Source organism: Balaenoptera musculus, chromosome 6 (genome assembly GCF_009873245.2).
Source record: "Balaenoptera musculus isolate JJ_BM4_2016_0621 chromosome 6, mBalMus1.pri.v3, whole genome shotgun sequence".
Lineage (NCBI taxonomy): Eukaryota > Metazoa > Chordata > Mammalia > Artiodactyla > Balaenopteridae > Balaenoptera > Balaenoptera musculus.
In genome coordinates, this window is record NC_045790.1 from 14,651,448 (window position 1) to 14,723,536 (window position 72,089).

Below are 72,089 nucleotides of genomic sequence, written 5' to 3' on the forward strand. Positions count from 1 at the left end.
ACCCAACACAGCCATAAATAAATAAATTAATTAATTAATTAATTAATTAATTAAAAAAAAAAAGTACCCAACTGTGGTCAAATTATTATAAAAAAAATAATAATAATAATAACGATAAAATTTCTGGTATTTTAGGGTCAATCTTGGTGCTTGGTAGAGTGGATATTTTTCTGGGATGATGGAAGTTGTGACCAACTGTTCAGCTCCTTTCCAGGTAAGTCTGAGGTTTGTGTTCATCCAGTGAGTTCTCAGTGAGTGGTCCAGAGCTCTGTCTGCGGACTTGAAGAACATCATCTACAGGCCAGCTCACAGTCTTTCCAGAAGAATTCGAACTCTGTGACATCCCTCCATTTTTAAAAAAATATATATTTATTTATTTATTATTTATTTACTTACTTATTTTGGCTGCGTCGGGTCTTAGTTGCGGCACCCGGGATCTTTAGTTGCAGCATGCGGACTTCTTAGTTGCAGCATGCAGACTCTCAGTTGTGGCATACAGGATCTAGTTCCCCGACCAGGGATCGAACCCGGGCCCCCTGCATTGGGGGGTTGGGAGAGCCCGAAGTCTCACCCACTGGGCCACCAGGGAAGTCCCCATCCCTCAATTTTTAAAAGGTAAAATCTTGAGGTCATTTAAGATTAAATACTGATTGAAAAGGTGTGGAGTTGCAAGTAATGACACTTTTTGGAAATTCAAGGATTCTGGAATGTTGAAACAATATAGGGGAGAGTTTCCATAGTTTTTAGTTAGACCTGGGTTCTCTCGTCCTTCTGGAGAAAGCAGATGTTCTGATGCTTAAAGATGATTTGCTGGACTTCCCCTGAAGCTTGGGGCCATTGTGGGGAACTCTCAGCCGGCTGGGCCTGGCACCTGTTAGCCATCTGAACCAAGGCATTCTTACTAAGCAAGATCTTCACCGACTAGCATGAACACCCTAAGAAAAACTTTGGGGGTATGACTCTGGGTTGACACTGCTGACCACCACAGAATTGCCTGCCCTGGGGGACCACAGGGTGATGATGGGGCCTGAGGCAGCTGGGAAGCCCCCTTCTCCCAAGGAAGGAGAGGAGAACCTGCAGCTTGAGGAAGTTCAAAGGTGGGAGGAAACCCAGCTCCTGCATATACAGAGGCAGAGGTTACACCACATGCACCAAAGGCTCTGGGCTTCCCTAACACCTCTCATCACCATTCATAGTTTTCACCAGTAGAGGTCTTCCACATATTTTGAAAGATTTATTCCTAGGTATTGATACTTCATTTCTTGATCTCATTATCCACGGTTTATTTTTATTCAATTTCTCTTTGTTGCTGGTAAATAGAAATGTAATTTTTTTGGTACGTTGACTTTATACCCAGAAACCTTGCTTAACTCTTAACAATTCCAATAATTGACCTGTAGGATCATCTGGACTTTTTTACGCCCACAATCACATCATCTGTGAATAACGACGATTTTGTTTCTTCCTTTCCAGTCCATGTATTTCATATGCCTTCTCTTCACATTCCTGCACTGGTTGGGGCCCCCAGCACCAGGCCGTATGCAGAAGTAGTGACCGTTCTGTCTTACTCTCTATATCACAGGGAAAGCTTTCTGTGTTTTGTCCTTTACCCTTATACTGATTTTGTGAATACACTTTATCAGGTTATGAAAGTTTCCTTCTATTCCAGGTTTGCTAAGGTTTTTATTATGAATGTTGAATTATGATCAAAAGTACTTCTAAATTTGTTGAAATGATCCATTCAATGATAAATTACATTTACTGTTATTCTAAAGTTGAACCAAGCTTGCATCCTTTGGGTAAATGTGGGATTATTCAGGGTTAACTTTCTTTGGATGATTTGGAATCATTTCTGTGGAATTGGAATCACTTATTCCATGAATATTGGGAGGAACTGAGAGGTAGTCATTTGGGACTGCTGTTCTCTTGGAGGGGAATTTTTGTTAACACCTAATCGAAGATTGTATCCTGATTAAGAGCATAAAGCTGAGGCTAAACTGCCCGCGTTTAAAGTGCAGCTTTGCCTGCTACCAGCCGTGCGCCATTAAGCAAGTTGCTCGGTCTGTGACTTCATATCCTCATCAATAAATAGGAATGAATAATAATATCGCCTACCTGAAAGGATCTAACATATCTAAAACATTTAGAATTTTACCTGGCCCATGGCAAGTGCTACACAATTGCTATTATTTTCACTGACTTGTTTCCTTTAATAATTATAAAGCTACTCAAGTTTCCTCCCTAATTTTTAATTGTCTTTAATTATGAGAAAATACATAACATAACATAAAATTTGCCATCCTAACCATTTTTAAGTGTACAGTTCAGTGGTTTTAAGTGCATATATGTTATGCAATCATCCCCACCATCTGTCTCCAGAACTCTTTTCATCTTGCAAAACTGAAACTCAGTCCCCTTTAAACAATAACTCCCCATTCCCCCTGCCCCAGCCCCTGGAAACCACCGTTATAATTTCTGTTTCTGTGATTCTAACTATCCCGTTACCTCAAATGAATCATACAATATTTGTCCTTTTGTGACCAGCTTATTTCATGCAGCACCAAGTCTTCAGGGTTCATCCAAGTATGGCATGTGTCAGAATTCCCTTCCTTTTCAAGGCTGAATAATATTGCATTGTATGGATATACTACATTTTGCTTCTCCTTTTATCCATTGATGAACATTTGAGTTTCCACCTTTTGGCTATTGTGAATAATGCTGCTATGAACACAGGTGTACAAATAACTCTTTGAGATCTTGCTTTCAGTTCTTTTGGTTATATACCGACAAGTGGAATTGCGGGATCATATGGCACTTCTACATTCAAATTTTTGAGGAACCACCATACAGTTTTCCAAATCAGGCTGTACCATTTTACATTCCTACTAAGAGTGCACAAGAGTTCCAAGGTCTCCACATCCTCACCAACTCTTGTTATTCTCTTTATTGAGAGTAGCTATCCTAATGGATATGAGTTGACATCTCGTCGTGATTTTGATTTTGATTTCCCTAATGACTAGTGATGTTCAGCATCTTTTCACGTGCATATTGGCTATTTGTATATCTTTTTTGGAGAAATGTCTATTTAAGTCTTTAGCCCGATTTTAATCAGGTTTTTTGGTTTCTTGTTGTTGAGTTTTAGGAGTTCTCTATATGCACCGGAACAAGCAAAATTTTTTTCTGGAACAAAAGTTTTTCATTTTCATGAGGTCCGATATGTCTATTTTTTTCTTTTGTCAACTGAGCCTTTGGTGTCATAAATTTTCCCTTTAATCTTGAATCAGTTTGGATATAACTGTATTCTTCTAGGAATTCAACCATTTTATCTGTTTCCAAATTTATGAATCTTATTATTATCTTATTAATCTCTGCAGCATAAGTAATTATGTTCCCATTTTTTGTTCCTAATTCTGTTCTTTTGTGCCTTCTCTTTTTTTTTTACTCAGTCTTGCCAGAGGTTTTTCAATTGTATTAATCTTTCCATACAACATTTGGTTTTTGCTGAAGTTATCTTTTGTATGTTTGGGTTTTTATTTCATTAAGTTCTGCTTTTCTATTTCTTCTTTTCTATTTTCTGTTGAATTCTCCTCTGTCCTTTTTCTAATTTCTTAAGATGCATGTTTAGCTCATTTATTTCTAGCCTTTTTTTCTTTTCTATTATAAACATTTAGGGCTATATATTTTCTTTTATGTCCTACAAAGTCTGATATGTAGTATATTTATGATAGTTCAGTTGTAAATATTTTCTAATTTTATTTTGATTTATTCCTTAACATATGAGTTTATAAGTTATTATTTATATATTATAAATAATATGGATGGCTGAGACTACACTAGTAATAATAGTGACAGAGAAATACAACTGTGGACTTAGTTCAGTACTCTATGGCTCCTGGACATTCCCTGGCGGTCCAGTGGCTAGGACTCCAGGCTTCCACTGCAGGGGACACGGGTTCAATCCCTGGTCGGGGAACTGAGATCCCACATGCTGTGCCAAGCAGCCAAACAATTAAAAAAAAAAAATACTCTATGGCTCCAAATTTAAAAGCAAACTACACGAGGAATTAACTAGCAGCACTTATTTAAATGATCAAGCCAAATCTAATGAGAACAGCCTTATTTTGTTATTAAGAATAATCTTTCTTTGAGATTATTATAATCACAAGGGGAAATATTGCCATGAACAATTATGAAAATTTTTTTAAATGTGAAAAAAAAAGATTACCAAGTGTCATGTCTCTGGCATATTTCCAGGTTATCTTTGCTTTTCATTGTCTTTGAGCCATTTTATAACTCCAAAAGATAAAGAAATTTGATAATAATACAAAATATTTTGTCCATACAAATACAAATTAGTTAGGTCTCGTTGAATGTAATTGATTATTGACCCATTTTGCATCTATTTTAAATTTATTTCAGTATTCCTTATCTCTGTGTGTGTGTGTGTGTGTGTATGTGTGTGTTACTTTGAATTGTCCTTTGACTCAGTTGTAACTTTTTACTGGTTCCTTAATAATTAATGAGTTGAATAAAAACTTTGGCACATGTTTATTTAAAGAAATCAATTACTAAGAGAAACTTTTCACTCTCAAAATATATCCCTTATGGATATGATAATTTTTGCTTTATATGTTTTAAAACTATATTATTAGATACATACAAGCCTAGAATATTGTCTCTCCCTGGGAAATTTAATCTATCAAAGTGTATCTTCTTTATAGTAATTAATAGCTTTGAATTAGTACGTGGCCGCTTTATCTTTTATCATCCTTTTAATTTCAAGTATTTCTGTGCATATGTTTTAAATTTATCTCTTGTGGGAGAAACATATATATGTAGTCTGAAAGCCATCCTTTAACTGCAGAATTTAGTCCATTTATTACATTTATTGTAATTGCTGATATATTTGAATTTATTTCTATGATCTTATTCCATATTTTAAAAAATTTTTCCTGCCCCCTTTTTTTCTGGATTCCATTCTCTTCTTTTTTGCCTTCTCTTGTAATTAAGGATTTTTTTTTCTCATTTTAGTTTTTTCCCTCCTACTATCTATATTATTTTAGAAGCTACCTGTTGTGGGCTATTTTGTGTCCCCCCAAAAAAGATATGTTAAAGTCCTAACCCTCAGTACCTCAGAATATGATCTTACTTAAATAGGGTCATTGCAGATGTAATTAGTTAAGTTAAAATGAGGTCATACTAGAGCAGGGTGGATCCTTAATCCAATATGACTAGTATCCTTATAAGAAGACAGAGACACACAGGGAGAACACCACGTGAAAATGAAAGCAGAAATTGAGGTGATGTACCTACAAGCCAAGGAACACCATAGACTTTTGGCTCTCACCAGATAATAGGAGAGAGGCATGAAAGAGATTTTCCCTGGGAGCCATGTGAAGGAACCAACCCTGCTGGCACCTTGATTTTGGACTTCTAGCCTCCAAAACTGCAAGAAAATACATTTCTACTGTTTTAAGCCACCAAGTTCATTGTACTTGGTGATGGCAGCCCTAGGAAACAAATACATTACTCTAGAAATTATAACATGCATACTCATCTTATCAAAATCAATGGTTACTCATGGTCTCTACTATCCTCCTGAACAACTCAAGAACCATAGGATATTTTAACTATGGTTATCCTTCCTCTTAACATAAATAGTATTTCTGTTCTTCTTTTCTATTTTTTGTTTTTCCCAATCCCATAAGATATTATTTTTTATTGTTCTATACATTCATGATTTGTTTAGCTCACCTACCTATTCATCATCTTTCTTGTTTACCATTCCTTTTTTGCATCTTAAACTTCCTCTCCGGGATTACTTTCCTTATATCTGAAGTGCATTTCATTAGGATTTGCTGGTGAAAAATGCTCTTAGGTTTTGTTAGTCTGATAATGTCTTTGTTAGAGACACCGTTCCAGGTTGTCAGATGTTCACTCTTAGCACATTGAAGTTATTATTCCACCTTCCGGTTCCCAATGTTGCTGTTTTAGAACCCTATTGAAAAGCCAGCCCTCAGTCTAATCACTGTTCCCTTTGGGATAATCTATCTTTCCTCTATGGCTCCTTTTAAGATTTTCTATGCATTTTGCATTCTCCAGTTTCCTCTGATGTAACTAAGGGTGGATTCCTATTTGTGTTTCATGATTGGGATTCACTGGGACTCTGGAATCTGAGTATTGATGTCTTTATTATTTCAACAAAAATGTCATCCCTATCCCCTCAAATATTGTCTTGACCTCATTCTCACTCTCCTCTCCTTTTGGAACTTCTGGAACTTAGATGAGATGTATGTTAGACCTTTTGCTCTATCCTCTCTTTCATGTTTTCAATCTCTTTGTCATTCTGTGTGCATAATCAGTAAGGTTTTTAGATGTATCTTCCAGCTCACTAATTCTCTCTAGTATCCAAGCTGCTGTATTAAACCTGTCCATTGAGTTTCTATCTTTATATTTTTATTTCTGCCAGTACTGTTTGGTTATTTTTCAAATTGGCTTGATTTTTACATTGCCAATATTCTCCAGGCAAAGAGTGCCCAGAACACGCCTGCAGTTAAACAAGTTGGGTTTATTACTAACTGGAGTGAGGGAAAATACACCTCATAGGGAATCATGAGACATCACAGTAAGAGGCTGGTTTAAAAAAAAAAAGACCTGTTTTAAGATTTGGGCTCTGGTTGGATAATTCTGGGAAGGGGTTAAGGGAGCAGAGCTCTATTGGATGTTACCAAAAAGTGGAATAATTTGGGGTATCAAAAATCTTATCTGGAAGGAAGAAAGACTAGACCAAGACTAAAGCTATAATTGCAGTCACTCATATTAGCCAAGATAGAGGGATATTTGGTCTTTTTTTCTATTAAGACAATGTCCATATTTTGTCATACAAGATTATGATGGGATCTTGCTTTTATTTGGATTACTCATGGTCATATATTGGCCTTGTCTGAAGTTCATGATCTGTGAAATTCTTGTGTTCAACAGAAGAACAACATGGCCTAGCAGTGACTGCCAAAAGGCACATTTATTATAATTGACGAGCCTATATTGACACATTATTATCACCCCAAGGCCATAACTTACATCAGCGTTCACTCTGATGTGTTGGACATACTATGGGTTTGGACAACATATAATGACATATATCTGCCATTATAGTATTATACAGAATAGTTCCACTGCCCTAAAAATCCTCTGTGCTCCACCAATTCATCCTTCCCTCCCCTTTAACTTCTGGCAACCACTTTTGGTGTCTTTTACTTTCCTTTCACTGTCTCCACAGTTTTGTCTTCTGTAGAATGTCATTTAGTTGGAATCACACAGAATGCAACCTTTTCAGATTGGCTTCTTTCACTTGGTAATATACATTTAAGATTCCCCCATGTCTTTTTTTTTTTTTCCTAATTTTTTATTTATTTATTTATTTATTTATTTATTTATTTATGGCTGTGTTGGGTCTTCGTTTCTGTGCAAGGGCTTTCTCCAGTTGCGGTAAGTGGGGGCCACTCTTCATCGCGGTGCGTGGGCCCCTCACCATCGCGGCCTATCCCGTTGCGGAGCACAGGCTCCAGACGCGCAGGCTCAGCAATTGTGGCTCACAGGCCTAGTTGCTCCGTGGCATGTGGGATCCTCCCAGACCAGGGTTCGAACCTGTGTCCCCTGCATTGGCAGGCAGACTCTCAACCACTGTGCCACCAGGGAAGCCCTCTTTTATTTTTTATAATTTATTTTTTTAACATCTTTATTGAAGTATAATTGCTTTACAATGTTGTGTTAGTTTCTGCTGTAAAACAAAGTGAATCAGCTATATGTATACATATATCCCCATATCCCTTCCCTCTTGCGTCTCTCTCCCACCCTCCCTATCCCATCCCTCTAGGTGATCACAAAGAACGGAGCTGATCTCCCCGTGTGATGCAGCTACTTCCCCCTAGCTATCTATTTTACATTTGGTAGTGTATATATGTCAATGCTACTCTCTCACTTCGTCCCAGCTTACCCTTCCCCCTCCCCGTATCCTCAAGTCCATTCTCTACATCTGCGTCTTTATTCCTGTCCTGCCCCTAGGTTCGTCAGAACCATTTATATATATATATATATATATATATATATATATTCCATATATATGTGTTAGCATACGCTATTTGTTTTTCTCTTTCTGACTTACTTCACTCTGTATAACAGACTCTAGGTCCATCCACCTCACTACAAATAACTCAATTTTGTTTCTTGTTACGGCTGGGTAATATTCCATTGTATATATGTGCCACATCTTCTTTATCCATTCATCTGTCAGTGGACACTTAGGTTGCTTCCATGTCCTGGCTACTGTAAATAGTGCTGCAATGAACATTGCGATACATGACTCTTTGAATTATAGTTTTCTCAGGGTATATGCCTAGTAGTGGGATTGCTGGGTCATATGGGAGTTCTATTTTTAGTTTTTTAAGGAACCTCCATACTGTTCTCCATAGTGGCTGTATCAATTTCCATTCCCACCAACAGTGCAGGAGGGTTCCCTTTTCTCCACACCCTCTCCAGCATTTATTGTTTGTAGATTTTTTGATGATGTCCATTCTGACCAGTGTGAGATGATACCTCATTGTAGTTTTGATTTGCATTTCTCTAATGATTAATGATGTTGAGCATCCCTTCATGTGTTTGTTGGCCATCTGTATATCTTCTTTGGAGAAATGTCTATTTAGGTCTTCTGCCCATTTTTGGATTGGGTTGTTTGTTTTTTTGACATTGAGCTGCATAAGCTGCTTGTATATTTTGGAGATTAATCCTTTGTCAGTTGCTTTGTTGCACATATTTTCTCCCATTCTGAGTGTTGTCTTTTCGTCTTGTTTATGGTTTCCTTTGCTGTGCAAAAGCTTTTAAGTTTCATTAGGTCCCATTTGTTTCTTTTTGTTTTTATTTCCATTTCCCTAGGAGGTCCCCCATTCCTTTTTATGTCTTGATAGCTCATTTCTTTTTAGTGCTGAATAATATTCCACTGTCTGGATGTACCACATTTTATTTATCCATTCACCTACTGAAGGACATCTTGGTTGCTTCTAAGTTTTGGTAATTATAAATAAGGCTGCTATAAACCATCTGTGTGCAGGTTTTTCTGTGGACATAAGTTTTCAACTTCTCTGAGTAAATACCAAGGCATACAATTGCTGGATCATATGGTAAGAGTGTGTTTAGTTTGGTAAGAAAATGCCAAGCTGTCTTCCAAAATGATGGTACCATTTTGCATTCTCACCAACAATAAATGAGAGTTCCTATTGCTCCACATCCTTGCCAACATTGGGTGTTGTCACTGCTTTGGATTTTGGCCATTCAAAAAGTTGTGAAGTGATATCTCATTGTTGTTTTAATTTGCAATTCCCTAGTGATATAGGGAATAAGTGTTCAGACTTATAGGAAAAAGAACTGTTCATACTTTTTCATAAGCTTATTTGCCACTTGTGTGTTTTCTTTGGTGAAATATCTGTTCAGGTGCTTAGCCCATTTTTAAATCATTTGTTTGCTTTCTTATTGTTGAGTTTCAATATCTGAAATTTTTGTGGACCTAATTTTGCTGTCTGTTGTTTCCACTAGCTCTAACTTATGGTACTGTGTGTGTGTGTGTGTGTGCGTGTCTTGATTTTTGCCTGTGGTTTTATATACTTTGGAATTTTACCTCTATGAATTCTGAGTCTTGAAGGTGGGTTCTTCCAGTGGACATCTGCGTTTCCTTCCATCAAGAGCCTGAAGACACTACAATCCGTAAGCATTTTTAACTAAAATATCAGCTTAATGTTCAGACCATCCCGATAAGGTGAATTTGTGCTGCAAACCTGTTTGAGTGCCAGTTATAAGCTTGAGTTTTCTGGTAACACGTTTTTTACTCTCTGCCCTTGTAGGCAAATAAACTTGCTGTGTCCTCCAGAGTATGGATTTTTCCTAATTCATTCTTGCAAAGAGAGTGTCACTGCTGGGGATCCCAGCTTCGGGTAGAAGGTCTCTATTGGATTCTCTCTGGATAGGCCTTAGGCTTTATCTCCTCCTGTTCCTGGTGCCATAAAAACTCAAGTTCACAAATATTTAGCTATGACTTCTGGGTGAAAGCTGTCTTCAGTGTTCTAATTACCTCTCTGGGTTCCTGCTTTTACTTGTTTGGGTTATTATGTTTGTTTCCATTTGTTTTGTTTTGTTTTGTTTACCTCTGGGAATTCTATACTTTCTTCACAGATCACCAGGGCATTTAAATTTTTTTTAATTATTATATCCAGAATTATCTAATGAGTTTCCTATGAGAAGAAACTGGTTTCAGAAACACATGATAAAATCCTCACTTGCGTCCCTATGTGGGACTAGGTTCATTTGAAAGTACATTTTCGTTTAAACTCAGCGTCATTCCACTGTATCTCTTCCTTGAGATGTGGGAATGTCTTAGATCTTTGGGGTAAAGAAGGGTCTTAGAGCTCAGCTAAAGTCTTCCTCTGTGGAAGGGGAAACTGAGTCTCAAAGAGTCATCTCTAGCTGAGATCAGGGCTCAGGCTCTGACATGAAGCACGTGCTCTTTCCTATCATTGGAAACTGTCTACCCACACATGACCATCAGGAAATGTTTTTTGGATGGACAAGTGCTGGACCCATTCAGTCTTACAAATTACTGAACAAATGTAGATATTTTGTTTATTTGGGGGTTTGTTTTAGAAACTGGGCTATTAAGCTAAGAGGTAAATGCCCATCACATTTTTTCCTCTCTCTTTCTGAACTTGCATTCTAACATGGAGGAGGGACCTACCCAGTGGCTTTGAGGCAAAAGAGGGTGGAGGCCTCTTGAAGCCCCAGCTGACCCTTCTGCCTGGAAGACCAGGCTGGCCTGCAGGGGAAACTGAGAAAGCAGGGAAAGTGAAGACTGGAAAAGAGGGGCTGGATCAGAGGTTAACTTGTTCTAAAAGACAACAGGGACCCATGGAGAGGCTTCAAGGAAGAGTGACGTCACTACAGTCATTTTGAGAAAAATGCTTCTCATTACTGCCTATCAAGGGTCACCAATGCCCTGCTGCTAGTATGTAGCAGATTTTGCTTTTCAAATATGTTATCTCGATGATCCATACAAAGAAAAAATACATATGGATGTGATCTATATTGTGTGCATTGGTAGAAATTTACTTTCACGTACATTTTCCCAAATAATCTTTACAACAAGCCTATAAGGCAGAGCTTGCAAAAGCTGAAGTCAGCTCATGTGAAGTCTGAAGTCATATAAGGGATGAAACAATCAGGGCATGAACTAAAGGCAGGGGAGGGGTGGGGCAAAGTTGGGAATGAATGCCCTGCTGAAGGGTGCGGCTATGCATATAAAATGCTTTCTTTTGTGTAAAGGAGGTTGGTTGTTTATGCTTGCATAGAGGAACTTAGAAAGAAAGAATTCCCCCAAGAAATCAATAAAGTGGTCACATATTGAGGAAAGTGATGGAAACAGGTAGAGGAGAGGTAGAGAATGGGAGCAAATTTTTTCACTGTATACCTCTGTATATGTTTAAAAATTTTTTGAGCCATGAGAATGTATCTCTCACACGTTCAGATTAATAAAAAATAATTTTAATAAACATATAAAGCCAATTGTTTAAAAGATTGCCATTCTTCAGCTCCATTTTTGTCATGTAGAAATGCATGTCTAATGTTGCCAGTTCTTCCAATTTTTAAGAAATACCAAAAATTGAGAATTGGGGCTTTTTTCACCTTTTCTCATCTTAAAAAAGTTTTATTGTGACATAATTTAAACTTACAGAAAATTTTCAAGAAAGAGCACAAAAATTCCCATGAACCCTTCACCAATCTTCACCAAGATTCCTCACATATTCTTTTCTGTGTGTGTGTGTGTGTGTGTGTGTGTGTGTGTGTGTGTGTAGATAGATTGTTATAGATAGATATAGATAGATAGAGATAGATAGATAGAGATAGATATAGATAGATAGGTATAGATACATAGAGATAGATAGATAGGGATAGATAGATAGAGATAGGTAGATAGATATAGATAGATAGGTATAGATAGATAGATAGAGATAGATTAGATAGATATAGATAGAAATAGATAGATGATAGATAGGTATAGATAGATAGATAAATAGATAGATAGATAGATAGTTGATAAATGCTCTTTCTAAACTGAGAAGAAGTTGAAGACATGATGCCCCTTTCTACCTAAATACTTGAGTGTATATTTCCTACATACATTCTTTTGCATAAGTACCATGAAATTATCAAAACCAGGATTTAGCATTAGTCTCTTATTCAGATTTTATTAACTTTCCCAATAATGCCCTTTATAGCAAAAGAAAATTCTAGATCATGTTTTGTATTCAGTTTTCATGTCTCTTTGGCCTCCTTTACTCTAGAACATTCAGTCTTTCTGTGACTCTCATGACCTTGACAATTTTGAAGATTATGGGTCTGCAGTGCATTGCATTTTCCAAAAGTGATCACAATATTTCTAGTCCCACGTGTGCTTCCAGAACCTTCTTACTACTCTCCATTAAGAGGTAGAGTCTGTTTCCCCTCCGTGTGTGCCTGAGTGGGATTGCTACTGCTCTGACCAGTAGAGTATGGCAGAAGTGGTACTATGAAATTCTGAGGCTAGGTCAGAAAAAGGATATGGTGTTTGCCTGGTCTCTCTCTCTCTCTCTCTCTCTCTCCCTCTTTCTTTCTCTCTCTTTCTCTCTCTGTCTCTCTCTCCTTGCCCTCAGAACCCAGCCACCATGCTATGAGGAAGCCAAGCAAGTCACGTGGAAAGACCACATACAGGTGTTTCTGCCAACAGCCCCAGCCAAGGTCCCAGCCGACAGCCAGCATCAACCACCAGACAGGAAAGTGAATGAGCCTTCAGATATTTCCAACCCTTGAGTCTGGAGTCTTCTAGCTGAGACCCAGACATCACAGAGTAGAGACAAACCATCCCTTGTGTGTCCTTTCTGAATTCCTGGCCCATAGAAGCCATGAATATAATAAATGATTGCTTTACACCAGTAAGTCTTGGGGTTATTTGTTACACAACCACAGTCACCAGAACAAATCTTTTTATTTTATAAAATATCCTTCAATTTAATTTATATTTTTCCAGTGTCAGATTTGGTTTTTAATGTTTCCATTTTTTAAAATATTGGCTCAAATCCAAACATTTTAAAATACAATGTGGGTCAGGCAATGATTTTTTTTTCTTTTTTTTTTTTTTATCAAAGCAATGTATTTAAAGTAAAAAAAAGAGAAAAAGGAAAAGTTCACTGACTTCTCCCAACACCCACCCCTGTGTATGGCAACCATCAATCTGTTCTCTGTATCTATGAGTTTTGGGATTTGGAGGGGTTTTTGTTTGTTATTTTAAGAGTCCACATATAAGAGAGAGTATTTGTCTTTCTCTGTCTGACTTACTTTACTTAGTAAAAAGCTCTCAATGTCCATCCATGTTATTGCAAATGGCAAGACTTCATTGTGTTTGGTGGATGAATAATATATATATATATATATATATATATATATATATATATATATATATATATATATATATATATATATATATATCTTTATCCATTCATCCATCAATGGACACTTAGGTTGCTTCCACATCTTGGCTATTGTAAATAATGCTACAGTAAACATGGAGGTGCATCTATCTTTTCAAGTTGGTGCTTTTGTTTTCTGCAGATAAATACCCAAAGTGGAATTGCTGAATGGCCAAAAACTAGAAGCAGCCAAGATGAACTTCAATAGGTGAATGGATAAACAAACTGTGATGCATCCATACAATAAAATAATATTCAGCAATAAAAACAAATGAGTGATCAAGTCACAAAAAGACATGGAAGAACCTTAAATGCATATCACTGTGAAAGAAGCTAGTCTGAAAAGGCTACATCCTTCCTATATGATTCCAACTATATGACATTCTGTGAAAGGCAAAGCTATGGAGACAGTAAACAAATGAGTGGTTGCCAGGGATTCAGGGGAAAGGAGGGGTGAATAGGTGAAGCACGGGATTTTTAGGGCAGTGAAACTACTCTGTATGACAGTGTAATGGTGGATACATGTCATTATACATTTGTCAAAACCTACAGAATATTCAACACAAAGAGTGAACGCTAATGTAATCTATGGACTTTAGTTAATAATAATATATCAATATTGACTCATAAATTATAACACATGTACCACATTAATGCAAGATGTTAATAATAGAGGACACTGTTGGAGGCGGGGGAAGTTAATATAGGAACTCTGTGTTTTCTGCTCAATCTTTCTGAACATAAAAGTTCTCTTTTTAAAAGAACTAAAGCTATCAAACGAAAAGTGTGGGTCAAACACACCATCTCTGAAGGACTGACATTTGGTAACCCTTGCTTAAGAGAAGTGAAGCAATCATTAATATACAAACAAGCCCCGTTTTCAGAAAAAGAGACATGTAATAAGCAGCAATTAACAACTACAGTTAATGGCTGAGTTAAGACTAGAATTTGGGCCCCCTCTTCCAATTCCTTTTTTTTTAATTGACTGATGAATTTGCTCTCTTATTTTTTTTTAATTGCAGTACAGTTGATTTACTACATTGTGTTAGTTTCAGGTGTACAGCACAGTGACTCAATTATACATATATATTTCTCAGATTCTTTTTCCTTATAGGTTATTACAAAATGTTGAGTATAGTTTCCAAGTTCTTGCCAACTACTTTGCTATACAACATTAAAACCTGATGCTCAGATAAAACTTGTCTTTGTTCTGAGCAGTTATATTACTACAGGGAAAAACCCAATGAATAAAAAGATTGTCACTTCCAAAAATGACCTGATGGTGTTTCTAATAAAGCACCAAGTACAGTCGGTATGATCTAGAATGTCTTCCCATGCCTAGATCTGGAGAGTGCCTCTCCAATGTATATGCTCTCCTAAGGCTGGTGTGAGAGATACAGCTAGCAATGCCCTTACCAACTGTCGTTTTTCTTTCTATGCCTTTCCTTAAGAATCTTGATAACTTATAAAAATGAGCCATGATTCTTAAATCATTTCAGAGAGAAGAGTGTAGCTTTTGCTTTAGAATAAAATAGCTGTGTGCATGCATATATATTCAATATCCTTTTTATTTGTGTTTAACCACGTCAATCTACCTTTTGAGAAATTACTGCAAATCTGTGGAGAATAAAATATTAATTCTTTACACGTGGTCAGTGTTTTAGCTTTTTAAAAAAGTACATTCAGGTGGGGATTATTTTCCCCCGATGATCCTCGAATAAACCCAGTGATACAGGTTACTATGCCCATGTACAGATGAGGAAACAGAAGTTCAGAGAAGTTGTGTGACTTAGCCAAGTTCCTGCAGTAAATGGCATAAGCCAAACTACGGCTTGGTCTCCAAGACTCCACCCTTCATCGCATACCTCATTGTCTTTTTAATCAATTCATAAGCAAAGGGCCTGCCTCAGGCAAAAGTAAGGTAATGCAAAGGGTGGGTTCTGGGGAAGAGCAACTGCCCCCAAATTTTCTGCCTCTCTAGCTACACCAAAAGTCTGAGTCCCTTGCATCCTTACTACTCAGATTGTGGTCTGAAGACCAGCAGTATCAGTATCCCCTGGGAGCTTGTGGGAAATGCAGAATCTCAGGCCCCACGCTGCTGAATCAGACCTGCGTTTCCACAAAGTCCCAGTTACTTCATAAGCACCTTAAAGTCTGAGAAGCGCCGGGACAGACCCTCAACCCTTTGGGGTAAGACTTGGTCTGGAGTCAGAACTGCCCCACATCCAGCGAACATCAGAATCTGAGAGGCAGGTTGAGCCAGCCAAACAATGCCATCAAATTGGCTTGTTGCGTTGTTTTTGGAAGGGGCATCTCGCGGCACGATTAAACAGAGACTCTGGGCAAGTGAGGCTGGGCAAGGGTCCCCCCCAGCAGGGCGGCTGTGAGGGACACAAGGGAGGGTGGGGACCCTTGTGAATGGCACCAGGCTTGCCCTGGGGTGGGAGTGACGCACCACCTTAGAACAAGAGGCAAGACGGTAAACAGGCAAGGAACTGCTTCTTAAATGTGTCTGCAAAACACTGGATACGGTCTTTTGTGTCCGAGCAAATGGCAAGTAGGTGGTCTCCTTCATCTCCTATCCCTTCCCAGGCTGGTGGAGCGGTTGATGCTCGGTCAGGGCCCCTAGACTAGGACGCGGATGTAGACCTTCTTCTCCAGCCTCGGAGTCACGGGGCAGAAGAGCAGGTGCAGCCCACGTGGGGCAGGTGTGCGTTTCTATCCCAAGAAAAGGTACCTCCTATAGATCTCATTTATAAAACGGGGCTGGTTTTCATTTTGGCAGGGGGGTTAAAGTAGAATAAAGCAGTCTCTTCTAGAGCGTGTTGTCCAAATCGCAGATGGTGTGAAAGACGGACATTTGTTTCAAGTTTTGGTTACAATGCAGTGTGTATTGGCACATATATATATATGTCTCCAAACCTGTGCTTTGGTGAATACTATGATCTAGACTCAGGTTAAAATAAATATTTACGTTTTCTAAAAATGGGTCCAATTAACAAACTATTAAGTAAATTACAGTACCAAGGGACATCCGAGACGGGCTGGAAAAGGGAACAGGGTCGGGGACAAGAGAGCTTGGCAAACGCGGCTAAGTGCCCCGCGAGGGCGCGCAATAAATGCCAGCCTGTCTCCTTGCATCTGGACAGGATAGGGCACCCGGTGGCTTTATGGCTCTAAGTCTCCCCTCCGAGAGGTGACACCCAAACGGCCGGGCCCGGGCTGCCTGCGCCGCGCGTCTTCAGCCGCTCGCGGTGTCGGGTTACGGCCGGGGTAGGGGCCACCCCAGGAGGCCGTTGGAGTGACAGGGAAGACCCCAAGTCAGAGGAAAACAATTCCCCCGCCCACACGGGGGATGGGGGAGGCGCGGCGCGGGGACCCCACCGCAACCCCGCGGGGGACAGTGGGTCCCAAGGTAAGTGGATCCAAAAGGCAACGCGGGCTCCGCGGTCTCACCCTTCGAAGAAACACAAGCGAGGTGTGGCCAAGATTTCAAAGCCATCCCTCAGTATCACTCCTGACTGGGTCCTTGTTTGCGGTGTCGCCGGAGCTTCGCCACCGCGCGGTTGGCACCCGGCCCTCCGCAGGTCTAAGGCCGAGACCCGGGCCACCCGTACAAAACATGTATAAAGCGTAAGCGCCAAGCCCCTTCCCCGCCCCACCCCGCCAGGGAAGACTGCCACCACGTCCTGCCCGCCGTGTGCTGTACACGGTGGGGTGTCGCTCGGGACCTTGCCTCCGATGTGTAAGCTCCCCCATGCATTAAACCACTGATGTCTCTGTTGCTGACTCCGGGCTCTTTCTTCCGTCTTGAAGCTGGGCAAGCACATAGGCTTGTGGGGTGCAGCACAGCAAATGGGGGAGCAGCCAGGAGACGGAGGAAACTCCCGTGAGCTCCAAGATGCGAGGAAATACAGGGCAGGGAATGGACAGTTGCAGAGGTGATCTCGGGGTGGCCGTCCTTGCTGAATGGGGGCTGCCAATAGATCTGGAGGACAATGGCGTCTAATGGCTCTGCTGTTGTATCAAAGCGAGCCTTTTGTAATTGGTTAAACTAGCTCTCCAGAAGGAATTGGTATTTCTCTTGTGCCTTTGAGATGTAGATGATCTACCTGGGCTCTCTGGAACTTTAACTTATGTGATCACTAAAAGCCAAGGTGAAAAAAGAGCTTTTAGGTCAACTCTAATGAAATAATTATGTTTGGGGAATGTCTGTCTAAAATAGTGTCTCCAGATTTTGGTAACTTGAAACTAAGTTAAATGAAAAGAATTCATTGACTATATGGGTCATTTCAAATAGGATAAAATATTGGAACATTCATCGCTGGGTGGGTCTAAGTTTACCTACCCTTGCCTTCTTAGGAGAGGAAGACTAAAGAATACATTTTCTAGTCAGAAAATGCACAATTACTGGCTTCTTGGTGTTTGCCAGAGATTAAGGTTTTCAGGGGTTAAGATTATAATCAGTCATAATTCTTGTAACCGAGCTTCTTTATCAATTACATTGTGATCAGGTGTTTACCGTGACTTTTTAAGTGTTTTGTCATTTATAGACAGTTATTGTTGTACTCTGACGCTTTTGCAAAAGCGCTTCATCTTCAAGAAGATTCATAGGAAGGACCTTTTGACAGTAACAGGTCTCTGATAAATTTCAGATTATAGTGCTGAACATGGTGAGAAATTGAAGAATCCTAATGGAAAACCTGATGGCTTCAGAAAAAAATTAACAAAAGAATTGGTTACAGAGTGAACTGGTGAATATAGTTATAATTTTTATGGGTTTTGTCTGGAATGCTACTGGTTTATATCTATGTTTTGCAGATAGAGAGAAGCCCTTCCCCTCAAGTTAGTTATGACTTACAGCAATTGGGTAAACAAACCTGTGTGTAGAGTTCAGACTTTTTTCTTTTCTCTCTGTCTGGTCCCTCCAGAAACTGGGAACTCTTGGGTTCTGAGCAGCCTTATCAGGGGAATGGAAAAGACCCTCTCCTGGCATGTGCAGGAATCTCAATATATTGGGGACTTCCAGAAGAGAAAAATCCAGCAAGGCAGAATCTGATGGCAGGCCTTTTGCATGGCTTTCCTGGCCTTGAGAGGCCTTTTGGGAATTCAGTCTGACACTCCTTCTGAGGAATTCCACCACAGCCAGTTTGGAGGAGCCTAGGTGGTCAACTGACCACACTGTTTGTTGCAAACAAATTAGTTTTGATTTGGCTCTGTTTGATGATGAGGGTAATTTCAAGAAGAAAGAAGACTATGTTTTAGTAGATATTAAATTCTAGTTCTGTTAACTGAGGTCTGTATTTATGAAAGTTATTGTGTTAGCCATACTTTTGCCCTGATGTTCTGGATGGAAAGAAAATCATCTAATGAAATTGTCACAGAGTATAATTACTCAAGAAGTGTGACACTGCATGCTTTAAGTCTGCTACTAAAAGCACATGTACCATGCTTGTGTGACAATTGGGTATAAGTGATAAAACGTATGGCCTATAAAGTGTTTCCCCGTTAACATACCTCTGAGCCGGTTCATGAGATCTGATTAGTTTTCCCTCAGTGTGAATGTCTAGGTGAATATAAAGGAGGTCCAGCATCGAGGGACATGATCTAAACCTGGGGTAGGAGCCAGCACCCCAGCATCGAGGGATGGATATTTTGATCATCAGTTCTTTCTACTGAAAGATTTGCAATCAAAAGGGGAAATGATGGAAAAATCTGCACATATTGAGGTATAGCGAAGTCATTTTGGCTTAACTTAAAGTTTACCCACCAGAGCAGCCTGTTTTGTGGTCTTTCAGACGTGTGTTGTACATCTGCTTTGGCCATTGAGGAAGGAGATGGATTTGAAAGTCAAAATGGACTGGCTGTGGTTCAGACATCCAAGACAAAACTAGGTGGCCATTGTATACGTGATCTTAGACACGTTTTGGTGTTATTCAAAAGTTGAGGGGCTTCCCTGGTGGCGCAGCGGTTGAGAATCTGCCTGCTAATGCAGGGGACACGCGTTCGAGCCCTGGTCTGGGAGGATCCCACATGCCGCGGAGCAACTAGGCCCGTGAACCACAACTACTGAGCCTGCGCGTCTGGAACCTGTGCTCCACAACAAGAGAGGCTGCGATAGTGACAGGCCCGTGCACCGCGATGAAGAGTGGCCCCTGCTTGCCACAACTAGAGAAAGCCCTCGTACAGAAACGAAGACCCAACACAGCCAAAAAATAAATAAATAAACAAATGTGGGTTTCAAAAAAAAAAAAACCATCAGTGGCCAAATTCTTTACTTAGAATGGCATACAAGGTCCCTCTCATGCTGATGTGCCCCAGCTTTCCTTTAAAAAAACAAAAAGTCCTAGGTATGGGGCTTCCCTGGTGGTGCAGTGGTTAAGAATCCGCCTGCCAATGCAGGGACACCGGTTTGAGCCTTGGTCCGGGAAGATCCCACATGCCACGGAGCAACTAAGCCCCTGCACCACAACTACTGAGCCTGTGCTCTAGAGCCCGCGAGCCACAACTACTGAACCCACATGCCACAACTACTGAAGCCCACGTGCCTAAAGCCCATGCTCCGCAACAAGAGAAGCCACCGCAATGAGAAGCCCGCGCACTGCAACGACGAGTAGCCCCCGCTCTCCACAATCAGAGAAAAGCCCATGTGCAGCAGCGAAGACCCAATGCAGCCAAAAACAATATATAAATAAATTTATTTTAAAAAGTCCTATGTATCCCTAGATAAAAATATTATACAGTTGCTCAAAATCACTTTATAGAAGAATGTTTGATGACATGAAACATTTTTCATGATACAATGTTAAGGGAAAAAAAGCAGTTAAGAAAACAGTATATCCAGTTCCTATCTCTTTAAAAGGAAGTAATTATACATATACATATAAATAAATGGATAATGTCAAAAAGTTTTCTCTGAGTCATAGGATTAGAAAATTTTCATTTTATTTGTGTTTTTCTTTATTTTTCTTTGTTTTCCATGTGTATGCTACTTTAGAAATCTGGTTACTTTTGAAGAAATGAAGGAGAGAGCAAGAGAGTCAAGAGGTTTCCAAAACTGCTGTGGCTTGGGGTGAGGATGGATCCCTCATCTAGGCTGGTCCTATATCATCAACTCGAGGGCAAGGGCTTTATCCCTAGAAAACTGAGTTGAGGCAACTACTGGGGTAATTTAAGCAGCAGATTAAAAACAAACAAAAACAAAAACAAAAAACAAAACAACCCTTTGCTTACTGTTTCAAAAAGATAGGAATTTGCTTTTCTAATCCTAATTATCCAAATATCAATACAATGCTATCATTCTTAACCTGTATTTGATCATTGCTCCCTGAAAGCGTTCAAATTGAAGGAATAAAGTAAATGTATTTCTAGTGTCTGGTACACAAGAAGCTAGTTAATGGCAGGTATTATTGTCTTTGTTATTAAATACACGTGAACTTGAACTGCCCCCCCCCAAAAAAATAAAATAAGTACACTTCTTATTCTAGTTATTTTGTTTTCCCGGTTCATCCTTCTCCATCCGCATAAATCTACTCCCTGCGCAATAAAAGCCAACGCTACTATTTACTGTACTCATAGGTTGTTTGATGGGCACTGCGGTCTTCCAGAGGAAAACGCCAATCAGTGCTCCTAAACTGGAGAGCAGGGACTCCTCGCCCCCGTGGTTCCATCCCAGGACTCTTCCCTGTTGCCCTCCTGCCCTGAGTGCGGCAACCCAGTTCACTCACCACAACTGGTCCCCTCGACACACACACACACACACACACACACACACACACACACACTCCTGGCTTCTGGAAGCCCAGTCTCTGAGTCAGCAGGCCCATCCTTTGGGCTTAGCCAGCAAGGTGGTTGTCACCCCACCACTGTACCCAATTGCCCTGCCAAGGTCACCATTGATAACATTTTTATATCCAAGAATCATTTCTGTCATCCTACTTGACCTTGCAAGAGTACTTTACATCGTTTGTGTTCCCTTCTTACCTACTTCCTTCACTTGGTTTCCAGGTTATCACCCTCTTTGGTTTTTCTGCTCCTCTCCAAAGTCTCCTTTATGGTTCCTTCTCTTACTCCAATTTTTTCTTCTCTGACTTTTTTATTTTGAAAAAATTCAAACTTATAGAAAAATTGAAAGATTAGTACGATAAATAACCACATGGCTTTCTTCTATTTAACTAATCATTCACCAACTACCACCATTTTGCCACATTTTTTCTCCTTCCATATATATTTTACTGAACCATTTGAAAATTCATACATCATGACTCTTCATCCCAAACACTTCCAACAAAACCATTCTACTATGATCACAACTAGGAGAATTAACATTAATTCCATTATATCATCTAATACCTATTCCAATTCAAATTTCTGAGAAAGACAGATACCATATCATGTTACTTATATGTGGAATCTAAAATATAACACAAATGAACTTATCCACAAAAGAGAAACAGACTCACAGACATAGAGAACAGACTTGTGGTTGCCATGGGAGAGGTGGTGTGGGGAGGGATGGAGTGGGAGTTTGGGATTAGCAGATGCAAACTATCATGTATAGAATGGATAAACAACAAGGTCTTACTGTGTAGCACAGGGAACTACATTCAATATCCTGTAATAAACCATAATGGAAAAGAAAAAAAAAATAACACCATAAGATATCACCTCACACCTGTTAGAATGGCCATCATCAAAAAGTGATAAATGCTGGTGAGGGTATAGAGAAGCCGGATCCCTCTGCACTGTTGGTAGGAATGTAAGTTGGTGCAGCCACTATGGAAAACAGTATGGAGGATCTTCAAAAAATTAAAAAAGGAACTAACCATATGATCTAGAAATTCTACTTCTGGGAATATATCTGAAGTAGACAAAAACACCATGCTGAAGAGATATCTGCACCCCCATGTTAATAACAGCATTATTCAGAGTAGCTAAGACAAGGAAACAACCTAAGTGTCCATAGACAGATGAATGGATAAAGAAGACTTGGTATGTATATACAACAGAATATTACTCGGCCATAAAAGGGATGGAAATCCTACCATTCGAGACAACATGGATGGACCTAAAGGGTATTATGCTAAGTGAAATAAGTCAGACAGAAAGAGACAAATACTGTATGATCTTACCTATATGTGGAATCTAAAACAAACAAAAAGATAAAAATAAACTCATAGGAAAAGTTACCAGAGGTGAAGGTGGGAGAATTGGATGAAAGCAGTCAGAAAGTACAAACTTCCACTTACAAGATAAATAAGTACTAGGGATGTAATGTTCAACACTGACAGTAGTTATGACAGTAGTTAACACTGCCGTATGGTATATTGGAAAGTTAAGTGAGTAAATCTTGTGTTCTTATCACAAGGTAAAAAACATTTTTTATTTTGGGGGGGAGTATCTATATGATGGATGTTAACTAAACTTATTACAATATATGCAAGTCAAATCATTATGCTGTATACCTTAAACTTACACAGTGCTGTATGTCAATTATCTCTCAATAAAACTGGGACATTTTTTTTAATTTAAATTTCTTCATTTGCTCCCAAAATGTTTTTTTGTAGCTTCTTTTTTATCCAGCATTCAACCCAAGTTCTCAAAATGTGTTTGGTGGTAAAGTCTCTTTTCTCTTTTATGTAGAACAACCTAGCACGTTTTTTTTAATGACATTGACTTTTTTGCAGCATTCAGACCAGTTGGTTTGTGAATGTTTCCTGTACTGAAAATCTTAACTTTGGGGCAGCATGAGAATTTGGTCTCGGACTTCTTTTCTTCTCTATTCACACTCATGCTCTGGGCGATCTCATCCAGGATTGTGGCTTTAAATGGCATACATATGCCAACAACTCTCAAATATATATTCTCAGCCTAGGCCGGTCTCCTAGACTCCTGACTCCAACTGCTTCCTGGAGGTCTCCTAAACATCTCAAATTTTGTAACTGAACTCCTGGTCTTCTTCCCAAAGCATCCTCTGCCTGCAGTCCTTCCCGTTTCAGTTGAGGGCAACTCCGCCTTTCCATTTGGCCAAGCCAAAAACCTTAGAATCATCCTTGACTCCTGACTGTGTCTCACACTCCACATCCAATTGTCTGGATATCCTGTTTGCTCAGCCTTCAGCATATGCTCAGAATCTGACCACTTTTCACTTCCTCCTTTGCTTCCACCCTGGGTCCATTATCATCATCCATTGTCTAGATTACTGCAGTTACCTCCTAACGAGTCTCCCTCCTTCCATCTCTGCTCTGCTACAACCTATTCTGAACACAGAAACCAGGGAGGTCCTCTGCAAAGTCAAGTCACATTATATTGCTCCTCTACTCGAAACTTTCCAAGGTTCTCAGTTTCCCTCAAAAGTAAAAGCCAAAGTCCTTCACCAGCCCACCAAGGCCCCTTACCTCTCTGACCTCATCTCCTGTTACTCCTCTCCTTCCCACCCTCCCTCACTCCACTCCATCTACGCTCAAGACACTGATTTCAAACACACCAAGCGTGATCCCATCGTAGGGCCTTTGCACTAGCTGTTCACACTCCCTCCAGATCCACGTGACTCACTCCCTCACCTCCCTTGGGTCCTTGCTCAAATGTCATCATCTCAAAGAGGCCTATTCTAACCCCCCTTAAAATCACAGTTGCCCACCTATGCACGGGCACACACACAAGCACACTTCTGACCCTCTTACCTATTTGCTTTCTTCACATCTATTTTCTCTATATCATATATCACCTTCTAATATGCTATACAATTTACTTATGTGCTATATTTATGTGTATTTTCTCCACCCCTCCCCAAATATTATCTCACTGAGGGCAGGAATCAAGGTGACCTGAGTTGACCTGAGCAAAGACCTGAAGATGCCATGAAGGCATCTGGAAGAAGAGGACAAGGGGTGGGTAATAAATTGTATAAATACATCAGAAAACTCCGTGTAAACTACAGTGCCTGCTAAGCACAGAGTGAGTATTGGCTACTATAATATTCAGCCCACCCCTTCGCTCAAGGTGGAAAAGTAATGCTGAGAATTTTAATGAATTTTTTAATTAAACCATCTATATTTATTAAAGGCTACTTGGCAGAGAAGCACTGGATGAAAAGACAAATGTCAAAGGCGAACACCCTGTAGATACCTAATCATGCCTGGTGGTTCCAGACAGGAGTCTGGCTCTCTCAGGCTGAGCAGAAGCCCTGCTCCTTTGCTGCTAAGGATGTGCTCTCAGCCACATTATTCAGGTTCTCTGGGCCTGTCTGTAAAAATGAGGGAGGTGGGTGATAAAAATAATGCATAGAGTTTGGTAAATTAGTACTCAAATATTAGCTTTGGATGGAGGGACCCTCCTGGGAATTAGACAGCAAATAATTATTCTTTGGGCTGGCACTTCATTCTCTGCATTCATGTGGTTTGACAAATATCAAACCTGTGTCTTGGGGCTTCCCTGGTGGCGCAGTGGTTAAGAATCCGCCTACCAATGCAGGGGACACGGGTTCGAGCCCTGGTCCGGGAAGATCCCACATGCCGCGGAGCAACTAAGCCCGTGCGCCACAACTACTGAGCCTGAGCTCTAGAGCCCATGAGCCACAACTACTGAGCCCGTGAGCCACAACTACTGAAGCCCACGTGCCTAGAGCCTGTGCTCTGCAACAAGAGAAGCCACCGCAATGAGAAGCCTACGCACTGCAACGAAGAGTAGCCCCCGCTGGCCACAACTAGAGAAAAGCCCTTGCACAGCAATGAAGACCCAACGCAGCCAAAAATAAATTAATTAAATTAAATTAAAAAAAAAAGTCATTGAGCTAATGACAAAAAAATTTTTTTAATTAAAAAAAAAACAAAACCTGTGTCTTATAACAAGCACAATTTTGCCATGCCTGTCATGTCTCTGTTCCCAGACCCCCAGAGAGGTCAAAAGGAAATGCAAAGTAAAACTTTGAAGATTTCGATATTTAACAGTCTTCCTGGGCTTCCCTGGTGGCACAGTGGTTAAGAATCTGCCTGCCAATGCAGGGGACACGGGTTCGAGCCCTGGTCTGGGAAGATCCCACATGCCGCGGAGCAACTAGGCCCGTGAGCCACAACTACTGAGCCTGCGCCTCTGGAGCCTGTGCTCCGCAACAAGAGAGGCCGCGACAGTGAGAGGCCCGCGCACCATGTTGAAGAGTGGCCCCTGTTCGCCACAACTAGAGAAAGCCCTCACACAGAAACGAAGACCCAACACAGCCAAAAATAAATATAAATAAATAAATAAATTTATTTTAAAAAATACACAATCAATAATAAAACTTTAAAAACAAAAAAAGTCTTCCTGATGGATCAGAGTCAAACACTTTATACCTCTTTTTTATAATCCCCTGTTCTCCAGTCTCTCCAAATTATCAGGACTTGAGAAAGAAGAATGTATCACCACCTTCTCTTGGGGTACAGTTGTTTCCCACACATCCTCCACTCTACCCCAAACAAGCCCAGGACTCTGTGGCTACGGATCCACTCCAACCCTGCTCCAAGCAGGCAGGACAGCCTACAGCATCCAGGCCCTGGAGGGAACCCAAATGACAGCAGAGGCCAGAAGGAGCCCTGCCTAAGGGAGCTGGATGAAGGGCTTTCTGGCACAGGGAGAGCTTTCTGGGCATATTCTCCTGTGTAAAGTGGTCCTGCTCAAAACACCAGACCTTCCCTAGGTCAGCTTTTAAATGAGCCATACTACTCTCTAATGCGTCTACTCAGCGTCAGACTGTCTGGGGAAGAGGTGGAAAGGGAAAACGCACTTGGTTATCGGGCTAATTTATCTACGTGGCACCAAATATCAACATGCTGGCTGTGCCTGTGTGCTCTATCTTTGTCCAGGAGGCTGTCCCTCAGCTGCCACTTACATATGGAGAGTGCCCACCGGGGAAAGGGTAATGGACCTGTTCCCACAGCTCCCCAGGCCCCGGGCTCTCCCCCAGCACAGGGGCCCATGTGCCCTTCTCCCTGAGTTTTGGGGGAAGTATCCACAAGTTCCTGGGGGAGAGATCTCAGAAGAGTTTCCACTTTCTTTAGTATCCATCCAGGATAAACAGACATGGAAACCCGAGATTACATTACAAATTCAATTCCTTATATGTAAGGCACCCACCAGGAATGGGTGGCCCCCCAGAGAGCGGCAGACAAGGTTATTGCCTCAGGGGAACATAAGCAGATTATGAAAGCCTGACGACTCAATGATTCTGTATAGAGGCTAAACATTCTGAATGACGATGTGGTACCCCATTCATACTTTCCTTCAGGCAGGCAATCTGGGATGGATGGTATTTAACTACAAGTTCACCTCACAATTATTTCCTTCTAGTCTAATCCTCAGCCACCACACCTTAGCAGGTTTCTAGTTTTCCTAAAGGATGTGCTTAAATTGCCTGGAAAAATAATTGAACAACTTGCAATGATATTAAAGAAATAAAGAAGTTTTTGATGTCTTGTTAGGGTGAATTTTTGGTAGGAAGATTCCATTTAGAATGTTTTCCACTTAGGACACCCCACATGCATACACTCAGTTAAGAGGTGGCCCTGTGTGCTGAGGTGTTGACATCTTTTACATTTGCAGGGTATAACAATAATGATAGTAGAATATCATTTATAGCAACTTGCAAGTTGGTGGTGACCTCTTAAGGAAGGTGCCACTTGGAGCCGCAGACCCCAAAGCTCTGCGTGCCAGATCAGTCATTGTCCCCTCAGGAGGCAAATCGCTGTAAACAATTATTGGACCTCAGCTCCTCAATACCCCATCCCTGGGATTGAGATGCTGACGTCTGTCCTACTTATCTCAAAGGGACATCAATGACATCATGGATGCCCGAGCTGAGCAAGACACCAGATACTAAAACGGCCGGGAAGGGATCTGCCTGACCCCCAGGGTCAGGCAGTCTGTGTGAAACTCCTTTCACAGGCTCTGGGGACGCAGCGATGCACTCCATCATTTCCCAGGCTTTGGGGGTATCAGGAAGGCTCAGCAAGACCGCTGACTGCCAGTTTATTAAAAGAGCAGCTGCTGTCTCGCAGTGTGGAGGGACCGCTGCAGCCGGGCGCACGTCTGGGGCGCAAATGCTGCTCCTCGGCTACCGGATTTCACGTTACCCGGACCCGAGCCCACGGCGACCGCGACCGAGACTCGCCACCCCACGGCACAGCAGCGAAGCCTCGGCACTGCTAGCTCTGGCAGCGCTGCTTATTTGACCTGGGTCTCTGCAGGTCCTACACACACACACACACACACACACACAGCCGCTGGGGCCGAGTTTATTTTTCCAGGGGTGGGGACTCGCTCCCGCGGCTTGGTGGCCGGCGCTATCAGGCGGCGGGGCGGCCGGGCGCTGGAATGTTAATTGAAGTGGAGCTGGGAGCGCGGCGCAGATAAGAGTCTCCAGCGTCACCCGGGCCTGGCCCCCGCCTGTGGCTCCCGAATTCCCGCCCGCGCCTCCTGGAACAGGGCTAGCCTCTCACAGAGGAGCCCTGGCGTCCCCCGGGCCGCCGATGACAGTCTTTTATGCTCTGAAGGTGTGGCTGGCGCTCGGGAGGAGGCTCAGGGTCCCACGGGCGCCGCACCCGAGCGCCGAACTGGAGGTGGTCCAGCCCCCGCGGTCTGGCAGTAGGACTAAACTGCGTCCTCCGCCAAAATGAGGCTCTGGAGAGATGACGGGGAGAAATTGAAAAGCTGGTTGTTTTTTTAACAATTAATAAATCTCTTACCCCGTTCCGCTCTTCACTCCACCCATATTCCTCCTCTAACCCTGAGATTTTTGCACAGATTTTTCAGGGGTTCGAAGAGAGCGCCTCTGAAAGTCACCTCAGGCAAATCGTTAAATGGTCCCCAAATAGCCATTTGGGAAAAGATAATATTAGAGCTTCAATGGACACCGTACACTGGAATGCACTCCAAATAAATTTAAAAGTAAACAACAAAACTATACAAATACTAGAAGAAAATATGGGTGATTAACCTGGGTGAAGGAAAAGTTTTTCTCAACGACGACGCAAATCTAGAGACAATGAAAGAAAAGATGAATACATGTGACTACATTTTAAAATGCATGACAGAACGCACTATGAAAGGAGTTCAAAGACAACTGACAAACAGGAGAGAATATTTGTAACATATAGCACAGATAGCCAAAATCACTATATATATATATATATGTGTGTGAGTGTGTGTGTATATATATATATATGTGTGTGTGTGTGTATGTGTATATATATATATATATGAGAGAGAGAGAGAGAGAGAAAATTCTTAAAAATTGATAGAAAATGGGGGAAAGATACAACTTAAATGTATGTGTATTTATGTCTATATACTTATGTGTTTTTATAATTTGTATGTATATTATATATGTATATGCATACACACATACACATATGTATATATCCCATAAAAAGATGTTCCATCTCACTAATAATTAGAGAAATGAAAATTAGAACAACACTGAGATACCATTTCTCACCCATCAGATCGGTAAAACTTAAAAGGTATAATACATTCTTTTGACCAGGATACTACAGAGGAGGCAGCCACTTTCGTACATTGCTGGTGGAATGCAAGCCTGTAGAGCCATTCTGGAGGGGAACTTGGCAAGCCAACATGAATGATACATGCATTTGCTTCTGACCCACAATCCCACTTCTAGGAATATGCCCTGAAGATATACCTCTACTAGTACAAAACCACATAGCAACAATGTCACTCATTACAACACTGTTTGTAATTGCAAAATACAGTGAAAACCTAAATACTTGTTCAATGGCAAGTAGTTGGATAAACTATGGTACATTCACACAATGAAGTACTAAGCAACTGTAAAAAAGAATAAGGAAGGGCTCTTTGAATCAATACGATATATTGTTAAGTGAAAAAAGCAAACTGTGAAAGAGTAGCTATCAGAAGGAATGGGTACTGGGAGCAGCCCTTATTCAGGGGATGGTCCTGTGCTAGCAGGGGAGCCTTAGGCATGTGACTGTAGGTGTGTCTGCCAGTGGCAGCGTAAAAAATCATGCACTAGTGATCAACCACTCTGTTAAATATGGTAATCAGATCTACATCATAGATGTTGATGATGAAAATATCATTATAAATAAAAATGTTTTCCCTCATCAAGCAGGTGAAATTAGACACATTAATGCCAGTGTACCAGATAAAGGTGTGCTGATGACATCCCATCATCCCATAATAAAAGTTCACTTGTCTTCTCTCTTACTGGACTGGATACTCCTGGAGGATTCTGGAATATGTGCTATTTATCCCTGTGTCCTGAGTACTTGCAAAGTACCATATATATATATATAGGGTGACCATATGTCCTGGTTTCCCTGGAACAGCTGTGGTTTATGCCTGACATCCCATCCAGTGAGTGCTTCCTTTCTTTTTTAAGAGTCCTGCTTTAGATGATAGATTATGTGATTACCTTCCCCATATGTAATGGGCACTAGGAAAATTCTACTGCGTTGACTGGAATAATTTGGAAAATATTGGAGTAATAGTGTCAGTGAAATTTTAAAATATTTAGTGAATTTTCCTTAGAAACAAGTGTTCTAAGAAGTACTGAGCAAAGAACTAGGAAGGAACGTAAGAAAAGATGATAATTAAGCAACTGCATTCATCTTAGTCTGTGAGCTCTAAAAGAAAGAGCTCCGTCCTGAAAATGAGGCGACCTGTGACTCAAAACAGGTTTCTTAATCTTTCTTTGTAAACTAGAAAACTAGTTTCTTTCTTTGTAAACTAGAAATAGTAACTGCTTTACACACCTCTCAGAGTTATTTATTATTCACCTCACAGAGTTATTATTCTTCTCTCACAGAGAATCCATGAGTTGCGATGTAAATATGGATTAAAAAATCAAAAAGAAAACTACGTATAAAATAGTCCAGTTCTTTTTGCCAAATTGTTCCCAGTTTTTTTTTTTAAATCTTCCTTTCTACTCTTGAGGGAATTAAAGTGGGACAGCAGAGGTAAAGGGTGATGTCTTTGTAACACAGGAATATGGTGGAAAGAAAACCAGCATCAGTAGTGAGAAAACCTGGAGTCTGATTTTCTTCTGGTAGTTGTGTAGTTTGGTATCATCTGTGTTCTTTATCTGTAAAATAGAGCTAATTAAGCTAAAAGAAAACATGAGAAACCATCATTCAAAAGACACCATCATTTTAAAGAAAAAAAAAAGAGAAAACTCAATGAGTTGTTTTGAAAGGATTTACTTTAAAACTGCAATTAGGCATTCTGTGAAAATAAGGCTGCGGAGATCTATGCAGTCATGAATAGTGGGAGATTCTCAGCATCCTGAGTATACAGTACACATGGATTAGCTTATTTTGAGCCAAAGAGATGGAGGTATTGATAGAAAATGCATAGACATCGTTCTTGCAGCTGTGACATCCTGTGTTATAAAGCAGAGCCATCCACAGGTGGCAATCAGAAGCAATAATACCAGCACAAAAATCTTAATAAATGTCACTGCTTTATAACCACAAGAAAGAGTCCCCATATTATGCTACCTTGTCAGCTAAGGAAGACAGAGAAATAGGAAATATATACATGTAGCTGTTCATTTGTGCAAAACATACAGAGAGAGAGAGAAAGAGGAAAAAACCATGAGACTGGGAGTGTATAGGAACCAGGAAAGAAAGAGGAATGGAAATAGAAAGGATAAAGGTGTGTGGCCACTTCTTCTTGCATAATTTTGACTTTTAGAATTATGTTAATGTTTCACATACTCAAAATATAAACAAGCTATTATAATATCTTTAAAAGAATCCCAGCAAAAGAAACCGTGGCAAGTCAGTCTCCCCACTCCTGGAGGGCCAGACTCCACTGAACCAGTCCCCAGGGTATCGGAAGGACTATCTCCAGGCAAACAAGGCAGATTCCTTTATCCAACAAATGTTGATTGGAGAGCTACTATGTGCTGGTTGCTAGCCTAGGCCCTGGGGATACAGCTGTGACAACAGACCCAGAGCCCGAGTCCAATCTAATGGGGATCCTGAGCTCCCGTCAAAGACTTTGGAGACAGTTGATTTCCTGCAAGCGCACAGGCCCCAGCGCCAGACTTTACTGGAAGTTGCCTGTTGTGTATCAAGTTTTAAAGAAGGAATCCCTTCGTTTTGGCAAAGTCTGAAATAGGGGAGAAAAGGACACTTGTTAACCGTGGATGGGAAGAGTTTCAATAAATATTGTGCACAAATTCCACATGATTGTGCCAGGTATCATGGGAATGATTTGAGTCTGTCTCCTGTGCAAGAATGGGATAAAATTCGGGGAGGGGGGAGGAGATGAATTGGGAGATTGGGATTGACATATATACACTACTGATACTATAGTATCACATGAGAACCCACTGTATAGCTCAGGGAGCTCTACTCAATGCTCTGTGGTGACAAATGGGAAGGAAATCCAAAAAAGAGGGGATATATGTATACGTATAGCTGATTCACTTTGCTGTATGGTAGAAACTAACACAACATTGTAAAGCAACTATACTTCAATAAAAATTAATTAAAATTTTTTTTAAAAAAAGAATGGGATAAAATTAAAGCTCTGAGGCCCCTCATTTCCCCAGTATGTTCAGAGTTTGGGCAGAACTAGCCCACGGTAAGCGCTCAAAACATATTTGTGGACTTAGTATTGTTTGAGCGTTTTATGTTGTGAGCCAGGTGGAGTAAAGCAGATCCGCTCAGCTCACACACCGCCCCCCGCATCTCCCCCGCACAGCCTGTTCCATCTTAAGAACAGAGATGATGACTTCTCCACTCATGCCCAAGGGACACACACACCGCACCTCCTTGTCCGGGCTGCGCCGGGTCCGGGGATGCGCCTGAGAGCCCCAGGACTCCTGGCTTTTCTGCTCACGCCACCAGGCCAGATTACTCCCCTCCCCTCCCCTCCCCTCCCCGACGCCCGCGCTCCAGCTAGCTGCCGGGTGCTCGCACCGTCCTCCTGCCGCGAGGCTGTCCCTAACGCGGCTGCAATCCATTGACCCGGAAGGGGAGAGATCAGCGCAGCGGCTCCAGTCCCCGGAGCGCACAGCTCAATGCGCCCTGGCGCTGGAGGGGGAGGAAAAAGTGGGACGCGGAGGCCCGGCTCATTTACCGCGATGTCCCAACGCCTGGGGGTCCCGAACCGCGGCAGGCGACTCCGGGGGCGCGAGGCCCGGGCGAGCGGAAAGCGCCGGGAGCTGAGACCCGAGCGCCGAGGTGCAGGTTCCCGGCCCGCTGCTCTCCCGGCCTCGGTGGGCGAGGGCGATGTGGGCCCGGCTCTCCAGGTTTGCCCGGGGAGCCTGAGTTCTTTCGGTAACGAAGATTCTTGTTTGCACCGCTTGAGAGGGGTTAGCAATCTTTTCCACGTCCAAAATCTCATTTGATCCTGGCCGTAAACCAGGGAAGAAAGGCAAGGCTGGGGATCTGAGAGCAGGATTTGAACTCAGGGCTGCTGATGCCAGTTTCTTCCAAGGTGTCCTTTCTTCTACGACTTCCTAGAGCGCGGCAGTCCGCCGAGAGAATTCCACTCTAGAATAACGTGCTGGAAGGTTTGTGGCTTAAAGTTTTTAATCGGGGTCCCCTCCCAGCCGAGCTTGGAAGGCGAGGACTCTGCCGGCTCCCAGAGAGGAGTGGGAAGAGCGCCTACCCGGCGTGCTCTGAATGGAAATGTTCTAAATTCGCCGTCTTTTGGGTGCCCGGCTGATTGTAAATACAGGCCTAACCAGACAATCGCTTGCACCTCTGGAGGGAGGAGGATGCCATAATACTGTTTTTCTAGGAAGTCGTGGAATATGTTTTAGAAGTGTTAAAATATTTGATTCATTGTTTATTCTACATATTTACGCTGAGGAAATAATCCAAAATGTTGACAAGGATGAAGGCGCAAAGATGTTCTCTGAAGCCTTGTTCACAGCGACAGAAAAAAAAAATAGCTATAATGTAAAAGTATAAACAGTCTATTATGGTTCATCCATAACATGGACTATATTATATTGCCATTTAAAAATATATCTGTAAAAACTCTTTAGAGAAGCTAGACATGCTCATGATGTAAATTTAAAATATACAAGCTTGCATATCCCCTATGAGCTCATACATGCAAAAACATATAAAGAAAGAAGTGATATGTTTAAAATATCATCTCCGGATGGATCTTGTTTTTCTTTTCAAATTTTCCTAATTTTTTCCAAAGTGTGCATGACTTTTATAATCAGAAAAAAAATAACAAAATTTAAATAAATGTATGAGTCGTTGAAAGTTTTCGATGTCTCTGAGGGCAAAGAGATGTCTCTTTGGGGGGGGGAAGGAGGAAGGAGTTCTGTTTTGGCAAAACAGGAGTCCTGGTGCACCTTGCCATTGACGAGCTGGGCCACCTCTGGAGTCGCTTAACCTCTCTGATTTCGACTCTTCACTAAGAAAAGAAAAGAAAAGCTGGAAACACTCAGGGTATATCTTTGATATAAAGATTAAATGATACGATATATAAGAAATTATTTCTTGGCTGAACCATCAAATTTGCCAAAAATTTGCGTGAATTTTTGCGAGAAATTTTGTGCCCACTAGCCTGGGGAGATGTGTACAGCTTATCTGGGTTTCAGGAAATAATAATGCCCAGTTAATTCTTATAATATTGAATTCTCCTAAGAAGGTTTATTTAAGAAACATTGTATCTGAAATTCCAAAAAGAATTCTAATGAGATCTCATTTGGATTTAAAAAATTTTTTTTAACTTCTTAGATTCTGTGCTATGACTGCTGACCCGGAATCATATTTGACTGAACCATGTAGCATGAGTAGTAACAATCGCTGATATTTTCATACACGTTATCTCATTTAATTCTCACAATCATCCTGTGATGGGCTTATTCTTATCTCCATTTTTTTTTTTTTTTTTTTTACTTAAGATTGGGAGGGTAAATACTTTGCCCAAAGCCCACAGTTGATATGCTCCAGAGTGAGGGCTGGACCTGTGGATTCCACCTGCATAACCACTGCACACACTGCCTCCCTTTACTCGGTCCGGCTGTGCCCAAGGAGCTTTCTCGAAGATCTGATGCTCGTCAAAACTTCCCACCCCTTCGTGGGGCGCCGCGTTCGTACACACATGCACACACGCTCAAGACAATCAACTTTAGGGAGGATAAAGGGGAGGAAAAGAAGGACCCTGGGGTCGTGAAGGGCAAGGTGAGCCCCTATCTGGCCCCTACACCCCGGCGGGGACTATTACCTTTCTCCTCCTTACCCACTCACGGAGCCTATAAAGAGGTCAGGGGCTCCCGCAATATAGCTCCCAAGTCCTTTCTTCGCTCCAGGGTTGAGATGTCCCTCCTGGGAAGTGGCGGATCTCGGCTCCCTACATGCGGACTCGGCTCTCAGTGAGACATTTCCACCTCAGTCTAGGCCGTGGAGGGTCCAGACTCGCTCCTCTGCGGTCCAGCCTCTGCTCCCTGGAAGGAGCTCTCAGCCTCCTGGCCCTTGCCGTGCGCGCACTTACACTCACGCGTGCAGCTCCAATCCCGCGGGTGCCCAGCGGTCTCCACCTGAGTTTTCCTCTGCCAGGCCTTGGACAGTTGAGCTAAGGCTAGGCTGGAGGGACCAACTAGGGTTGCAGAGCAAGGGTTCCACCCCCATCCCCGCACACCCTCTAGCAGAGTCCCGAGGGACCCAGGGTTGACCTCGGAAGCTCCCGTTTGTACTGTATTCACCGAGATACGAGCCGTGCGCGCGCTCTCTCCCGTTTTCCTTGCTTTCGAGAACCCAAACCTTTCGGAAGGTGGCTGGGGGTTGGAGAGGAATTAGAAGGGCGAGAGAAGAAAGGACTGGGGCGGGGGGAGATGCTGAGTTAACACGTGGGTTCTGCGGGAACCAATGGGGGTCCGCGGTTTCGTCACCCGGCCCTGGTCAATCGGCTGGGAGGGATGGCCCAGAGGAAGGCGCAGTCCGGGGCGCTGGGTGACTATCGTAGACCTTGGGTCTGCGGAGTCTGCAGCGACAAAACGGAAAGCTCAGCGCGCTGCGCACTGTGGGGACCGGGGACTCCCCAGCCCCGCCCCCTCCTCCTTCAGGATGTTACTGAACCCTGTCACCTCCACTCCCTTTTCGGTTAATGACATCCTGAGGCTGGAGCGTGAGCAGATCGGCCCGGAGGCCTTGCAACTCCGGGGTGCACGGAGGAGCCCGGAAAGCCCTCAGTACCTGCTACCGGTCCCAGAACAGCTAGGGTCGGAGGTTCCCAGCGCCGGTAGCGGCGACGGCGACAGAAGGCAGGAAGGGTCAGAGTCTCCTAAAGGTCTCTGTGAGACAGTCACAGAGATGGACGCTGAACCGGTGGGCGAGCCACGTGAGTACGCGCTCGGTCTTGGCTCCTACAGGGAAACCAAGGGGTGGGGTGGATCATTACCAATCGTCTCGTGGCGGGGGGGACACGCATCTCCTGGTCTTCCCGGCTCCGAGGGCTAGCCCCATTTTCCTTCACATGACGAGTCCGAAAGACAGGACTCTCAGCCCCCTCTACCATCTCCTCCAGACATCCTAACGAAAATGAGGTCCTGAATCTTGGGGGTTCACTATTTCCACAGCCAGTCCTCTGATTCCCACAGACACATCCCCGCCCCCGACCCACAGCCACAGTTCCCAGAAACTCCAGCTTCTCTTTCTTACAGCAAAGCCCTCTACAGTATCTTAGCTGTGCTCCATCACCACCAGCTTTCCCAGCCATCTCCCATCCTCTATACCCTAAACCGTCTGCCGAAAGTGTAGCCATCAAAGCAGCCGGGCGCTTTGGGAGTGGAAACTCCGTAGGCTCTGGGGTCAATCCCAGCCCAGCCTTTTCTTGGGGCTTGCCGAGTGGCCTGGCCAGTCCAGTCGTTCCTCTGCCTGGAGCACGGTAAGGGCAGCTCGCGTTTTACAACGACTCCAGCAGAGTCTCAGCTCCTGGTCTCCGAAGGCGCAACCTTGTGCGCTGGCGGAGAGGCCAAGGCATCTGCGTCCAGCGGCAGGAAGGGAAGAGGTGGACGGGGGGGTTGTGATGGGTTGGCTCTTGCCACCCGGGAAGTTTTGGCGGGAGAGGCTCGACATTCCGGGGTATGAAAAGGCTACTCTTCCTCTTGCCAAACCTCTGCGTCTTGGTCCGCAGCCTCCACGCCGGTCTGGGGGCTCCCGAGAGGCGCCTCGCAGGTCAGGCTTCCTCGGCCAGGCTGTGCCACGGATACTCCATTCGAGCCTCAAACTAACCACATGAAGAGAATTAAGATGCTGGTTCAGAGTTATTCGTCGACTTGCAGGCTGGTTATTCACCTACTCCAGGAGCCTGGAGAACAGTACACTTTGCTGTGTTCCCAAAGAAACCTGTGAATTTTCTGCAGCGGACTCTAAACCTTAAACTCTCCCAACGCTGCTCAGCCAGCTTGCCGTTCACTTCGGCTTTGCCGGAAAAGGGGTCACGCTCCTCTGACCATTGCTGTCACCTGGCAGCTGAAGACAGCCGCAGGGCTTTCCTCCTCCGCTGGCGCGCCCGGGGCAGCTCGCTGTTCTGCGGCTGCGGTTGACGCCGAGAAGGGGCCGGCGCCCGGCTCCAGGAACTAAGCCCAGGGGCCACGGCAGCCACCGATCGCGCGTGGAAGGGATCTTCCCTCGGGGATTCTGTGCGCCTCCTCCGTCCTCAACTTGCTTTCAGGGACGCAGGGTGAGAGGGGCTCCGAACTGTGACCGGGAAAGCACGGAGTGGCCTGCAGCCCCTCGGCCTGCGTGGTCAGCGACTCCCAAATGGGGTCCTGCTTGTTCCACAGAGTCACTGAAGGCCAGCTGTTACTTTCTGATTTGCTAAGAAAACAAACCCTCGTCAATATCTTTCCTCTTTGCCTGGAGAGATGTCCTGAGTTTGTCTGAGCACAGGCTTCTCTGAAGGAAGGTTTTATTTCCTCAATCTGAAATACCAAACAGCCCCTTGCCCCAGGAGACAGCGTCAGCGCGGTTGTGGATTTGGAGTCATATTCCAAGCAGTACCGGCTCTACTTAGGCGCCCCCTGCTCCGCCTCGCCAAAAGCATGCATCCTTTCCCGTTCCCGGTTTTCTCCTGGCGTGAATTTCCATGAAAACTCAGCATTTCCTTCCTACCTACCCTTGGATAAAAAACAGAGCTTTGCCAAATCAGGAGATGTGGGAAGAAGGGAAGGAAAGTCTGCGTCTTGGAGGGCCCCGGGCACAGTCGCCCAGGGGTTATCTTCGAGGGCGCTGCCCGATCCGAAGAGGAAGTCAGGGAGAAGCCAACGCCACCCGCTCTCCCGGGAGGCCCCAAAGGAGAAAAAGGACGCTTTTTAAAAAGCCAAATGTGGATCTCAACTTTATATACCCCGCAAAGAGAACCTCAGTTTCCGAGCCAAGAATCAACAGCCCGAAAATATTTTTTGTTTTATTTTATGTTGTTAATTTGGATTACAGAGCATCGCGTCCAAGAAAGATGGGAAGGGTTCCTGGTGCCAGTGGAGCATCTGATGACCAAAGAGACAAGGATGCGAGCAAAGATGGGGTGAAGGTGGGAGGCACTGGAGACCCTGGCACCTGGGCTAGAAACCAAGTACCCTGCGATGCGCGCCGGGCCACAACGGATAGCCCGGCAGATGGGAGCCTCCGGGCAAGCGTGTCACCGAATTTTGGTTCTCTCTCTCTCTGCCTCTGTCTCTCTCTTTCCCCACCAAGAGCAATCTAAAGTCAGTCTCTATCTAATAGGCTTGCAGCAAAAGTTTCCCCAAACTCGCCCACACTTTAGAATTGCAATCACAGAAAACAGCCCAGATACAGACATTTCTAAGAAGAAAATGAAGCTTAGACTCTGGATCAAGAGTCTACCTTTGGGGAAACGACTGTACACTGGGTACCGCTGAGTGTCACAATTTGTATTATGTTCCAGCAGCTGCAAAAGCGACAGAGCTTGGGGGAAAGGAACAAGCTCTGGGACGGGGTGAGGAGTCAGCAGAAGGGAGAGACGGGGACCCCAAGTGAAGGCTACTAGGAGGGGAGGGGCGTCCCTTGAAAACAGTGTAAGAATCTCTCGGGTGAGCCTTAGGCTGGCGCTGACGGTGTTCCTTCCTGTGCTTTTAGAGTCCGGCCTCAGCGCAGCCTCGCCCCTCTGCGACGGGACCCGGGTGCAGGAGCGCGACGTGGGTGACAGCGGCGGCGGCGCGCGCGGGGATGGCTCGGAGCATCCCAAAGGGCGGCCCCGGCGGAAGCCGCGCGTGCTCTTCTCGCAGGCGCAGGTGCTGGCTCTGGAGCGGCGCTTCAAGCAGCAGCGGTACCTGTCGGCGCCGGAACGCGAGCACCTGGCCAGCGCGTTGCAGCTCACGTCGACACAGGTCAAGATCTGGTTCCAGAACCGGCGCTATAAGTGCAAGAGACAGCGCCAGGACAAGTCCCTGGAACTGGCGGGCCACCCGCTAGCGCCGCGCCGGGTGGCGGTGCCCGTGCTGGTGCGGGATGGCAAGCCCTGCCTGGGCCCCCGCACGCCCGCCTTCTCCGGCCCCTATGGCGCGGCCGCGGCGCCCTATTCCTGTTTCGGCGGCTACGCGGGCGCTGCCTACAGCGCTCCCTACGGCGGCGGCTACGCCGGCGCGCCCCCCGCGCCCCCCGCACCCCAGGCCAGCTCTGGCTTCAGCGGGGGGGAACCGAGCGCCAACCCGCAGGGCCATCTGCCCGCCACGCTTCAGGGGGTCAGGGCCTGGTGAGGCGTCTTGGCTCGGATGCGCCACCCTGAACAGATAGATGCTCGGTCCCGCCTCTCCGCTAACCGATCGCGGCCGGGATGAGGGAGCGCCGCCGTGGAGGAAACAGGCGACCCGATGGCACTTCTCTCCCGAGCGATCCCTGGGACTAGGAATTGCCTTCGACTAGCCATCCAGCTGAAGGCCCTGGGGGCGTTCTTCTCCCAAGAGACGCAACGCGGGGCCTCCGCCAGCCGCCCACGAAGCAGCACTGGGAGGGAGGAAAGCCAAGGGTGGCTGGCAGTTTCGGGCGTCAGAGTAGTAGTTCTGAGGCAGGTGACTTTTCAGGCCTCAAATACAGGGGCTGAGAGGCTCCTTAATTTGTGTGCAGCAGCCCCAGGGAATGGGGAGGTGATGGGGGTGCTCTGGAGGGCCTCGATCCCCTGATTAAAGGCAACAGGGGGTGGGGGAAAGAAGGAGAAAAAGAGATGAGCTAGGGGAGGGGGATGAAGAGCCTGGAAGAGGAAGACTTGTTCGAGCCGGTCCTCCTGCAGGGCTTAATCTGCGCCCCCCACCCCTTCCACGGGCTGCACTCCCTGGGACTCAGTATCCAGTGGAGCGCTTTTTTCTGGAGGCACAATTGTTCTCCAGAGGATATCCACCACACTCTAGTTCTTCCCTCACTGTAAGTGCATTTTATCTCCTGTGTACAGCTCAGCCTCTTGAGTAAATAGACTAAATATATCAGTGTGTGTTTGCCTTGTGTGTAGGCCATTAGAATCTATCCACCTCTCGGTTTCTGCTCAACGACTTCAAATTAAAGTAAAAATGAAACTCAGAAGTTCTAAGTCTTCAGTACATAGAGAAATCCCTAGAGAGACAAAACTTGGATTCAGCTCTGGAGAGGTTACCTCTCTCCATCTCCTTCCCAACCAGCCCCAGTAGGTTTTCTTTCAGAAGGTAGTAGGTTTCTAAATTCCACATCAGAAAAGGAGGCTCCCACTTGTCCATAAGTCCTAACAGGATGGGCAGAAAGCCTGAACTTTAGGGAAAGTTACAATTCCCCCAGGCGCAAATATGTCTGAAATCATGCAAACTGAAGACTGAGAACAAACTCATTTTGTTAATGGGAACATGGGAATCAAATAAGAAAGTTGTCTTTGGCAGGTACTAGTATAAAAATCAGGCTCTTTTCTTTTTCCTTGGATATCATTTTTTAAACAATGAAAAACTCTGCTTCTTCATCCCCTGGACCACTAACTTGTCAAAAGTTCAATTCTATTATTTAATAAATTCTAATTTTAATTAAATTGTACTGGCCCTGCATTTTCTCATTTCTGCATCTGCCCTGGTTGTTTTTTGCCAACATGGGAAACAGGGACTGCTTGGTAAACGATGCCTGACAATTGACAGCTTACATCTCTTAAAGTTTAAGTTAAAAACAAGGGTAAGTATTCACATTTCTCCTTACTACCATTTCCTTATATTTTCTCTCTTTTTTGGTTTCATCCCTTTTCTCTTTTATTTCTCCATAAATATCTGTTAATAAAAGTGTATTTAGAAATGCCCTGAAGTGTTTTTCAATTATAGTTAGTCTTGCACCCCTGGGATTAAAAAGTATATTTTAAATTAAGAAATGTCTGTATATTTTAAATTAAGAAATCTCAATAAATATTCCTTGGTCAATTAAGCTAAGACTAAAAAAAAATATAGAGATTACAGTTAAAATCTCCATCATGAGAAAATTGTCACACAGTGATATCATACTTCTTTCACTTTGCCGGGGGGTGGGTATTCCTTACAAGAGGAAAAGTTACCTGTGGACACTGGCCTTAGATTCATGACAGTTGAGTTTAAGTTTAATGCTGACACTGCCTAACCATCTGTCTGGCCCTCAGTTGTTCAGTGAGTTGTATTAAATTTTCCCGAGATAAGATTCTAAACTACTATAGGTTAATTTTAAAAAATCTTTTGTTCTCCTTTGGGCAAAGTTCTTACGTAGAAATGTAGGTCATCATTGTATGGATCTAGCAAAGTATTGATACTTGGCGCAGAGTAGAAAATTAATAAATGCTATTCTCTTCACCCTCCCACCCTCTTGCAACCCAAAGAGTGGTTACCAGACACGTGTTGTTCGTTTTTTTTTTTTTTTTTGGAGCATAGTTGATTTACAATACTGTGTTAGTTTCAGGTGTACAGTAGTGTTGTTCTGAATAGGCTTTGCCGCCTGAGCTCCCTCCATGCTTTTTGCCACATGGAAAAGCCCAGGAGGGAGATCGATGACTGTGGTCAAGCCTGGGAGTGAAGGGGACAGGGGCTTAGTTCAATCATCAATATCTCAGTCATTGCTGAACATGGGACGCAAGAGAAAATAAGATTTGGCTGGCGTCCTGATGGAATTTATTATCTAATTGGATACCAGAGACTAACATGAGAAAGGTATCTGAAAATACAAGGTGATATATGCTGCATGTCAAGTCAGACACACAATAAGCTCTCTAAAAAGAATGAAAAGCCAGTGTGAGCTGGGATGCTTAGAGAAGGTGCTTAGAGGAGGTGGATTAAGCCTGGTGATTAGGGTGGGAATGACACTACTTACTGGGAGAGGGTCTGGGCAAGGTCTAGGACTTAGGAAAGGAGAAGAGTAAATGGGCACATGCCAAAGCTAGAGTCCTATTTTCTAGTAATTTGAGATACAGTTCAAGGCTACCTTCTGGGACTTTGTAAACTGCAATCAATTGGCTGAGGGGCTTCGGAAGGCAGGAGTGGGTGTTGCTTTCACGTATACCCAAGATGTTTCATTGACCTGGGACATTTTCTGTTTTGCTGTCCAGATTGCCGTAGCATCCATATTTGCTGACCTAAGCAAACAAGCAAAACCTATAACAAAACCTTGTCCGTGTGCAACCCATGTGGCTTTTTTCTTCAAATGAGCATGTGGAAGTTTGAGATTCCCAGGACACCAAGGAGATTTCTTTCCAAAAGGAAAGGAGAGTAAAGGAAAACTCTCTTCTCCCAACTCCCCACTTTAAGTGATCCTGTCAGGATCACTTTAAAACACATCCCTCTCCCAGATCATCAAGCCCACCCCCAGCTGCCCATCTTCCGTCCTGCAATCTCTCCTTCGCACTGAAAGCTGTCCCTTTTTGTGTGTCTTACCAACCACAGCTTATCCAAGGCAGGGCTTTCACCAGGGAGCCGCTCTGTAAGCAATCAGCCTCTTATCTGCCTCGTTCAGTCCCGTCACTCGGGTCACCTCTTAATGTTCACAAGTTTCCCAAATGGGAAGTAATTGACCTCTAAACAAAACAAAAAAGCTCTCAGAGAGATAGCAGAGGTTCCTTTCCTGGCTGTCCCAGGGCTAGGGTCTCACCTAGGCCAGGTGGATAAGTCAATAAAATTGCAGACTTCCTGGCTCCCCTGTCCTCCGTCCTCCCCCACCCCGTCCCTTCAAACCAGCTTCATCCGATACTATCTGCAAATCAGATGGAGCACAGTCAAACCATAGATCTCAGGGTGGCCAGAGATTTCTGGTATTTCTTTTCCGTAATTTTGTCATTATCAAGATAGAACGTTGAAGGGACATATTTTAAAAATTCCATTTGAAAAGTGTTTACAGTCTTCAGGGTTTATACCAGCTCTTCACTATATCAGCCCAATAGCTTGCCTTTTTCCTTTTTCACAAAACAAGGGCACTCCCAGGCATAACAGCCGTGCCCCCAACCTGCACCATTCCACAAGGAGGCCTCTTCGGAGAGACGGAAGGTGGTGGAGGACCTGAGTTAGGAGTTGTTGGCCTTCATTCTAGGCCAGTTCCACTAGTGACACACTATGTGACCTTCAGCAAGACTTGCAACCTCTCTGGGCTTCAGCCTCTTTATTTATAAAATTGAGGAAGTGCATCTCTGAGGCTATTATTCTAATTTGGGGTGGCTCCCTGTTGATTTCAGATGCCTTTATGATTTTTCAATTCTAGGATAGATTATATATCCAGAAGACTACGTAAAACGTATATGTTTAACAACCCGGCACAATTTAGTAACTGTAAAGTGAACACAGATGTAACCCCTCTCAAGGCAAGAAACAGGGAGTGCCAGCTCCCCAGCAGCCCTTCTCCCCAACCCCTCCAAATATGTAAACCCCTTCCCTCCTTCCCCAAAGGAGATACCAGCTATTCTGACTTCTGTGATAATAATTCATAGGTTTCTCTTTGTGGATTTACCCATATGGACACCTCCTTCAACAGTGTGTCTTAATTTTGTGTGATTATAGATGTTACATAAATAGAATCATAGTGCATGCATTCTTTAGTGACTTGCTTCTTTTTTTCAACTTTATGTTTGTGAGATTTATCCATGAGGTTGGGTGGAGCTTAAGTTTGCTCATTCTCATTGCTACATTGTATCCCACTGAACGCATGTACCTCAATGTACGTATTTACCGAAAATGCAGCCAGCTGGGTGCCATAACACAGAATGCTGCTAGTGGTACCTTTTCTCACAGGTACGGCTGCGGCTGCTGTATTCTCTAGCTGGAGTTGGTCCCAGCTTCTAGGAGCTGTTCTGCGTTGCAGAGGAAGGATCCATCCTCTGACAGATTTCTATTTATGTAACAACAGCCTTTTAACTTTGGTATGATTTCATTGTGTACTCACCACCTCCATCTGAGGCAGAGCACATTACTGTTTCCATTTGCAGAGGAAGAGTCCAAGGGCCAGAAAGGTGACAGCCACACTGTAACTTAGTGACAGAATTGGGACTAGACCCCAGACCCTCTGCCCCCTAGTCCTGGGTTACTTCCACTGAATACTCAACAAAGAGTCCAAGTCCTTTACACAAATCAGGTGACTGTTGAGTGATACTGTTTTCTTCATTTCCTGAGGGAAAAGTGCATGAGGGATGGGAGCCTTTTGGAAAGCATCCAGAGGGGATAAATATGAAGCAAGAGGCCAGAGAGGGTGGAGGTGGTTGGAGAGATATAACTGCATTTTTCAGGCACTTATGAGCAAACAGAGTATTTCAGTGCTCTGGCTTTTGCACCCCCCTGCCCATTTTTGTCTACATTTTCCTCTGACTTTGTGCCCCCGGAGACGTTGATTCATGCTTTCGGTGGCCAGCTCCTGAACTGGAGAGAATTCAGCACTGAGCTGTTTCTCCTCAGTTCCACCTCCCCCCCACCTGGGGAGAGAGCTTCGTGGGAAGTCCCTCTGCCTTCCTTTTGCTCTGTTTAGACTCCGGTAAGTCCCCCTACCCTCAACCTGAGAGAAGGATGTGGTCTTAGTGACACAGTCCAGATTCCACTGCAGGAAAAGCAGATATGCCAGCAGCCAGGCCACAGACCTCAGAGTGCTTTCTGACTTAGTCCCTACAGGGCTGTCCTCATAATCTGGTCTCAGTCATACCTGCTTCCTTCCCATCCACGCTTCAGTGGCTGCTCCTTCCTCCTCTCACCAGCCCGGCTTAATTGCCTGAAACCCGAGGGCCCGGGAAATTGGAATCCGAAGTTACGACTTCAGTGAGCCAAAGGTGAACCTTTCTTTGGATGGTTCCTGATTCCCGTCCTTCTCTGGGCCCTCTGGTGCCTCCCCTGGACCTTCCCTGTGGGTCAGGTCTCCCAGGACCTGCTCCTGGAGCATCTTAAACCTCCCCATCACAATGCATTTACTCTCTATGTCTGTTGTACCATCTGAACAATCAACCTCATGTCTGCCTCAGACCCCGACGTGTTTCCAACACACCTTGCGCCTGTCATGGAGAAGGGGCTCAATACTGTTTGTTGATTGAACAAATGAGTGAATGGTGGCTCTCTGGCTTTCCTGCATGGCCTCACAAAGTCTGCATGGAAGACCTGGGCTCTGACCTGGTTCCTTGGTAGTCAGAACCCTCTGGAAGAAAGTCCTCCTGTATGTGGATAGGGATCTGGCTCCTGGCAGGGGCCATCTAAGCCCTGACACCAGGGGCCCTAAGAATTTCTGTCAGCCAGGCGTTATGACCATGGTGACAAGAATTCCTGTTTTAGCCATTCTCCTGTAGGTCAGCTTAACTTTAATTAGCAAGTATTAAGGAACATTAGGTTGAACACTGTGGGTGAACATAAAACTAGTATCATTTTTTAAAAATATATGTAAGATCAGAGGGACTCAAGGATGCATAGGAGAGTCCTTATCTTCAAGATTATAAAACTGTGGGTAAGACAAGTACCTATACAGCCAAATATCTATAGGAAAAACTAGAAAAGGTGCATTATAAACCTATAAATCCTTCAGTTCATTGAACATGCTGTAGAGGCTTTTGGATATCATCCAATATCTGTTTCTCCCTTTCTTCCTCTTCTTCTTTTTTTTTAATTAATTTATTTATTTTTGGCTGCGTTGGGTCTTCGTTGCTGTACGTGGGCTTTCTCTAGTTGCAACTAGCGGGGGCTACTCTTCGTTGCAGTGCGCGGGCTTCTCATTGCGTTGGCTTCTCTTGTTGTGGAGCATGGGCTCTAGGTGCGCGGGTTTCAGTAGTTGCGGCACGTGGGCTCAGCAGCTGTGTGTGGCTCGCGGGCTCTAGAGTGCAGGCTCTAGACCGCATGTTCAGTAGTTGTGGCGCACAGGCTTAGTTGCTCCACAGCATGTGGGATCTTCCCGGACCAGGAAATGAGCCCATGTCCCCTGCATTGGCAGGCGGATTCTTAACCACTGCACCACCAGGGAAGTCCCTCCCGCTTTCTTCTTTAATAATAGAACCCCAGCGTTAAGCACACAACCTTCCAGCTAAAGGTATATTTCCCAGAGTCCTTTGCAGCTAAGGGTGGCCAAGTAACTAAGTTCTGGCTAAAGGGATATAAGCAGAAGTGATGTGTGCAATTTCCAGGACATAGCCTTAAACGGAAAGGACCTTCCCTCCACTTCCTTTTCTTCCTGCTCCTGGCTGGAACACAGATGAAATGGTGGGAGCAGTAGCAGCTATCTTAGATTTTGACAGAGCAACAAGATGGAAGAAGCCTAGGTCCCCAGCACTATGAAATCACCTTATCAGCTTGGGTCTGCTTACACTCCATCTAGTACATGAGAGAAAAAGAAACATTTGTCTCGTTTAAGTCACTGTTATTTTGACCTTTGTTATAGCAGCTGAATGCATATCTTAACTCACAGAGGACACACGCAGGTAATTAGAAGTTTGGCTGTTACAAATACAGTAAATGTTTAGAGGAGAAATAAATCAAGCCAAGGTAATCTAGGAAGGGACAATCAAAGAGAAGGAGCTTGAGACAAGCCCCTCAGAAGGATGAATAAATTTGGATACCTGGAGGGGAACGATGGGGAATCTACACAGAGGGATGTGGAGAGGACTACGGATCATAAAATGCATGGGAGCCAAGGACTCTCTGAGGTAACATTGAAGGCAATAGTCTGGACATGTCCATGGTCATGGCGTTCAACTCATCTGCCCTCTCCCCAGCTGGTATCATCTACTCCAAAGGCTTAACTACCATTTCTATGCAAGTAACTCCCAAATCCCACACCTACAGTTCCAGCTCCACCCTCCATCCTGAATTCCAGCTCCAAACTGCCCATTGTTCCCTGGACATCTCCATTTAAATGTTTCCCAGACACCTCAGTGGAAAACCAAACCCACCTCTCTCCACCTTCCTCCTGCCAAACCTGCTTCACTTTCCATATTCCCTCTCTTGTGACCTAGGATGACACTCCATTGTCCTATTTCACGCTCTCCTCTCCCCTACCTGCCTATTTTGTGTTCCCACCACTACTATCCAAGCTCAAGTCATCATCTCTCGCTTGACCATGTGCAATTGCCTTCTAACTGGTCTCCCTGCCTCCACTCTCTTCTCTCCAGGCCATTTCTCATGCTGCTATAGGATTTTTTAAGAAACCTTGTCTACTCCTTGATGAAGACACTTTCAAAACACAGACCACATTCTTTAACCAGACATATTGAAATATAACATATATAGGGAAAAGTGCAGGAATACTACACGTACGCCTAGTTCGCAAAGTGAATTTCCCATATAATCAGCACCCAGATCATGAAACAAAACATTAACGTCCCCCAAAGCTCTTTTATACACCCCCTCACCATCACTTACCCCAAAGGAAACTGCTAGCTTGACTTCAAACACCATTGACTAACTTTGCCTGTTTTTGACTTTTACTGAAACGGAATCACATGGTGTATACTCTTTTGTCTGGTTTCCTTCACTCAAGATTATGTTTATGAGATGCCTTCATGTTGTTGTGGGTAATTGCAGTTTGTTCATGGCTATTGCTGGTTGAGTTTTCCATGGTATGATTACACCACAATGGATTTATCTGTTCTACTGTGGATGGGCATTTGGGCTGTTTCCAGTTTGGGGTTATTATAATTAGTGCTGTCATGAACGTTCTTGTGCATGTCTTTTGGTGAATACATGAGCACATTTCTGCCGAGTATGTGCTAGATGTGGAAATTCTGGGTCATGAGGTATGCATGTGGCCAGGTTTGGTAGATTCTACTGTTTATCCAGAGTAGTTGTATGAACTTACATTTCCACTAGGAGTGTTTAAAAGTTCCAGTTGCTCCATCTCCTCAACACTTCTTGTCAGTTTTCCTTTTACCTCTCCCTCCTTCCACTTTCTTGCCGAGACACAGCAACGCGGGCAGGTAAGGAGTGCTCCGTGAATATCTGAATAATGGGGTAGTTGCGTGGAAGCACTGGAGGATCAGTGGGAGACAGGTTTGAAGATGTGTCTAGTCAGTGTGCAGAGAAAAATAACAAATACTTATTAAGCCCAAACTAAGTGCTCAGTGTTTGGCATTATATCATGTAATCGCCATAATCACTCTCTAAAGTCTAGAGTCCAAGGAATCCAACAAGCTCCCAAATTAGGAAACTGAGGCTGGGAGTGTTTAAGAAACTTATCCAAAATCACCATCACTAAAGATAGAGGTAAAAATTGAGCCTCCAAAGTTCATTTACTTTCCACTATGTTCTGCTGCCGTTTCATACACATTACAGGCTGCTGCTTCTTACTGTTATTTAAATCCCTAAACCTACAGCTATATTTGCTAGTGATGGAGTATCCAACACGTGCTCTCTGACTGGCTGTACTTCTTTCTGATCCCGACATTTCCATCCCAACCTCAGAGAGAGTCATCGGAGGGAAAAGGTCTGGCCTGAGGAGCCCATTCAGATGTTTGGGATGGAAAAGATCACAGATATTCCCACGGGGCCCTGCCCTCTGTGAGGGACATCTGCATCCAGAATCAGTCCTGTATGTCATCAACACATTACATAAAACATGACGTATAACCCAAGAACATTTGTGTTGGAGACAACAGCACCAATGGAGTAACCCTCCGCCTCTGATTGCAGCACTTAAACTGCCCACCAGGGGACACCCTTGCCTCCAGTTTCCCACTATGGGAAAAAGGGAATTCCCCAAATTCCTTAGGCCTTCCACCCAAAACCTTTGCTTCCAGCAGTGCTTCAGATTTCTTTTTCAGGTCAACCCCTTTATCTTCCAGTTTGGATGTTGACAGTTGGGAGTGGACAGAAGGAGACAGTGAATCAAAGGATTAAGGGCTCCATAGAAACCAGCTGTTGGCCATGGTTTCAGTGTGACAAACATTCATAGCATAATAACATTGTGATGCTTGTGGCTACAAGGTCTGTGGGGTGCTTTCCAGGGCATAGATGTCCTCCATATATACTGGCTCATTTATTAGTCATATGCGGAAGTATTATTCTAACACAGAGGAAACCAGGGAAAGTGAGGGAATTACCCAAGGTCACAGAGCTCGTAAGTTAGAGTCTGAATATAAACCCACTGATTCTGTTTACAACTGTGCAGTGAACTTGGGTATCTAAAATACAGCTGTCTGGGTGTGGAATACTAACTCTAAAGGGCTGGTAAAGCAAATATCACTAGATTAGCTTGCAACTCTGCCTTCCTTTTCACTTTCTCTCCGGACTCTTGTTCAAACATCCTGAAGGGAAACTAATCTGATTGGCCCTTCACATTGAACTGTTCTTGACTCACAGCAGAGGTTCCCAAACTGTTCCTGAGTTGAAGACTGCTTTGAGCATCGATGTGGTTAAATTGACTGGATTCTGGCTTAGCTCTGCCACTGACCAGCTCAGCCTCGGAGGACGAGTTACTTGATCTCTGCTGGCTTCAACTTCATCTTGGGTAAAATGGAGTTGCTTAAACCAGTGGTTATCTGTGACTCTCTAGGTTGTAAGTGACAGGAACCTATCTCACACCAGCATGAGCAAAACATTCGAGGCAATTTCTTGACCCTCAGAGCTGAGTGGCAGGAAGGCTTACCGTGAAGCTGGCTAAAAGCAGGGGCTCGGGCTCACCCGGTTTCTCCCCATCCACCTCTCATTTCCGTTTCTCTCTACCTGGTCAGCTTCGTTATCTTGGGCTGTCGGAAACCATGGCCACGTACACAGCCACTGGCAGCTCAGAATCACATCCTTACAGCTGCACAGTCAGAGACGAAATGGCATTTTCCTTCCAACTCCAGGTTGAAAAACCCAGCTCCTCTTCATCACAGAGCGTAGTGAGTATCAGGCAGCATAACAAGTCTGGAAGGGCTATGGAAGGTCAACCGCAGCTGCAGAATCCCTTCTTCTTGAGGGTTATCCTGCCCCAGGGCAATGAACTTGCGTCATCTTGATAGTTCCTTGTGAGAGCAGGTCTTACAGGGGAGGGGATGAGTGGCGGTGCAGTGTGTTGTGTTGTGTTGACGGCCTTCTCTTCCTGGGCCTCAGCCATGGTGAAAGGAGGTGCCTCCGTGTGTCTAATCCTCCATAAATCTAGAGAGTGACCCAGGCTGATCCCTCCGAGACGGCTATCACTTTGCATCATTTCACTTTGTCTCCGAGGGTCACGTTATCATCCCTGAGGCAGCAAATGGAAAACGGGAGCAGCAGAGGCACCCTCATGGCAGAAGGCTCAGCACTAATGCTACCTTCGTCTTCTGCGACCTCTCTTGCAGAAGTGGATTTCGTCTCTTATCGGCATCCTCGCAGACCATGGACCTCGTAACCTGCCCTCCTCTCATGGAATCCCATTCATCATGGCCCTTTAACAGCAGCATCTCTTACCCGAGCGGTGAAGAAATGAGGCAATACAACTCTTGGGCCTTTGTATTCTCCTACCTGACTACCTGATTACCTAGAGTAATCTCCTCCTGACCTCAAAATAGCCTTACCTACGGGGCAGGGCCAAGGCTCCCAGGTGGGCCAGGCTGTGACGGATGCGGCTGTAGGCTTGCTCCCAGGCTGCAAGCAGTAGCAATAGGGCAGTGATGTAGAGGGGCCGCGAGAGGACCAGAACATGGCTCCCCCCAGGAGGATCAAAATTGTCAGAGGTTGATGTGCACAAACCCCAGCCCATAACTACCAGCCACGGCTTGTGCGCACACCCACTGTGCCCAGGGCGGCCGGACACACCCTGACGCATCTGCACCAGCCTCCAGGTCTGCAGCCGTCCTCTGCCGACTGCCCTCGCCTTTAGTTTGTACAAAGGGAGCGCACAGACCAGGACTTGCTTCTGCCCTCCACCACCCACAGAAGGCTCTGCTCCTGGATGCCTGCTTCTCTATCCCCTCAGCAGTTCCCCTCAACTCTGAGCCCCCAAAACTAAGGAGCAGAGTCCCACTCTTCAGGACTGTATCCAGAGGTAGTATCTCCAGCACTGACCCAACATCCAGGCAGAAAACGGCTTCGCGCACGTTCCTTTTTTTTTTTTTTTCACATTCCTTCTTGTTCCTCAAGCACTCTCAGCTTCGAGGTCGGGTGATGGTTGTTGACAAGCTTTTCTGGGCTGAGCTGGTGGAAGGTCTGGCCTCCTGCCCCCTCCCTCTGTCCTGATGGGGAAACTGACATGACCCACTGGGGGGTCAGGGATCACGTTGGCTGGAGCTCTCCTTGGTCCGGACGTTGACTTAAGAACTTCACATACAAGACCCCATTGGATCCGCAGGACAGGACATTTCTGTCCCCGAGCCAGCTGTTATCACTTATCAGAGGAGGTAACTTAGGCCAGGAGAGGCCAATAAATAAATTAATTTAAAAAAATAAAATGTCAGGTAAGTTTTAGCTACTATTGTTTTAGTGCCAGGCCAAGGATCCCTGTGTCATTGAATCTCACTGGTTTAGAAAGACCTATTGCATGCCATCCCCATGAAATGCTGGGTCACCCTAAAATGGCTGGACATCAAATGGCCCAGCTTCCCCTCCCAGAGCTGAGCCCTCACTGGAGGAGGTGGGTAAGTCTGTCTATCAAGACGAGTTTCTCACCTGGCCTTCTTCCCCATCCCTGGCCACTCTCTCCGCACTTTTTCTCCTCAGAACTCAGACGGCACCAGTGGCTTCTATCTCTGTTTGAGGGAGACAGGCACCAGGGATGTGCTGGGCCCTCCATACCCACAGGAGTTAGTTTCTCGGGGCCCTTGAGCCAAGCTCAGCAATGAGAGGCCAGCCCCCCCCCCCCCCCGGCCTCATCTCTTAGACCACCTGGTTAGGCCAGATTCCTCCTGCCACCTCACTCCCCCCACCTCTGCCCTCCCCCTGCCTCTTCTAGCCGGAGGAGGTCTCGGGGGAGAAGCAGTGTCATGCTTGATTTGACCCATCAGTTTTTCTACTTATCAATCAGCTACCTACTGGCTCTGCCAAGAGGATTCATAAAGAGGGTTTTTTTTTTTTTTTTTAAAAGGCCTTACCATGTCCGTTGGCATGTCATAGAAATAAAACACTGGCAAGGGGACTTTGGCTGTGCCTGTAACATTTTATTTCTTTAAAAAAAATTCATGCCATCAATTAAGTGATAGCAATGATCTCTGCATTTTTTATCATTTAAAACATTTTATAGTAGAAATCACATGTTTTAAGAGATAGAAATAAAACTGACCTAGAGATTAAGAGACATGGGTTAAAGTTCTCACTTGGTCACTAAGAAGTGATTTTGGATGAGTCATTTCCATTCTTCGAACTTCAGTTTCCCTACTTCTAAAATGACACCTCGGGTCTCTCAACACCCAATTCTGTGAATTGTATTTATTTTTTTATCTTTTGGCTGCACCGCTCAGCCTGTGGGATCTTAGTTCCCCGCCCAGGGATCGAACCGGTGCCCCTTGCAGTGGGAGCGTAGAGGGAAGTCCCTATGTGAATTTTAAATAGGAATGCCACATTTCCCCCTCTAGCATGCCCTGTCTCCATGCCTTCCAGGTCATTCTCCATCTCCCCTCTTTCCCCTCCCCAAGCCCCTTCAGAGGGGATGGGAACCTGGATAAATATATGAACGGGATGAAAGCCTTTGCCGATGCCCAAAGCATCTCAGGTGCTGCAGGGTGGTCTCTAAGCACCTCTCCATCCTTCTGCCCATGCCTGGGTGGTCATTTCCCTTACAAACTGTGAAAACAGCAGGATGGTCTTGACTGCATTGGGCAGGACTTGCCTCAGGCCAAATATGAACCCCTGGCTGAGTGACTTTCTTCTCGCTCAGTGGTCAGTGGCTATGTCGTCCTAAATGATTTTCAGAAAAGTGTCTGTCAGAGAAGCCCCGGTCAGTAGATCTGGAAGAAGGCAGTTTTCTTTGCAGAGTAGCCTCTCATGTCCCCATTCCCTGTCTAGTCAAGGGGATCGTAGAACCCTCTGGAGAGCCAAGCACAGTCTTAGCCCTCAGCCCCTCATTCCTGGGGGATGTGCACCCACTCCAGCCCCAGAAATTGACTCTGCCCCTTCTCAGATGATCATCCACCCCGGATACGATCGTTTCAGGGCACCGTCTATGATGGCCTGGCCAGTTTTATGAGGAGGGGGCTGCTGAGAGCTGGGAGAGAGCCGGTCTCAAATTGCTTCTGGCAGCCGGAGTGCTGTGAGAAGGTCAGAGCCTCCTTCCCTAGACAAACAGCCCCCAGTGTGCCTCCCCGCGAGGGCCCCTGTTAAGCTGTTGAACAGACCAAGCGCAAAGGCACAGCGGCCACCCAGTTAGAGCACGTGGAAATTTCTGCACGTGCTCCCACAGCCTTGAGCTCCCCAGAAACAGGCAGCCGTGGAGGGGGCAGAGAGCGGGTGACCAGGGGCACCGTTAGCAAAATACTCTTGGGTTCCTGTTGCCCAATAAATCCTCCCTAATGGCTTTTCTTAGGCAATCAGCGCTGATGGGAGCACACGGAGGCTGAGTCACTCTCTGCTACTGAACTTTCCCACAGACCCTAATCCCTTCTGCCACACAGAAAAGGCTGCAGGCAAAACTGGCATAAACAGGTACGGAGTTGGAGGAACAGACCTTTTTATAGGGTCTTGGGATGGAGGGAGAGAGAGGTCTTTTGGCCAGTATGGCATTTGAAACATGAATGGGTTTCGGAGTGAGAGACAGGGCACGTGTCAGGTCAGAAGTCCCTGAAGAAGAAATGGAGTAGGTCACGTGGGACTGCAGTGGCCTTTATGTTTTCCTCACAGTGGCCTCCACTCCCCCCCCCCGGCACCGCCCAGGGCCCTCAGCTCCTCACTGCTGGTGGTGGTGGGCAGGGGGCAGGGTCCTCGGACCAGCAGCAGTGGTATCACCTTGGAGCCTGTTAGAAATCAGACTCTTGGGACTTCCCTGGTGGTCCAGTGGTTAACCCTTCGCCTTCCAATGCAGGGGGCGCGGGTTCGTTCCCTGGTTGGTATGCCTCGCCGCCAAAAAACCAAAACATAAAAGAGAAGCAATATTGTAACAAATTCAATAAAGACTTTAAAAATGGTCCCCACCAAAAAAAATTCTTTAAAAAAGAAAAAAAAGGAAATCAGACACTCAGGGTCCACCCGGACCTACTGAGGCAGAATCTGCATTGTAATAAGATCCCCGGGGTAATTTTTATGCACCTCAAAGTCTGAGAAGCACCCATCTGGCCATTCAACGTACTATCCCCTCCCCGCGTGGCCTCCCAGCCTAGTTTTCCTGGGCTCTGGGCTGGTCTCCTTGCCCTTCACTCTCAGGCCTCATCCCTCACATCCTGCGGACGTGCACCCTGCCAATCACCAGTTGGAAAATAAAAGTCTGACTAATTCATGCCATTGTGTAACTGAGGATAGCTTAATGTGTCACCAAACACACATAGCATTTTCACATTAACACATGAAAATCATCTTAACCCAAATGCCACAGGGGAGAAATGTAGGGCGCTGAGCGATATCCATGGGGAGGCAATGCCTTTGAACCACTCCAGGGGCAGTGCCTCTGCTAGGTTAACCTTGTGGGAGGTGGTTTCCTCTTGTCCCTCTTTTCAGTGGCTCTGCCTATTGTGCTTCCATGGGAGGAGAGAGAGAGAGAAGCAAGGAAATAGGGTAGACCGAGCCAGGGACTCTGTAAGAGGCCATGGGAGACTCCACTGCCACCTGAGGATGGGTGTCTACAGAGCAGCTGCTATGTGCCTAGTGCATGGCATGGCGGGGAAGACCCTGGGTTTGGAGCCAGAACAACCCGGGTTAGCTGTGAGAACCTGGGCATGTTACGTTCAATCTCTGAGCTTCTATCTTCTTATCTGTCAAAAATGATCCCCAGTGGGTTGTAGTGCAAATGAAACGTCCATAGTGATCCAGTCCAGAGTGGGCACTCAATACACGTCAGTTCTCTTTCCTCTCCTGGTGGGGAGTAGGACGAGGAGAGCTGAGACACAGCCCTGACCTTTGATGGACCCAACGACACCACTGAGAAGCAGAAAATGCTGAAATACTCCAAGGCACTAGAGGATCAGATGCTCAAATGAGCAGCAGAGCCAGTGATGGAGGCTGGAGAGGTCTCCAAAGCCTTTGGGTAGAAATTGAACTGCTGAAGATGAACAAAAGACTGTAAATGCACACACAGCAGGCACAGAGGCCTGAGATAGGACTGGGCAGGACACGAGTGGGAACCATGACAGAACAACCAGTAAAGGCAGGGGACCATGTCGGGGAGGGAGGAAGAGAGGGAAGGAGGGCAGGGAGGCTGACGCCTCTGTGTGGGAGGCCTTGGAAAACTGAGATGAACTGTTGAGATACTGGGTTTTTACGATGTAGATATCGCAAGCATGTTCATTCATTCATTGCACTCTCCTTCCCCTCCCCTCCCCAGTTTTATTAGGGACCCTAGATTCAGAGCTCCTATTTGTTTGGGAAGTGTGCAGTGTGCCTGGGAAAAGCAAATTTTGTTTACTCTGCAGGTGGGTCTAGAACCTAACCTTACTAATAGAAACGACCCATTCCTGGACACCCTCTGCATGCCAGACGCTGAGGTCCTTTATTGTGAAAAGCCTCATCATTCCTTTCAATAATCCTTGAGGCGATGTTGCTTTTGCACCCATTTTGCATGAGGAAACTGAGGCATGCTCAGAAAGGTTAGGTAACTTGCCCAAGGTCCCACAGCCAGAGCTACTCTATTAGCCACTGTCCTCCTTCCAAAAAAAGCAATTCTGCCTCTCACTCCCCCAACTGGTCTAGGGTTCTAAGACACACTGAACTCCCTGAAGCTGCTTCCAAACAATTCTTTCTCCATATGGGCTAAAATGTCTTCAGTTTTATTGCAGGGAGGACAGGAGGGTAGGGAAACACACAGGACCCTTTCGAGTAAGATACAGAAAATAGAAAATGAAAAACAGTTTAATGTTCCAATCCAACCTGGAAGGATAATGAAGGGATAAGTCTGAATTCCAACATCACTGAATTTGCAAGAACAATGGGGGAAATCTTCTCACACCCCTCCACGCCCAGAGCCAGGAAAGCAGATTCAAGAAGGGTTGGCACTGGACCAAGGAGGTCTGTTTTATACTGAGGATGGTAGGAGTCTCTACTGTGAGAAAGTCAGGGAGTCCTCTCTCACTGAAGCCCATCAAGACCCAGTTAGGACTGGGAATTGGAACAGGGGCTGGGGCTGGGGGGGGTATAAAAGGGAAGAGGAATAACAGGAAGAAGGTTCCCTACACCCTGAGCAGGTAGCCTTTAGGGAAGGAACACTGCACCTGAATATTTACCCTTGCAGCTCTGCCATCAACTGGGTTAGACCTTGAGATTAGACCTCAACCTCTCCCACCTCCAACCGCTACCTTCTCGGAAATCTTATAAAGCTTGTTGGCTGGTGGAAGGCTTTTGTCCTTTCTGTTGTGGTGATGGCTGGGATTGACTTCTCTTTTTTTCTTTCTTTTTGTCTTTTGAATTAGCAGAGCCAACACAGGTGCCTCCTTGGAAGACACACAGCATGATGTGTTTCGGTAAGTATAAACTTGGTGTGGTTACCCCAGAAGGCTTTGCAATGTATTTTAAAAGAAAAATGTGTGCTGTGACAATGACGCATTTTACATTAATCACGTTTTTTATTTTCTGTATTTTATGATACTTGGATATCTGAGACCTTGTTGAACCCAGGGAGGGACTGTCCGAGTGAGTTAATTCCTAGAGACAGCAAACAACTTGCCTGTGAACACACCTTTGATATGCAAATCAACCAGTGGAGTTCATACCCCCCAACCATCTCCTTTATCTAACTCTCACACACCAAGCCCGTATTTCCCCTGCCCAAAGTCACGCCAGGGCCAAGTACTGGACAACTAGGGACCACCCCTATAGCCCAGAGCCTGCTGAACTTACTCAAACTACCCAATCCTAAGTTTGCTCAGCTTTGCCCATTCCTTCCCATGGAAACCACAAGAAAGGCTGTGTCCATGCTTTCCCCTTGTCTTTTTTGCCTCTTAACCCTGGTGCTTCCCCATGTGGCCCTGTATAGTGTGCTGTACCTCCCGTTTCTGGGGATCTGTGAGTATAAACAATTCTTCCTCCAATACAGTCATTTCTGCGTCTGCACGTGTTGCACACTTGCTTAAAATAAATTCCAAGTACATTTAAAAACACATTTATACAGGACAATTCTATAAACTCTGCTCCCACTTTCCACACCGTAGGGTAGCACTGGAGGCAGGTTGGGGTGGGTGGGAGGATGGAAGGTGATGCAGTGGAAGTGTTTGGGCTTGTATAGTTTCCATCTATAGTTCTTTTGTCTCTGTAAATCTCAGGTTTGGGAATTTCCTGGTGGTCCAGTGGTTAGGACTTGGCACTTTCACTGCCGGGCCTGGGTTCCATCCCTGGTCGAGGAACTAAGAGCCTGCGAGCCTCGCAGTGCAGAAAAAAAAAAAAAAAAATCTCGGATTCTTTCCGAGAAAACCAAGAAATTTTATTAGATGATCCCCAGATCCCTTCTAGCTCTAAATGTCTTTGGGTCTAGATGGCTTCTAAAATATATAATGGAACAATATATAAATGCTTATGATGTAATATGAAGTTGGAAGGAAAAAACAAGTTACAAAATTACACTTATCCAACAAATGTGTAGGGCTGAAGACTGGAAGAAAATATACAAAGAAGAAATGAAGGGACAGGATTATGGATATGAAAGTATATTTAACATTTTTTTTAAGAGACCCAAAGTTCATATGAAGTCAGAGCTGGTAATCCTTCTCTCGTCATTTTGGCATCCCTTTATAAATGCCCCTGTATTAGGTTCTAGGGGTCAGGTGTCTGAAATGGGTCTCACTGGGCTAAAATCAAGATGCTGGCAGAGCTGTGTTCCTTCTAGAGGCTCTAGGAGAGAATCCACTTCTAGTCTTTTCTAGCTCCTAGAGGCTGCCCACGTTCCTTGGCTCACATGCCCCCTGCCTTCCGTTTCAAAGCCAGCAAGGGCCAGTTGAGTTTTTCTCACCTCCCATCACTCTAACCTTACTACAGTATCACCTCTCCTTCTCTGACTCCGACTTTCTCGCCTCCTTCTTTTATCTATAAAGGCCCATGGCGTCTGCCTGGATAATCCAGAATAATCTTCCCGTCTCAAGGTCAGCTGGTTAGCAACTTGAATTCCATCTACAACTTAACTCCCCCTTGCCATCTGCAGGTGTTGCATTCCAGGCATTTGGAGGGGAGCATCTTGGAAGGGGGGTGTTTATTCTTCTCCAGAACTCTAGTCCATCTAAAAAAGCCTACAACAGCCCCTTGTGTCTTCCTATTCCTATCATTTTCATCCAGTTTAAGCTGGATAGACATGGCAAAGAGGGAAGGACAGACCTTACACTGGTATGTGCCTTGGGACCCTGTGGTCCCTTATGGATAATGCTGCCAGCTAGTGGGATGCCGCATAATACCTAAAGCTGGACATCCACCAGCAAATATTTATTGAGTGGCTTCTGTGTGTCAAAAACTAACTGTACTAGGGATAGTGTAAATATGAGGATGACACACTCCCTGCTCGAGGAGAGGACCCACCGACATAAACATCCAAAATACTAAGCACCAAAGGAACAACACGTGAAATGACATAAGGGAAAGGGCTGGGGCTGTGTCCCCATCCTGAAGGGACACCTGATATCCGAGGAGGAGGTTGTGGAAGAAGGGAGCCCAAGCTCAGCTCTGGCTCTGTTCTTAATTTTAAAAAGTATAATTAGTGCAAGGAAATGCACCCTGTTCCACTCTCCTCTTCTCCCAATCTGCTATCTCCATCTCACTGACCAGAGGTAAATGTTCTATTGAGATATTTCTATCCTTCCAGATTTTTCTATATGTTAAAATGTTCAAATGTAAAATATTCTATAGATAACCTGTGACTATTTTTTTAATACAATGAGTTCATTTTATAACATTTTATTTTTTTGCAACTTGAATTACTCTCCGACCAAATTGAGGATATGTTCCCAAGTCAGTATGTTGTGTATCTGTAGATTTCTAGAGTAAATCTCTAGGCATGGAATATCTGTGTCAAAGAATATGCCCAGTTTTAAATTTGACAGATTTTGCCAAGTTACCATCCAAATATACAAAACTGACTTACTCTCTCTCCAACAGTATGGGGGCAACTTTTCCTCACACCCCTACCAACACTAGACACCATCCATCTTTCTAACCTCTGTCAATCTGATAGGTGGAAAGAAGGTATCTAAATGTGGTTTTGATTTGCATTTCTCTAATGATGAGTGTGGTTAAACTATTTTTTTTTCATGTGCCTGTTTACGTTTTAAATGTTTGAGCCATCTGGGATTTATTTTGTTATAAGACTAGACCTTTATTTTTTCCAAATGGCAGTACTAGTTATTAAATAATTCACATTTCCCCCCTGTGATTTGAAATGCCACCCAGCTCTAAATTCTAAAAATGAAAAGAGGTCACTCAACCTAAATGTCACACCACATACAAAAATTCATTCAAATGGATCATAGATTTAAAAGTAAAATATAAAACTTTTAGAAGATAACACAGGAGAGCATCTTCAGTACTTAAGAATAAGCAAAGAGTTCTTAGGCATGACACCAAGAACAAAATCTGTGAAATAAAAATGCACCAACATTAAAAACTTTTCTGCTGTGAAATATCCTGTTAAAAAGATGGAAAGACAAGCTACGGACTAGGAGAAAATATTTGCAAACCATATATTCAACAAAGACATATATAGAATATATATATTAAAAAAAAACTATCAAAACTCAACAGCAACTCCCCCAAATCCAATTATAACATGAGCAAAAAGAGTTGAACAGATATTTCACCAAAGAGGAGATATGGATGGTAAAGAAGTACCTGAAAAGATGTTCAATATCACCAGCCATTTGGGAAATGCAAATTAAAATTAAAACCACAATGAGCTATCACTACACACCTATTAGAATGGTTAAAATAAAAAATAATGATAACACCAAATGCTGATGAGGATGTGGAGAAACTGGAACTCTCATACATTGCTGGTGGAAATCTAAAAATGCTACAACCACGATAGCTTGGTAGTTTTTTACAAAACTAAACATGCAATTACCATACAGCCCAGCGATTGCATTCCTGGACATTTATCCCAGAGAAATGAAAACTCATGTTCACACAAAAACCTGTACATGAATGTCTACAGCACTTTCATTCAAAATAGTAAAACAAAGCAAGCAAACAAACAAAACCCTGGAAACAGATCAATTGTCCGTCAGTGGGTGGACGGTTAACAAACTCTGGCAGATCTGTACAGTAGAATACTACTCAGGAATTTTAAAAAGTATTCACTATTAATATATGCAACAATCTGAGTAGTCTGAGAAGCATTATACTCAGCAAAAAAAAAAAACCCAACTCCACAAGGTTGCATACTGTACCACGTTTGATTCCATTTATAGAACATTCTCCAGATAGTAAAATTATAGAGATAGAGAACAAATTAGTGGTTACCAGGGGTCCGTGATGGAGGGAAGGGGTTTGGGTACACAAATACAAAGAGATAGTACAAGGAGTTCTTTTGCGGCGATGCAGCAATTCTGTATCTTGATTGTGGCTTTACAAGAATCTATTCTTGTGATAAAATGGCATTGAGCTACACACACGCGTGCACACACACATGAATGCAGGCTTTTAAATGGTGACAATAAAATAAGGTCTGTAGTCTAATTAATGGTGTGTATCAATGTCAATTTCCTGGTTTTTATATTATATTGCAGTTACATAATATGTCACCATTGGGGGAAGTTAGGGGTACACGTTCTGCAAATTCCTGGGAATTTATAACTATTTCAAAAGAAAATGTTACAAAAATTTTTAATGAAAAAAATGAGAGAAGAAAACCATCCTTGCCAAAGACCTTCATATTACACAGGGTGGTTCTTTTTAGCGGTTGCTTTATCCGCAATAACCTACCCCCCTCTCCCTTCTCCCCAGACATACAACATACCGTCTTTTTGAAAAGTTTCCAGTCGAATGAAAGGTGTCTTAGAGTAGGACGTACAGGAAAGTTGCTTAAATAAAAATAGTTCAAAAGAACACTGGTATACCCTTTTTCTAGATTCACCAATTAATATTTTAACCCATTCAACTTTATCATATGGAATCTATCTATCCATCTATGTCATTGTTTCTGAACCAATTGAGGGTAAGTTACATACATCATGGGCCTTTGCCCCTACATACTTTAGTGTTTATTTCCGAAGAATATTCTTTTATACAATCACAATACTCTTACCAATTTCAGTAAATGTAACACGGATTCAATACTTTTAGCCATTGGTCCTATTCCATTTTCATCAACTGCCCAATAACGTCCAGTACAGAATCCAGCCTGGGGTCAGGTACTGCACTTACCTGTCATGTCTCTTTGACAGCCTTAGGTTTAGTAGATCCAGCTTTGCTACCATTGTCTCCTTGTCAACGGGCACCCAGAATTCTCATCTGTAAGGTGGGATGTTGGTAATTGCCCCACCTATTTCTTTGTGAGTAAACAGAGTTAACAATCTCTAAGAACTAAGTGGAGTATTTCTCTTCTGCATCATGATTTCCCAGAAGCAGCTAAACATATTGTGGGTTGGGGCAGAAGAGACCCGCTTTGGTTTTCTCTACCAGCCTGGGAAAACGACGTAGGGAGGAGAGAGGCGAGCCAGGATCCTGGAGAAGAAGGAACTTCGGAAGAAATCCTCTATGAAATACACGACCCAGACTGTGCGAGGGACTCCCCTTTTCCCTCACCTGGAGCGCCGGGCGGCCAATCAGCCGCGCGGTTCGGGCGAGTGGCCAATGGGAAGGCGGCGCGACGCGCCCCTAAGGCTATAAGTTCCCGGGGCCGCGGAAAGTGAAAGTGGTGCCGGAGCGGCTAGCTCAGCCTGGGCGCAGCAGCGGGGGCCTGAGCGTGGGCGCCGGAGCCGAACCTCGGGGATGCTTCGGACTCCCGAGCCGCGGCCCGGAGAGGCGGGGGCAGCTAGCTGCAGCTCCCGGGCCGCGCCGCCCACCCAGTCCAAGCCGCTCACCTCCTTCCTCATCCAGGACATCCTGCGGGAAGGCGCTGATCGGCGCGGAGGTCACGCGGGCAGCCCGCAGCCCCCGCCGCAGCCCCCGCGCCAGCCTGACCGGAGGCGAGACCCTGAGCCGGAGCCCGAGGGAGGAAGAGGCGGCGCCGGGGCGCCGGAGGACCAGCCAAGAGCCCGGCCCCGCGCTGCGCGCGGGGAGGCCGAGCAGCCGGCGGAGACCGAGCCAGGTATGCCGGCGAGGCTGGCGAGGCCGGCCTGAGCCTGGGTGGGTCCTCCCGGAAGGGCGGGCCGGTCCGCTGGCCGAACGGGCGTGAGGGCGGGTTCTAGGTGGACCTCCCGAGCTCCGGCTGCAGGGATGCGGGGCCCCGCGGCGACTGGCGAAGGGACCTCACGGCCTCCGCCACGGGCGCGCCTCGGAGATTAACCATGACCCCAGCGTCAGGGCGGCGCAGGATTTAGACATGGGCTTGACTCGCCCGGCAAGGGTTCTCCGCTCCCCGGGGTCAAAAGGCGAGCGCGCACGAAGCGCCCACCGTGCTCCAGTGTCCCAGAAGGAAACCCCGACATCGCTCCCAGCCACAGTGCGACCCTTGATCGGCGCCAGCCCCATGTTACTTCTGGGCAGTTACGATAATTAACATATAACGAGTTATTGATAATAGCGTATTAATATTAATAAATCAGGGTTTGACCAGCAAAGATGCCCTTTGCTTCCCAGTCCCACGGGCAATAAAACAGTAAGTCTAGGAGCCCCTCTGGTCTTTAGGAGTTATAACGTGGGAACGCTTAGAGTAGACTTACTTTCTTTCCCATCAGTTTTTTTTTTAAACTGAGATAAAATTGGTACATAAGATTATATTAGTTTCAGGTGTACAACACAATAATTTGATCTTTATACACACTACAAAGTGATCACCACGATAAGTCTAGGTACCAGCCGTCACCATACAATAGACACCCTTCTTATGAGGCATCCTAACGGCTGGTTGAGAAAAAAAAGGGGGGGATTAAAGCCAGAGAATGAACTTTCCTACCACACAAGCCCTCTCTTGCCACCCGGATGTTAACACCGGGTGCCTTTGGGGCCCGCTTTACCGGGTGTCTTATTTCTCAGAGTTTTTCCTGCCTCCCTGCTCCCGCTTTTCCTCAAGACATATGCAGAATCCCTATTTCATTCTACTGGATGATACAGCAGGAAGTTCTAGCACTAACTGCTCCTACTTTGGGGACTTGATGACTAGTAGAAAACTAACACATAATCTACATATGCACTCACTGCCCACTCAGAGAGTTCCTTAGTCCTGTGAAAAAAGTGCAATGTATCTAAACCGACAGTGGGCTGTTTGTTCACTCACCAGAAGAGATAAGGGTGGATTGAATTCTGTACTCTTCCGTGCTAATATCTAACGTTTTCCTTCCCATCCCTGCTTCTCCCCTCTCGTTTCCAGATAGGCACTTTGAGGCTTATCTGTTGGACGCCTTACCGAGCCTGCCCCCAGCCCCCAAGCAGCCACAGAAGCGCTCCCGGGCCGCCTTCTCGCACACTCAGGTCATTGAGCTGGAGAGGAAGTTCAGTCACCAGAAGTATCTGTCAGCTCCCGAAAGGGCTCACCTGGCCAAGAACCTCAAGCTCACGGAGACCCAAGTGAAAATATGGTTCCAGAACAGACGCTATAAGACCAAGCGGAAGCAGCTCACCTCAGACCTGGGAGACCTGGAGAAGCATCCTCCCTTGCCAGCTCTGAAAGAGGAGGGCTTCTCGCGGGGCTCCCTCATCTCCATGCATAACACCTGCCCTTACTACCCCTACCTTTACTGCTTGGCAGGCTGGAGCCCAGCTTTCTGGTAACGCCGCCGACAACCACGAGGGATCAAGAACTGCCTTCCCCAGGTGGTCCCTCTGGAAGGCAAAAGGGCCCCGGGGTCAGGGAAGGCTGAGCAGGAAGAGGCACGAGACCAAAACTGTTGGAGGTTTGCATGGAAATCCCAGATTCCTCACTGGTGGGCCAATGAAAGATCTGGGACAGGGAATGCTTTAATATCCAAAGAGTTCCCCTAACACAGAACGTAGGTCATTTTTGCTTTTAGAGACCTGCTTGAAGTAGAGAGGGATAAAGCCAAGTGCTGTTTCTAGCACTTCGGGTGATTTTGTAGGGGGTGTCCACACCACTTCCGAGGATTCTGTTTCCTCCAACTCCACCCTCTTGTGTAACTGGGCATCCACTCTGAAAGAGCACACCCGAAGGGGGAGGGGGGCGGGGAAGGACGGCTAATAAGAGGACATCACCTACTGAATTCAACTGAAGGTCAAAAGCCTCTCGTTGGCCTTGGGCTATGACCAAGGTTTCTCTCTGTCCCTGGAAGAGAGAGGGAAATGGAGAATCCCACAGAGAAGCCTGTCGTGCTCAGCGCAGGTTGGCAGGGGATATGGAGGTGGGTAGGAAGAGATGAAAATAGAAGCTTCTTATTATTCCTTTTTAAATAATATGCCCACTTAAGTATTTACAGGATGGCCCAAGCAGAACAAGAAGCACTCACTGTGGTCTTAAGACAAGCTGTATAAACAGAGCTCTACTGCAGGAGGTGGGCCCAGGCCAGAAGAACCTCTGCGTGTCCAAGGCAGTGGTCTAAGGAGGAGCCTCTGCAATGCTGCTGGGGGGGGCATTGCATTTTTTTTTTCTTTTTTAATTAGCAAAAGGTAAAAAAGCCTCTTCTGACCTTTTTGCTCTGGGTCCGAGAATTTAGAATGAGAAGATTCCTGGAGTTTTCAGGCTGTAATTCATTCTACACCATGACAGATCACATAATTCCTTAAGCTCCTTCCTTTCCCCTATCTTTTATTTTTTGTTCCCTTTCCACAAGTCACCCACTGCAGTTCTTCGTTTAGTCTGATTGCACCTAACATACACCTTCCTTATTTAGCCCGAGATCTGGTCTTTTTTTTTTTTCCCCCAAAGTTTTATCTCTCCTGGGTTTAAAAAAAGTACGGGGGGAGCAGATTCTGAATTGGCTAAAAGACATGCATTTTTTAAAAAAACTAGCAATTCTTATGTCTTTCCTTTAAAAATATACAGCATTAAATCCCAAATCCTATTTAAAGACTTGACAGCTCCAGAAGGTCACTGCTGCTTTTATAGGACTTTCTGGTGGCTCTGTTGTTACAGCTCAAAGTCGGAGAACCCTTTGGGATCCCTGCAGGCAGAGGAGGTAAGAGGTATCGAGCTTTCACGCTCAAGGAAGAATACAGCGCAGAGTGAAGGATCAGGCGCCCGTAGAGCTGTCTAGTGAAAATTGAAGGCTCAGGGGTGGAGCGTGGAGAAAAGGGGCCTGGACCTCAGAAAGCCCCATCCCCTAAGCAAGCTGACCGGGCTGATGGCACTTTGCAGGAAGGAGCTAAGAAAAAGGAAACAGTTTTCAAAACACATTATTGCGTCTTCCATCACCAAACAATGAAACTGTCCAAATGCTTCAGGAACTGTGTTTAGTGCTTATAAAAAAAAAAAAGGGTCCCCCCCCAAATGAGTCACCTGGTAACTTCAGAGAGAATGAGAAGAGGGCACAGGAGAAATTTGGCCACCCTTCTGTTTTTATCCTATAATCTCAGGTGACCTGGGAGAGGGGAGACATCGGAATGAAAAAAAGCCAGTTGCTAATGAGGTACCCTGAGGCCTGGAAATGTCTTGATCCCACTACTTAATTCTGTTCAATGAGAAACCTTTCAATTTCCTCCTATTAAAAAGGTCCAATTTACTGTTGGTGGCAAAACTGCCAAAGTTGATAGAAAGTTGGCTCGTTTCATCCCATTTTCTATGGTTTGAGCTCCACATTGAAATACTGTCAAATGCCACGTGTTGCCCACACAGAAAGGGGAGCGCAGAAGGCAGTGCAGCCTAAATTGCTTTTCTCCCTCTCACACGTCTTTTAAGATAAACGTTCAGTGCTCGCTCTCTGGTCAGTACCCTTCCTCTCCCTCCCTCTGCATTGAATTCTTTCAACCCCCAAACCTGCAAGTATTAAACATTTCACTGTGATGTATATTGTGTTGCAGAAAGAAAAAAATAAGTCTTTGTTTAGAATTCTTTGGTGAATCCATCTTGCTTTTCCCCCATTGGAACTAGTCACTCACCCATATCCAAACTGGTAGAACAACCTTTGAAGAGCTAGTATATCCGTATCTGATAGGTAAACTGGAGGGTACCCCACCCTGCCAGACCACTTCACCCAGACAACCTCTTTCTATCCTGTTTAATAAATCGGTTTGGGTTCTCCACGTGCACAACAAACTCTGCTCCAATCTGTAACACACAAACCTGTGAGTTGAAGTTTAGTAAAGTACACCGACCAAACTTTATATTTCTATGTATTTTTTGCAACACCTGAGTATTTTTTAAATAAAGTACTGTGTCGTTTTTAGACATATCTGTGTGTGATTTTCTGCTTCCTAAAGACTGAATGCTATTGAGTTTCTGTGTTTCTGATTACCCTGTTCTCCCACTCTTCGCCTGCCTGACTAAGCTATGGAGACGGAATAATCAAAAGAAGCAGTAGCTTAGTGGATAGCAGAGGATGGTCATTCTTTTATAAATGCTCTGGCCTCCGTTACTGGTTAATCACATGGAGGGGAAAGAAATGTCTGTGTCATTTTAATAATCACCTGCTTTAGCCCAGGGATACCTTTGGTTTAGAGAATGTCAGGTATTTACTTAAATTTCTTGAAGACCCTGAAGGGAACATGGGGACCACAGCAACACTTCTTTTAAAATTCCCCTTCCTACACCCAGTAGCCCCCTCACACGACGGCTGCTCCCCCGGCTCCGCATCTCCCCGAAAATGTCACCTTCATTCAGGGCACATGGGCAAGCAACACCTTGGAATTGGAATTACAAGTATTGAAAATAGGTTTAAAATAAAATATATCAATAACACACCCTTCATCCACCCGCACTTAAACCTTCATTAAATCCCACAAGCAGAGTGTCTCATGCACCTGATTACCTGAGAGGATTGATGGTTTTCTTTCCTCCCACCTCCTTCCAGGAAATAGAAGCTTAAAGGGTAAGGTGCTTACTCTAGGTAAAACATATCATAATTTCAAAGTTTGCTCTAATCCTTTAAGTACATTGTACACACAGGTGGGGCCTCTTGTTGCATGTTCACATCATGAGATTTAACTCTTTGCGTAAATCTACAGTCATCCTCCCCTCCCTTGGAAGGCTCTCAAATTACAAAAGCTCTTGCAGTAAATTAATAGATGTGGATTATCTTTTTTAACCATTAAAAGTAATCCAGGAAATTGAACAAAAATCTCCCATCTCTAAAGAAAGCCCCCTGCCTCCTCTTCCTTGTCACTTTTCCAACTTTCCTTGAATGTCTGCTAATCTCATACCTGTCTTCTTCCAGCATCTCACCTTAACGAGTCTGTGGGATTCAGAATTCCTTTTCAACCTGTCTCTCAAGTTACTTCAGGTGCAAATTTCTAGAATCACCATAGCTTTGTCACTGGAGGTCTCACTGGTCCTCCCCAGGCCTCCTTAGGAAGGCCATAGCTGCCAGAAGGGGAAATAAATGTCAAAGATGCACACCTGATAAAAGTTTTCCTTCTAACTACAAAGCAAGTCGTTTTCCTGGGGTGATGTTAGTACCCTGTGTCTTAAAGCTGACCTCTGAGGGACCAGTGGCTGTGAAGAGAAAGTCACTTAGCTTGGGTGCCCTGTGAGGGAGAGTTGCACACGGAAGGTTTGTCGAGGTGAGCTCAGGAAATACACCCAAGAGGAAGTGAAGACAACACGGTTGATGAGCGGGAGAGGCTGATCCCTAAGGCAGGTGGGACTGAGTCCTCACCCGATACTTTAAGAAGCCCCAAAGCCGATGTGTCCCAGATCAAGGAAAGGATGGGTACTTGTATCCCAGCATCGGCCACCTCCTGAAAGAGGCAGTAACCTTGGATGCTGCATTCCTTTCTGGCCACTGAGGGCCAAGCTATAAGTCATTACCGTCAATATTCCCAGCAGCTGTGGGACTGCGTCTCCCCGGTATGGGGCCTCGGTGGAGCACCACGGAATTCACTAAAAGACATCAGACCCTGGCCTTGGTCACTCTCAGGGCCACGGTCACCACCATTCCTTGAAATGAGGAAATCTGAGTCAAGAGGGTCAGACTAGGCTTAGGGTACCAGGTTCTGCGCAGAGACACCCAGACTCTGCTCTGCCCACAGCCAGCCATCACCAATGTGTCACCAGGGCTTGTTTGTCAAAGCCAAGAGTTATTTACTGCCCAAGAAAAGGGGCAGGAATGACAGTCCTGGAACATGAAGAGCTCCGAGTTTAGCCATAGACTTGGCCTTCGTGCAAACTTTCCCAGACAGACTAGCACGTCAAAAGTCAGCAAGGGAAGGCAGAACCTCAGTCTCCGTGGTGTGTCCTCCTCTGACCTCTACAAAGCCTCCAGACATGGCTGGACTTACTTCCTGAACTTGCTCTGGGCCTGAGATGGGGTTTAGGAGAGATCTAGGGTGGAAATTTAGGATGGGTCCCCCGTGCAGCCTCTTCTAACTGGACAGTCTCCTCCTGTTTGCAGCCGATCCAGTGATGGGCACAACCCTCAACAGGGAGGTGATGGGGCAGAAAGGAAGGGGTGACACCCAGAGGAAAGTCCCATTTTCTCCTTGGAATGACTGAAGGATACTCAAAGATTGTTTTTAAACCTAGATATCCATGGCGGTATGTGGGAGAAAATGCTGACTTTACTCTCTTGAAGGTGGAATTCCAGCAGCAGTTCTTTAATAATTTTTTAAAATTAAACTTTATTTCTTTTTTGCCCACACCACGCGGCATGCGGGATCATAGTTCCCCGACCAGGGATCGAACCCATGCCCCCTGCAGTGGAAGCGCGGAGTCTTAACCACTGGACCACCAGGGAAGTCCCTCCAGCAGTATTTGATCTCAAATACCAGGTGGCCCCATAGGCTCCATTGCATTTGCAGGATGCTCTTCGGTCCCGTGGTCATCAGTATCGGCTGCACATTAGAAAATCCTGGGAGACTTTACCAAAACATGGGAGCTCCAGCCCTGCTTAACATCAGTTGCACTATAATCTCTGGAAAAGGGCTCAGGCATTAGTATTTTTTTAAATATAATGTCTAACGCTACAAACCACTTGCTTCGCCCCTTTTCAACTGGTTTGCTTCCTCAGACTTACAGATGCCAGGACAAGAGAGAGCTACCTGGAGAAGCCTGCCAGGAAGGGAGGAGTTAGGGGTGGGTTTGGGTCGGTTTTGTTTGTTTTGTTTTGTTTTGCTTGCTTATTATTTTTACAGAGAACAGATGTTCAGCTTTTCTTACTTTCTTCTCCAGCCTCCTCCTCTTGGAATTTCTGACATCATCAAAAGGCCCTCTGTAATCCGGGAAAGCCCAGCTCATTCCAGTTAATCCCTCGCTCAAAACTGAAAGGACCCAAACTTCCTGGGTGTTTGGTTAACCTGGTAATCCAGAAGCATTTCACTTATTACCCATCCCCGACCCAGGCCCATCAGACTGACCATACACTCTGCCCTGGAAGACAGAAAAGAAAATTCCACCCCCCACTCCTGTGGAGCAGTTTTCACCTGTCCTGGAACTACCTTGTTTGTGCACCATTGGGAACAGCAGGTGTCATTTAACACGTGTCAATTAGTGTCTCGCTTCCCTGACAACTCATCTCTCAGGATTAAGTCCTGTCTTAACACTGACATAACATTTACACTTCCTCCTGCCAAACTGGTAATACTAAACTTTTTTTAAAAAAAGTTGTGCAGAGATGGATAATGTGGAGGGTGGTTCATGGACTGAGGGAGGGGATATGCCTGTGACAGCACAGGGTTTTTTTTAACTTTTTATTTTATATTGGAGTATAGTTGATTAGCCATGTTGTGTTAGTTTCAGGTGTACAGCAAAGTGATTCAGTTACACATATACATGTATCTATTCATTTCAAATTCTTTTCCCATTTAGGTTGTTACAGAATATTAAACAGAGTTCCCTGTGCTGTACAGTAGGTCCTTGCTGGTTGCAAAGAGTTGGCATCAGAACTCCAGCTCAAAGCTAGAACAGCTTAAACTTGACCTAAACAACATGTGAAAACAAGAGTGGTAGAAATGAGTTAGCTTTTATGGAGAAGAATGTGGGGAATATTCACAACACAAACTTGGAGGATGGGGAGGAGATGTCGCTCTCTCATGGAAAAGTTTGGAATCTCTCTCCCTCACTCCGTGCTGAGAGCTTGTTTATACTGAGATCCTTGAAGATTTTTCCCCCCCTTCAAGGAAGATCTGACTCATCAGAGGTGCAGGTTCTTTGCCTTCCAGAGTGAGGTGCAGAGCGGGTACTGAGGATTGCCACGGCAAAGGCGTGCGAGGAGATGCTGATTTAGCTTTAGCAGAGCTCGAGTTAGAAGGACCACATCTCCTTCCTGTGACAAGAAACAACAAAACAGAGATACGAGCGTGAGAGGCTTCTGAGTTGAAGAAGGGAGACACTGATGGAGACTGCAGACTTTTCTCCTGCTCCTCCCTTCGTGAAATGTACAAACCGACAGGGTGAATTGATGATGGAAGCTTAGGACAAAGGTCCCAGGGTCCTCAGTGTGACTCACCCAAATGATTTCTCTGGGTTTAAAATCTTGCTTATCTTATTAATGGGTAGACAAGACCCTCCATAAATGTGTAAATAGCATCAAGAAATTCCATTGAAAAAAAAAAAAAGAAATTCCATTGAAAGGAGCTCTCTCAATAGAGAAGGGGAAAAGAACAGGATGAGGAGGGATGGCATGAGTGAGGAAAGACACAGCAAGATATGATGGTACAGATGTCAAAGTTCTACAGCCTCCTATTTCCAGAATCCCGACTCCAGAAATGCTGTTTAGACCTTGACTGAAATCATGTGCCCTATTACTGGGTGGTTGCCTTTTTCCCCGGGGAGCCAGTTCAAGTGCACGTGAAGAGCAAAGGCACAGAAGGAGGGATAACACAGTGGGAAACCATGGGGAAGGGACTGGACAGGTAGTTTCCCACAGCCTGCGGAAGCATCTCCATGTACATGTGAGCTCGCCACCCTCTCCTTGGCTCCTGATTGACCCCTGTGTGCAGAGATGGCTCCCTGTGCTAGAGATTAGGTTTTATTACAGAGATAAACTGGGGGCACATCAACTTGGGCGTCAGGAAAAAATAAAAGCTGGACCGGGATCTGAGGAAAGGTGTTCTCATTACAACCCAAATGGGTTTTATAAAAGCCTGTGTAGGCACCCCCCTCCTCCCCACCCCTCCCAGAGTGACAGGATGGGTTTTCGCACAAACAGGGCAAGCTTCCCACACTGTGAAACAGCTTGGTAGAACTCGAGGCACACACTACAATAGGAGTCCATGGGAAAGAACTTAAGAGAGCTAGCTGACCATAAACCCCTAAAAGCCAGAACGAATTTGATCTTGCACCGTAACCAAGAACGTATCTTGTCCTGAGCGACAGGACTAAGCATCCCTCCTTACTCTGCACTGAGCTGAGTGCAGTCTGACACTGATCAAGTATATTTCAGCTGAATGAATGAAGGAAGGAATAACTAAGTCCAGACCTCACCTGGAGTACTAGGTTTGGTTCTGAGAACCACATTTTGAGGTAAACTGTAGCAAGTTCAGAGAAGCTTAATTGGAATGATGCAGGGATTTGAATCAGAAGTGTCAGAGAAGAGAAGGGAGGCATTAGACTTTTCCTGTGTTGTCCTGTAGGTGGAGTCATCAAGGTGACCCAGTGCTCAGATCAGCGATGTCTAAGAAATCACTGGGCTGATGTGGGTTCCCTGTCACTGGGGACGTGACAACTATTTGGTGAGGAGGTCGTAAGGAGGATGGACATGTCTGTTGCAACTTAAGATCTTTGCCAGCCCTCTAGTTCTACAATTCTAGGGAGAAGTATTGGGTTCTAACCTGTTTACCACCTACTAACTGTGAGGTGAGGGCAAATCTCCACAACTCTTCTGACTTTCAGCTACTCCTCTGTCGAATGGAGAAATTAATCCTTATGGTGGCGAACTGAATCTATTCAGCTCTCCAGGTCCCATGTCTGACTCATAAGGGAA

General features: G+C 44.8%; 2 protein-coding genes across 2 annotated transcripts; both read left to right on the plus strand.

Moving 5' to 3' along the window:
- Positions 1-35,599: 35,599 nt before the first annotated feature.
- On the plus strand, positions 35,600-39,252 carry NKX2-6 (NK2 homeobox 6). The gene is made up of 2 exons (XM_036854470.1): positions 35,600-35,873; positions 38,633-39,252. Exons 1-2 carry the CDS (start codon positions 35,600-35,602, stop codon positions 39,250-39,252), a joined length of 894 nt encoding a protein of 297 aa, XP_036710365.1.
- Positions 39,253-61,841: 22,589 nt separating this feature from the next.
- Positions 61,842-64,961, plus strand: NKX3-1 (NK3 homeobox 1). Its single transcript, XM_036855869.1, has 2 exons — positions 61,842-62,212; positions 63,434-64,961. The coding sequence occupies exons 1-2, from the start codon at positions 61,894-61,896 to the stop codon at positions 63,832-63,834; spliced, it is 720 nt and encodes a 239-aa protein (XP_036711764.1). The 5' UTR covers positions 61,842-61,893; the 3' UTR covers positions 63,835-64,961.
- The last annotated feature ends 7,128 nt before the right edge of the window (positions 64,962-72,089 follow it).

What these genes read in the sequence shown, in the direction of transcription:
- NKX3-1 (XM_036855869.1), top strand. Translation starts at nt 61,894, where the DNA reads ATGCTTCGGACTCCCGAGCCGCGGCCCGGAGAGGCGGGGGCAGCTAGC. An exon ending in GCCGGCGGAGACCGAGCCAG is followed by an intron (nt 62,213 to 63,433) that starts GTATGCCGGCGA and finishes TCTCGTTTCCAG; the next exon opens with ATAGGCACTTTGAGGCTTAT.
- NKX2-6 (XM_036854470.1), top strand. Translation starts at nt 35,600, where the DNA reads ATGTTACTGAACCCTGTCACCTCCACTCCCTTTTCGGTTAATGACATC. An exon ending in TGAACCGGTGGGCGAGCCAC is followed by an intron (nt 35,874 to 38,632) that starts GTGAGTACGCGC and finishes CTGTGCTTTTAG; the next exon opens with AGTCCGGCCTCAGCGCAGCC.